General features: G+C 23.0%; 5 protein-coding genes and 1 non-coding gene across 7 annotated transcripts; 2 read left to right on the forward strand and 4 right to left on the reverse strand.

The window, feature by feature from the left end:
- Positions 1 to 2759: 2759 nt before the first annotated feature.
- LOC122849693 (Golgi-specific brefeldin A-resistance guanine nucleotide exchange factor 1) lies at positions 2760 to 8706 on the forward strand. The gene is made up of 4 exons (XM_044148467.1): positions 2760 to 3028; positions 3258 to 3456; positions 3562 to 8228; positions 8403 to 8706. The coding sequence occupies exons 1-4, from the start codon at positions 2918 to 2920 to the stop codon at positions 8499 to 8501; spliced, it is 5076 nt and encodes a 1691-aa protein (XP_044004402.1). The 5' UTR covers positions 2760 to 2917; the 3' UTR covers positions 8502 to 8706.
- Positions 8707 to 8898: 192 nt separating this feature from the next.
- Positions 8899 to 23362, forward strand: LOC122849694 (putative uncharacterized protein DDB_G0277255). 2 transcript variants are annotated; one of them, XM_044148468.1, is made up of 4 exons: positions 8899 to 9377; positions 9641 to 9839; positions 9902 to 10005; positions 18843 to 23362. In XM_044148468.1, exons 1-4 carry the CDS (start codon positions 9325 to 9327, stop codon positions 22747 to 22749), a joined length of 4263 nt encoding a protein of 1420 aa, XP_044004403.1. In that variant the 5' UTR covers positions 8899 to 9324; the 3' UTR covers positions 22750 to 23362. The 2 variants fall into 2 exon arrangements, with proteins under 2 accessions (XP_044004403.1, XP_044004404.1); XM_044148469.1 differs by lacking the exons at positions 8899 to 9377; positions 9641 to 9839; positions 9902 to 10005 and adding an exon at positions 18443 to 18735.
- On the reverse strand, positions 13470 to 15995 carry LOC122849695. The gene is made up of 4 exons (XM_044148470.1): positions 15765 to 15995; positions 15460 to 15631; positions 15197 to 15364; positions 13470 to 14379 (listed from the first exon to the last, which is right to left on the reverse strand). The coding sequence occupies exons 2-4, from the start codon at positions 15553 to 15555 to the stop codon at positions 14176 to 14178; spliced, it is 468 nt and encodes a 155-aa protein (XP_044004405.1). The 5' UTR covers positions 15556 to 15631; positions 15765 to 15995; the 3' UTR covers positions 13470 to 14175.
- Positions 17427 to 17499, reverse strand: Trnar-ucu. Its single transcript has one exon. It is a non-coding gene; the product is annotated as a tRNA-Arg (tRNA).
- Positions 23363 to 25238: 1876 nt separating the features above from the next.
- Positions 25239 to 27480, reverse strand: LOC122850644. Its single transcript, XM_044149775.1, has 8 exons — positions 27387 to 27480; positions 27009 to 27171; positions 26554 to 26724; positions 26231 to 26392; positions 26090 to 26155; positions 25858 to 25962; positions 25517 to 25684; positions 25239 to 25406 (listed from the first exon to the last, which is right to left on the reverse strand). Exons 1-8 carry the CDS (start codon positions 27478 to 27480, stop codon positions 25304 to 25306), a joined length of 1032 nt encoding a protein of 343 aa, XP_044005710.1. The 3' UTR covers positions 25239 to 25303.
- Positions 27481 to 28165: 685 nt separating this feature from the next.
- Positions 28166 to 30392, reverse strand: LOC122849696 (eEF1A lysine and N-terminal methyltransferase homolog). The gene is made up of 3 exons (XM_044148472.1): positions 30251 to 30392; positions 30026 to 30148; positions 28166 to 29960 (listed from the first exon to the last, which is right to left on the reverse strand). The coding sequence occupies exons 1-3, from the start codon at positions 30340 to 30342 to the stop codon at positions 28166 to 28168; spliced, it is 2010 nt and encodes a 669-aa protein (XP_044004407.1). The 5' UTR covers positions 30343 to 30392.
- Between the last annotated feature and the right edge of the window lie 41697 nt (positions 30393 to 72089).

The following is a 72089-nucleotide window of genomic DNA, read 5'->3' on the forward strand; positions in this document are numbered from 1 at the left end:
TAAAAAAAATAACATTTAAATCTAAAACTTTTATTATTTATCGAAACATATATATATACATCTATACTCTTAATTGTTAAAGATATATACGTGTTGCCTCGACAGCTAAACTTTGACGAATAAAAATATTGATGAAAATTTGACTCTTAATATAAATTTGTCAAAGCTCTTGATTCGAGCAAGTTATATATATATACTAAAATATTGGTGACCAATTATGACATCAATCCAGCACACAGTAGCTGAACTGGATTACGTATGCATATGTAACTGATAAATACCATGTATATGTAAACTGATGTCATCAGGGAAATACCCAAAAAAAAAAAAAAGTGGGTGAAAGTGATTATCAACATACTGATATAGTAATAAAAATTTAAACGAGTCTTATTAAATATAAACATTATCTTCTTAATTTTTAATTATTGATAATTATTAATATATAATATATATTGATCATTATTGCTAATTTTTATAAATGCAAAACTGAAATTTTTGTTTTAGAAAATAATGTATAAAAAAAATAAAATTATTGTATTATAATTTTTAATGATTTAACATCGATACATCAATGCAGTATTATTTAAAAATAATGCATTTTAATTTTTCTACTTTATCATTAGCTTCCTATATTTATATATTGTTTCCGTAAAAATTATTGCGGGTTATTCTATCTATTTGTTTATTTAATTTTTTTTTATTCATAATATGATATCAAAAAAAAAACATACTTAAATATTGTTAGGGGTCAGCTTTGTCATCGGGGAAATACCCGAATAAATACCCGAGAAACCAAGTGATTAATGACATACTGATATGTAATATTAAAAACTTGAGCAATTCTCAACTTAAATTTTAGTTATTAATTAATATATAAACACTGGTAGCTAAAAATAAAAAATTTAATAATCACAATAAATAATGAATTTTAATATTTCTTAATTTCCTGCCAATAAAAAAGCCGGTAAATTTATTAATTTTTTTATCCAACAAAAATTCAACTGAAAATCAATGATTAAAAATGATTTTTGATGAATTTAATTATATTCTTTGTTGATTTATTAAAGATATAAATATATTTAACTAATAAAAAAAATCATAATAATAATTTTAAAACAAATAATATTAAAGAAAATCAAAAAAAAAAAAAAAATGTAGAAATGTTGAACAATTAATTAAACAATATAATAATAATTCAGCAAACAGCTTTATATAACATGATATAAAAAAAAAAAAAAAAAATACATATGCTTGGCAGAAAAGAGATATCAAAACATACTGATAATAAAAAAATATTTTTAGGGGTCATCTCTACTTTGTCATCCAAGAAAAACCCAAAAAAATACCCGAGAAACCAAGTGATTAATGACATACTGATAATATTAAAAATTTGAGTAACCAAAATAAAATTTCAACTGAGTATTAATGATTACAAAATGATTTTTAAATAATTTAATTATAGTCGAATGATAATAATAATTTTTAAACAATAATATTTAAGAAAAAATAAAAATCGTAGCAATGTTTAACAATAAATTAATCAATTAATTAATAATTCATTTGCAAATTTAATAATGGAATTAGCAAGCAACTTTATATTTCATTTATTAATATTCGTATTAAATGATTATTTGCAGATCATGAACATCCAACAATTGGTTCTTGTGTTGAGGCAGTAGGTGATGCAGTAACACATGCTATATTTGTTGGTACTGATACATCAAGTGATGGTGCGTTGTTTTAATGACAGTATTGGTGACCTTTTATAACATCAATTTAGCACACAGTAGCTGAACTGGATTACGTTTGCATATGTAACTGCTAAATACCATGTATATGTAAATTGATGTCATCAGGGAAATACCCAAAAAAACATATGCGTGGGTGGAAGTCATTAATAACATACTGATAGTATTAAAAATTTGAACAATTAAATCTCATTGAATATAGCCATCATAAATACCATCATCTTCCCAAGTTTTAATTTTTTATAATTATTAACATATAAATATATGTATATTAATCATTATTGTTAATTTTTAAAAAAGCAAAACTCAAATTTTGATTATTAAATAATGTGTATAAAAACATAAAATTATTGTATAATAATTTTAATATGCTTGGCAGAAAAGGGTTATCAACATACTGATAATAAAAAAATATTTTTAGGTGTCAGCTCTACTTTGTCATCGGGGAAAAACCCAAATAAATATCCGAGGAACCAAGTGATTAATGACATACTGATAATATTAAAAATTTGAGTAACCAAAATAAAATTTCAATGATTAGATAATGATTTTTAATTAATTTAATTATAGTCTAATGATAATAATACTTTTTAAACAATAATATTTAAGAAAAAACAAAAAAAAATAATCGTAGCAATGTTTAACAATAAATTAATCAATTAATTAATAATTCATTTGCAAATTTAATATTGAATTTAGCAAGTAACTTTATATTTCATTTATTAATATTAGTATCAACAGTAAATATTGAATTCTCCGTTTTAATATTTGCTTACAATGATTATTTTACATACATGATTATTTGTATAAAAATATTACTTCATTATTTTAATAAAAATAATAAAAATGTTTAAAAAATTTGTGTATTATTATTTTTTAATTTTTATTTTGTATATTTTTATTTAATTTTTAAATTACCCGGGCTAAACCCTAAGCCGCCATTTGCATTTATAATACAACCACTGAGCACTTGAAGCAGCACTGTAGCTGACAAAAAAAAAAAAAAACAATCATGTGTACGTGTTGACCCATGACGTTTTGACATATGTAACTTGTGTTCAAAATTCACCAAATATAAAAAAATATTGTCAACAATAATAAACAAATAATAAAAATCACATGTATAATGTGATAAAGTTGATGAAAATTTACAAATAAAAATAAGCAAAATGACGAAAAATGTTTGTCCAGGAGGTGGTCTCTACGTCGTTGAGGGTGAGGTCAGCCTCCTGATGACGGCAATGCGACGTGGAGTACGTTGGTCATCTCACTCACATCAGGTAAAAATATACTCCATCAGTATAATTTCCATACAAAATAGAAAAATAATCTCACATTTTAATAACATTATAACTCTTTTCTAAATCATTAGGTTAGGTTATTAAATCAATCATTAAAAATATCATAATAATAACAACAACAATAGAAAAAAAATTAGTAACAGATTGCTCCATTTTTATATTGAATTAAAGTTTATTAGATTATAATTATTTGAATGTTATTAACTAGGATGAGGATCAAGATGTATTGATGAAAAGTTTGTCAACATTAAAAGAAGCATTAAGTGATGCTAAAACATTATCACAACTTGAGCCAGGTGTTATTCTTGCTCCATTTTTGGAAATAATTAGATCTGAAGAAACAACTGGACCAGTTACAAGTCTTGCACTTGCTGCAGTTTATAAAATGATTTGTTATGGACTTATTGGTAATTGCAATAATATAAAAATTAACTTCTGATGTGTCATTTAACACGACCTTATTAATAAAAGTTTAAAGAAAAAATAAATAATATTTAAATGATTATTTGCAGATCATGAACATCCAACAATTGGTTCTTGTGTTGAGGCAGTAGCTGATGCAGTAACACATGCTAGATTTGTTGGTACTGATACATCAAGTGATGGTGTTGTTTTAATGAGAGTACTACAAGTATTACGTGCACTTGTATTATCACAACCTGGTGATAATTTATCTGATGAAAGTATTTGTGAAATAATGCTTAGTTGTTTTAGAATATGTTTTGAAACACGTCTTAGTGAATTATTACGACGTACTGCTGAAAATTGTTTACGTGATATGGTACAATATTTATTTTTACGTTTACCACAATTTGTTGATGACACACGTGTACTACCAAATATGAAAAAAATGCGTACAAATGGTATTGATAATACAACAAGAACTAAAAATCGTAAAATTAAAAATCAAACAACTAAAATTAAAACAAAACAAAGCAATGATGATAATGATGAACGTGAAGAAGCACGTGAATTATTGAGTCCAGTTGATAGAGTTAAAAAAAATCATTTAGCAACAACACCAATAACACCTGCTGGTAATATTGTTGATATGCAAGGTTCATTGGATCAAGGAACACCAGAAAAACCAGATATTGATACGACAAATAAAAATGATGAAAATGATTTTGATAAAAATTCAACGACAATTGAAGATCCAACAATGAGCAAAACCGTAAATGAAAATTCTGTAAATTTAGAACAAGTATGTAATGATGAAAATAATGTAAATCAATTAGATAATCAATCAACACAGCTATTAGCAGAAGGTGAAAAAAGTCCTGATTTAATTCAATCACCAATTGGTAGTGTTGAAGATTTATCAATTGATGAAAATACAAATAATGATAGTAATAAAAATTTACCAAAAATAACAATTGATAATGAAAATATTGAAGAATATATTAATCAACAAGGTGTAAGATTTACACCACTACAACAATTAACACCATATGGTTCAGTTTGTATACGTGAATTATTTCGTTTTTTAGTATCACTTTGTTGTCCACTTGATAAACAAAATACTGAAATAATGACACATTTAGGCTTGAATTTACTACAAGTTGCTCTTGAAATATCAGCAGATGCAATATCAAATTTTCCATCATTATTAATGCTTGTTAAAGATGAATTAAGTCGTAATATAATATTATTATTAAATACAGAACGTTTATCAATACTTGCTAGTAATTTTCAAGTATCATATTTATTATTTGAATCACAAAGAGAACATTTAAAATTTCAAATGGAACAATTTATAATTAAGCTAATGGAAATAATTGATAGTGAATCAAGAATAACATATGAACAACGTGAATTATCACTAGAAGCAATAACAAGATTATGGCGTATACCTGGTTTACCAGCTGAATTATATTTAAATTATGATTGTGGTCTTTATTCAACAAATTTATATGATGAACTTATTAAATTATTATCAAAAACATCATCAGCATTAATGGGTACAATGTATAGTTTACAATTTATATCACTTGATGCAATAATATTATTAATAAATGGTATTGAAGCACGTTGTAAAGGTTTACATAAATTATGTAAACAATCACGTCATTCAACATCATCAATATTACCAAGTCGTGATGAATTAATAAATATTAAAACTAAAAAACGTTTATTAGCACTTGGTACTGAAAAATTTAATGATAATCCACGTGAAGGTATTACAAAGTTAGCTAAAGATGGTTTATTTGGTGATACTGATGAATTAGATCCAAAAAAAATTGCAATATTATTAAAAGAAAATCCAATGTTTGATAAAAAATCAATTGGTGAATATATTAGTCGTCGTGAAAATACAGTAATATTAGATTGTTTTGTACAAAATTTTGATTTACGTAATATGAGAGTTGATCAAGCATTAAGACCATTTTTAGAAGCATTTAGATTACCAGGTGAATCACCATTAATATCATTAGTTATGGAAAAATTTGCAGCACATTGGTATGATAGTAATGGTGCACCATTTGCATCAAAAGATGATGCATTTTTATTAGCATATGGTATTATTATGTTAAATGTTGATCAACATAATAATAATGTTAAACGTGCATTAAATCCAATGACATTTGAACAATTTAAACGTAATCTTGATGGTGGTAATGGTGGACAAAATTTTGATGAATTTATGCTTGAAGATATTTATAATGCAATTAAAAATGAAGAAATTGTTATGCCAGCAGAACATACAGGTTTATTAAAAGAAAATTATTTATGGAAAGTTTTATTAAAACGTGGAACAAGTAATGAAAGTATATATTTAAAAGTTGGTAATAATGGTGAAGCTATTGATAAAGATATTGCTGAAATATCATGGGCACCAATAATATCAGCACTATGTCATGCATATGATAAATCACCAGATAGAAATCTTCAACGACGTATTGCACAAACATTTTTAAGTTGTGCAACAATATGTGCACATTATAATATGAATAGTGATTTAGATACATTAATTGTTGCATTATGTAAATTTACTGGTCTTGCTAATGCACTTGGTGAACCTGATACAATTGTATTACATTATGGTGGTAGTGGTAGATGTCAATTAGCAACACGTACATTATTTAAAATAACTCATCAACATGGTAATTGTATGAGATCATCATGGAAAAATATTATTGATTGTTTACAAACATTATATAAATCAAGATTATTACCAAAATGTTTAACAGATGGTGATGATTTTATTGATCAAACAGGTAAAATATCACTAATACGTGAAGCAACAATACAAAAACAACCACCACAAGAACAAAGTATATTATCAAGTTTATATTCATATATTGCATTAGATTCAACACGAGTACCACATGCTAATGAAGCAACAATTAAAAAACGTGCTATTGATTCAATTGAAAATTGTTCAATAAAACAAATTATAAATGAAAGTAAATTTCTTGAAATATCATCATTACGTTCATTAATAAATGCATTAGTATCAGTTAATTTACAAGATGAAGATTTATCAGTTTTTATATTAGAATTATTAATTCAAGTTACAATTGAAAATCGTGATAGAGTTAATACAATATGGACAATTGTATTAACACATATTGATAATTTATTAACAATATCAATACGTGAAAATCAACAATATTTACTTGAACGTGTTGCTGTTGGTATGTTAAGATTAGCAATACGTTTATTAAGAAGTGAAGAATTTTCAAAAATAATATTACCACCATTAATACCATTAACATATATACCATCAGCAACACATACACCATTATCACGACAAATATCATATGGTTTATTTGAATTAATAAAAACAGGTGCAGCAAATATACATACAACTGAAGATTGGCGTGTTATATTTAATTTATTAGAATGTTCTGGTGCTGGTGCTGTAACACCAAAAATTAATACAAATTCTGTATTAGAAGAAGGTAGTACAAGAACATATGTATTAGATCAACGACCAATATCACCAATACCAGAATGGGTGTTAGTATCACCAACTGGTACTGAAGCACCATTACCAGTAACTGCTGATACAATTGTACTTGATCGTGATTTATTATCACATGATCCAGCAGCACTTGTTAAATGTTGTGAAAGTTTAAATTTTCTTGTACGTGATGTTGCACATATAACACCATTTAATTTTGAATTATGTGTTAGATGTATTAGAACATTTGTTGAAGCTGCATTACAAGTACCAGGTAAACGTAATAAAATAACACAAGCAGCAATGGAAACAACTGGTTATCAAGATATTCCATTACAATTATTATATTTAATGCATGCATTGCATTCAGGTACAGAAAAAATATTTAAATGGTGGGCACAAGAAAATGGAACAACTGAAGGTTTATCATTATGGCCACATGCATGGAGACCATTATTACAAGGTATGGCAAGATTATGTTGTGATTCAAGAAGATCAGTACGTGCTGCTGCAATAACATGTCTTCAAGGTGAATTATTAGCTCATGATTTAACTCAGTTAACACCAATTGAATGGTCACAATGTTTAGAACAAGTTATATTTCCATTACTTGCACAATTATTAGGACCAATATCAATAATTGATCCAGTTGGTGTTGAAGAAACAAGAATAAGAGCTGCACAATTATTATCAAAAGTCTTCCTTTATCATTTACCACCATTATTAACATTGCCAGGTTTTTTACCACTTTGGTTAACTGTATTGGATCTTTTAAAATCATATATGCATGCTGATAATTCAGAATTGCTATATGAAGCAATTCCTGAATCATTAAAAAATATGTTACTTGTTATGGCATCTGGTGAAGCAAAATTAACACCATCTTCATATCTTTGGGAGCCAACTTGGCGAACAATTAATTCATTTTTACCAAATTTAAAAAATGAATTGTCAATTATTGATCAACCAACAAAAGAAGAAGAAGAAATACAGCAACAAAAACAACAACAGCAGCAGCAACAATTACAACAACAACAGCAGCAGCAGCAGCAACAACTACAACAACAACTACAACAACAACAGCAACAACTACAACAACAACAGCAGCAACAACAAAAATCACCATCATCAGATTCATTGTCACTGATAAATCTAGTCGAACAAGAACAACCAACATTTTCAGGCTCATCAATTGCACCACAGCCTGATATTATTTCAGATATTTCATCTGATAATGATTATAAAATTTCCAACAAAAATAATTCTCACATGGTATGATTTTAATTTTAATTTTTATACTAATTATTATTTTATTTTACATTCCATTTTCATTCCATTTGAATTACTATTTTTTCATTAAAAGAAAACAAATAAAGAATTATTATTTTCATTTGATTTTTTGTTAATGTTATGATTTTATTTATTTTTTATTTGATCGTTGAATAGACTAATGAAGATACAATGGACACAACCATGTTCAATTCAGCAGCATATTTCAGCGAGGATCCAGCAGCTGATCGATTATTTATTGTTACTAATCCTTGACAACTGTACATTGTATATTATTATAATTATTTTGGAGTTTTAATGACGATAAAAAATTAATATAATTTATATTAAATTTTAAACTACATTTTCAAGGTTAATTGAGTAATTTAAAGTTTTGAAATTTTTGCTTGTATATTTAGCTCATAAATTATATATTATAAATAAATATAAAAATATAAATATTATATAGTATGCAAGTTAATCGTTGTTGATGTGAATTTTTCATTTTTTAAAACAATCCTCCTACATTTTATATAATTACGAAATTAAATACCCAACATTTCGAAAACTCGCGCCACAATTTTTAAAATGTCGGCTAACGCATGCGCGCAGACAAACAGCTGTATTATTTTTTTTTTTTTTGCACGTCAAATTTGGTCAGAATTCTGTCGTATTTATTTTTTTTTTTTCATCATAAAAATAATTTAAGGTTTTATGAGACAATACAAGAAATGCCTCATAATATTAACAATAAATTAGTAAAAAATATTAACAAAAATAATATTTCGAAAATACATTTATCAATTGTAATTTATCATCACAAAAATTTCATCAAATTGTTGATTAATTGCCGGAATTTTTTCTTTCAATTTGGTAATACCACGTCAGTTAAACTTTGTGGTCAATTGGGTTTGTCGACAGACAGTCACTGTCAACAACTTTAACGTCAGAATATTAGTATTAAAATAGTGAATTATTATTTTTTTATATCTATCATAATTTAATTATTATTTGACACATTTATTAGTTAAATAATTGGTTAATTTATTAATTAAGCTGTGAATTTTCGTGTTTAACATGACGTTTTTTATAGAATAGAATGAAGCTCTGTTGTATTTATTGGATTCTTCTCCTTATCTCTTTTACATCAAGGTAAATAAAATTAACAATAATTTAAATGAGGAAAATATATATCTAAATTGTTTCAACTAAATAAAAGAAAAAAACAATATTATCTCTAATTTTGACGTTAAATTAAACCACCTTTTTTTTTAGGTTATTATTTTTATTTAAATAATTGATATATTTATATAAAAACTCCGCCCTAATTTATAATTTATTTAACTGTTAATAAATTAATAGTTAAGTTTATAAAATATATGGTTTAATTTATTAAAAAAATTATTAATTTTCAGCTGTTTATTATTTTTAATTGTTGCATCTGAAAGCACAAATGAAAATTTAGTTAAAAAAATTGATGATAAATCAGTTACTAGTAATGTGACAATAATTGAAAAATTAAATAATCATGGAGAAAATATTGAGGATAATTTTCAATATGAAATTCAACCAGAAATATCAGAGATAACAACAGAAGTACCAAAAAATTCACAGGTAAATTTGAGTTAATTGATTTATCAAAAATTTATTAAATTTTGTTTTTTTTATTATTTTAGGAAAATGGATATGGATGCTCTGATAATCCAAATGAAAATGAGGAAAATTTATCTTCAAATATTTTCGAAGAGAGTCTTACGCAACAGCCAAATTTATCTCAAGGGTGAGTAATTAAAATAATTAAATATAAAGTAATTAAAATTAAGCAAAAGAAAATTAATAAAACATTTTTATTTCCCTAATTTTAATTGTTCTATAAAAAGACATTTAAATTATTTATATTTATAAAAAAAAATACAAATTCATTGAGATATAATTTGTCAAGTTTAATTAATTTCTTTTGCTGATAAAAAAATTATTAATATGGCAGAATCATCATTGCAATGTGTAATTAAGTTTAAAAAAAAATAATTACTTTTTGCACATAAGCATTTCCATGTTGATACGAATTCTTACATATTTTTTTTTCTGATTCATCATTTTACCATGTGCGTTGATAATTAATTAATACAATTTTTTTTTTTATTTATTTTTATCTTTGCCAAGTCATTATAGTAAAACGAATGAGGATTTTATCATAAATATGATGAAATTTTTATTCGAAATATTATAAATTCATGAAAAAAAATTACAATAGTTTTGTTCTATTTATTTTTTTTTTATTTTGTTAATTTTACTAAACATTTTTTATTCGAAACAAAAAGTAATAATAAATCGTAAAATTGTTGTGAAAGTTTTTAAATATATATTTGTAAACAAAGACATTTTACTCAAGTGTTCTATTTTATTTTCATCACGATAAATTATTTATTTTTTTAAAAATTATTTGCTATCGTCAACAAGAAAGCTGCGTAATCGTACATTTACCTTGCGTCATAATCATAAACCCAAGGCGTCATGACTTGAAAAATTAAAAAATCTTGATTAAACATTGCCACTCAAAGTTCAATAATTAAAATAATAAAAAAAAAAAAATTAATTTCAAAATTTAAAAAACACAATATCCCTGAAATAATCGTGTTGTTTATGTAAATATTTTATTTATGTTATCATATTGTACGATACAAAAATAATATAATATTAAAACGCACAGAAATTATCACGATTGCCATTTCTACAATAATAATATAGTACATTTAAAATAGCTCTAATAATTCCAAAGTTTTTCTAAAATATTGTCGAAATTATTTCACCATAAAATCAACATTAAAAAATAATAAATTAAAAGTACTATTTTTACAGAATAATTAATCTAAAAAACAATCGAAATTTAAGAAAAAAATCAATTAATTTCTAGAGAGAAATAATGATGATAACAATGGTACATTTAAAAAAAAAATAATAATACATAAATAGATAAGAATACAAATAAAAAACAATCAACATTTAAAACTAATGAAGTTAATTTTCAAAGATAAAAAATAATTATAAAAATGGTATATTTAAAAATTAATAATAATATATAATTGCGGTTGAATAATCTAGAAATAAAATAGGCGCCAGTTTCGTCAAATGACGAGGTTTTATGATTAACTAGATACGAAAACGTGGCAATTATTTTACACACACACTATTTAAATATTGATTCAAATTCCATCGTGTCATGATAATAATTATTACACTAGTTTATTTCTCAACATAACAAATATCGTTTTTAAAAATCCACATGCTTGGTAAATTTATCCATCTATAAAAATTCAATTAAAAAATAGAAAAACAATATTTAAATAATTTTAAAAATAATTTACATACAACTGTTTAGATAAATGTCTTTTTTTTCGATAGAAATTCGAAATTTTTTGCATAAAAAATTGCGTTGTTTCGAATAATGTTACGTAAAAAAAATCAGTTGGGATCATTGAACGAAAAGGTTCAATGTCAGTGACCTTGACGTTGAATATAGCTCGACTTATATAATACCTTTTTATTTTTATAATTTATTTGCATATTTTTTTTTTTTATTTTTCATGTATTTCCTTGTTTCTCTGGTTTCAATTATCTTAGAATTATTTTTTAAATCTTACAGCTAAATTTAATCTATATTTTTTTTTTAATTCTTTGTAATTCAATATTGATCAGTGATTTTTATTGAAAAAAAATAAACATATTTATTTATTAATTATTGAAAAACGTGTTGAAGTAATAAATTTAAATTTTGTAGGTCATGAAGAAGCCTTAAATCTCATAATCATCACAATGCCACGTGGTGTTGATATTTAAAATAACGCATGACGATAGCAAATGAAAAAAATTTCATAAACAATAAATAAAAAAAAAAAACAAAATACATATGGCTTCTAGATTTAGTTATCAGTATTTTTTTTATTCATTTATTTTTGTTTCAATTAAGGAAATAAATTATCATTCAAGAAAAAATATCTTGGGTTTTTTCTCTTTTTTTTGGTATTTATCAAAGGCCAATATAATGTTGGCCATCATATCTTAGCTTCAATGATTTTTTTCTAAAATTAACAAACTTTATTTTTCACATATTTGGTGCGCAAAATGAACTGGTTTACAACAAGTTTCTTCAACATCTGATGACGAATGTTTCCTTGTTGATATATAGAGTATTTGATTAGAAAAACGTCAACATCTAGGTCAATTTTTTCTCATTCAATCCAGTAAATAAATCAAATAAATTTTTATAATTTATCTATTTTTAATATACATTTATTTCGATTTTATTTATGATCTTGTTTATGATTATTTGCTATTTTTAAAATCATTTTAATTATCTTCAATTTGAAATATATTTGATTGAAAAAAAATACTAAAACTTATTTTACTTGTTTTTTTTAAATTTATTTTAAACAAAAAAAAATATAAAATTGAAATAAATATAATTAAAAAATATTGTAATTAAGATAAATATTGTTTTTATGATTATTTTTTTTTATTATTATTTTTATATGTCTTTATTTATTTTATTTTTTTATTTTTTTTATCATTTCGTGGCTTTTTGATAACGTATGTGTTGTTTCTCAGTTGGAAAAAAAAACGTAGGCAATAAGGAACTTGTTTTATTTCCCCGCAGTATTTTCAATAATGTTCCGGTAACAATTTATTTTCAGTTTAGATTCAGTCTTACCGGTCTTACCATCGATACACATCAACGCGCAATTCACATTTTTATGCGCCGGCGTTTTAAAAATAACAAAAATGAATAAATAAAACTACCCTTGATTTTAAAACACACCTTGCACTTTGTTTAATCTCAATTCAACAATATTTCTGCATTTTAATCTTCAGTGTTGTATGAAAAAATTAAAAAACATTATTAAAAGTGATTAAAATAAAATAATTAAAATTCAAAATTAAATAAATAAATAAATTCAAGTGAATTGTGATAAAAAATAACATCAAAAAATGAAAAATTATTGTTATTTTGACATTTAATAAAAATAAATATATTTCGAAATTTAAATAATTGTTTTTCTGGGTAAATTAAAAGTGAAAAAAAAAAAATAAATTAATAACAATTTAAAAAAAATATATTAAATATGTTGATTAATTTTTAATTATTATCAAAAACGATTGTATTTTTTGTTCTCCATATATATTTTTAGAATTTTTTTTTTGATAAGAACATTTAATTTATTTGAATTTTATAGAGTGGTTTTTAAAAAAATAAAATTCGTTTTTTTTTTTTTATCTGTGTCACCTGAGAATTTTGATGTTAGGATTGATGACTTTTAAAGAGAGAAATAAATAATGTTTTTTCTAATTTTAAATGTAGGAAGAGACTTAGAATAGGTGTATCTAACTATACAAAGATACGAACATCAAACACAGGTGTTTTTTTTTTTTTAAATTCATTTAAAATTTATTTCGTTTTTGATTGAAGGTCGGGAATGCATATACGTGTTGGAAGTTTTAAATATTAATAAATATTTTTATTTTAAAATTATTTGAATTTTATAATTTTATTGTTTTTAGTATGATGTGAATAGAAGTTTTTAAAAAAATCAAGTGGCTAACACTAGGAGCAGAAAATTTTCATGAAAAAAATAATTTAAATTTTAATAATAAATTTTAAAAAAGAAATTCTATTCAAGCGTAATATTTTAAATGACTTAACTATAAAAATAAATCAAGTCATTAAAGTTAAATAAAATAGGTAAAAAAATTATTCACGTGAAAAAAATTATATTAAAAATATTTATTAATATTGAAAAAAAAAAGAAAAAAGCATTACACCAAATTTTCTAAAATTTTATAAGTATAACTTGTAAAATAACAAATATTTATTTGAAAAAAAAAAAATTAATATAATTTTAAAGTTAGTAGATTGTTTAATTATCTGTTTGAAATTAAAAAAATAAAATAAATTTTAATCATATTTATTTGTTAAATAAATATCAATAATGAAAACTCCTGATGCAAGTAAAACAAATACTGCACTTGCCATCATTTGCCCCAAGTATTCGTCTTCATATCGTGTTATATAATTATCTTGGTAATTAATTTTGTCATTAATAAGAATTAAGCCGGCAATAAGGCATAATAATGCACCAAGTCCACAGAAGGTCAGCGACTAAATACAAAAATTAAAATAACACATTAATTTTATTTATTTATAATGAAAAGTGATAAACAATTACTATACACAGTTGAAAAAATAAAAATAGAATAATTTTAATTTGCAATTGTTGATTCAATATTTATTTAAAAATATAGTTTTTATTAATTTTTTTTTTCTTAATTTCAAAATGAAAAATATAGATCAATTTTTAAATAATAAATGAAAAAAATTATTTTGAAATTATACTTTTTTAATGTTTATTATGAATAATAGTTTAAATTTTTTTTTGAATTAATTTCTATAATTTTTCAGTAAGAAAAAATAGTTACAAGTTGAAAAAAAAATATAATTTTTAATCTCAAAAATATAATTATTAAAAAATATTTTTTAATGTTAATTTAAAATTAAATAAAATGTTTAAATATAATTTTTTAAATGTACTTTTAACCATTCAGTTAAATGTTAATTTAAATTTCGAAAAAAAAAAAACTTCTATAATTTCTATAGAAAAATTCTATAATTTCTATAGAAATTTTTCTATAATTTTTCAGTAAGAAAAAATAGTTACAAGTTAAAAAAAAATATAATTTTTAATCTCAAAAATATAATTATTAAAAAATATTTTTTAATGTTAATTTAAAATTAAATAAATTCTTTGAAATATAATTTTTTAAATGTACTTTCAACCATCTAGCCAAATGTTAAATTAAATTTCGAAAAAAAAAAATAATTTAACATTTAAAAAATTCTAAATTAACTATTTTTTATTTTTTCAATTGTTGTAGAAATTTAAAATAATTCTAAAAACAAATTACTCAATTTTTCATACCGTTTTTTTGCCAATTTTTTCACCAAGTAAATAACATATCACGATAACAGCATTGATCAGAATAAATCCACACGTTGCAACATAAATAATTCCAGCATGATTTAAATTTGGCATTAGATGATTGTTGAATGGACCAGTGAATAAACCAACTGATATCACACAAAGTAGCTACAACAAAACAAAAAAATAAAAAAACACCAACACACATTATTAAAATGATAAAATTCTTTTTCTTTTTTTTTGTTGTTATTTTTTCAACATACAAGTTCAATAATTTTGCAAAAAAACGGTGACTCCCCAAGGTGTCGTTTGAATCTCGAAGAGATGCTTGGTCTGCCTCCACGATTTTCCTCAGCCATTATTCCAATTGGGTTTTTTAATTTTTCACAAAATATATTTCAAAAATGTAATTTTATTTTTATACAATTTGTATATCTAAAATATAAAAAATACATTCACTTTTTATTAACTACTTCATCGAAATAATTTATTGGCAATTTTAAAAATTAAAAATTAATAAAATAAATTATATTTTTAATAAAAATAAATTGAGGAAAATAATATTTACACAAGCTGTATTGTTGAGAGAAATATATTTTTTTTTTTGACACAAGTGTTGAGATAGAAAAAACGTATATGATGGATATCTTGATGTATCATGTTATTGAGTAGCTGAATCCCCACTTTTTCAGCAAAAAAAGTTGACGCCTGTGAGTACTTAATTTACAATTGGTACAATTTTTTTAGATGACCTCAGTTTAAAGATAAAAATAACATAAATTTAATAGATTCTTCCACAATGCGTAAAGCTATTTATTAATTCAAACTACATTTAAAAAAAAAATATATTTACAATAATTTAAAAAACACTTGTTGATCAAGTTGAAAAATCAAACTTAAATATTTAAAACAATCAAGTAATTAAAAATGTAGAATTTAAAAATTTATTATTATTCGCCTCAATTTTCAACAATAATTTTAGATCAATTTATGATAATTTTTTCTACAAAAATTAAATACTTTTGTTGCAAACAAATTTTAAATATTGAAGTCATTTTTCGAAGATAAATAGTCAGTTAGGAAATGAGCCCTACATTTTATAGAAATATACATTTAAAAAATATTCTCATTGACGTTTTTTTAAGTTGAAAATATTATACTATTGTTAAGTTAATTAACAACATAAACTATTGCCATCATTGAACTTTTTTTAATTCCAAGATCACTAGAACACTCACAAGCATTTGTGATCATTTAAAATAATTCATTTTTAAAATTAAACGTGGGTTGAATTTTTTTATATGTCATGACATTTTATAATTCAAGTCCAATTAACCCTTTGTTAATAATAAACTTTTAAAAAGAGAAAAAAAAAAAGAGTTACAATTTAAATATGCAAAGTTTGATATTTAAAAATTGAAAAAAAAATATATATTTTTTTTTATTTAAAAGTTTTTATTAATTTACTTTTATTCATGTATTTTGTAGAATTTTATTTCAATTGAAAATGAAATTTTAAGTGCGAGACTTGAGAGCTTGAAGAAAATTAAAAAACTCGAGTAGTTATTTTTATTTTTTTTAATAATCAGAGAGTGCTTTCACTCTGTAAATGGATGTACATGAATAGTGTCTATTTAACTGATGATATCTACTTGCAATTATTGTATTTTATTTATTTAAAAATATATATTGATTTATTATTATTTCTATGATCTTAATTGATTGACAGTTGAGTGACAATGATCGTGAAATTTGAAAGTAACTATTTGTGTTTAAAGAAAGCCAGGATTTATAGAAATTAAAAATCGAAAAAGAAAAAAACAATTTCAATTGATAAATAATTTATAAACAATTGAAAAAAAATCATTTGGTATTATTAATATTTAATATTTAAATAGAAAAAAAATACAATAAATGTAAAAAAAAACTGAAAATGTTGAGATAGAAATTTTCATGGCCAAAAGTTTATTAGTTAAAATAATAAAAAAAAAATATTGTGGTTTTTATCAGTAGTTAAAACATACATTAATAATAGAACAAAAAAAAAAATATATTTTTTACATTTAAAGAATTTAAAAAAAATATTTTTTCAAGTAATTTTTAAAGTTTGTTTATAATTATAATGAAAAAATGGTATTTAATATTTAAAAATTATAAAAATTTGATGGTATAATTGAGAAGTGTGTGTAATGATTAATTTTTGAGTAAAATTAACAAAAAAAAAAATTGACATCCCTTGAGGGGGTCGAACCCTCGACCTTTGAATTAGAAGTCCAACGCGCTATCCACTGCGCCAAAGGGACATGTGGTAGACTAAATTGTATTTACATTCACAACCCACATAGTCAAGTTTCGCTAATATTTTCACATTTCGAAATGGAATTTCGAATTATTGACTTGTAATTTCGATTTAAAATATTTATTTCGAAATGTAATTTCGATTTAAAATATTTACATTTAAATTAATAACATTTGTGTGGGAAGTTGAAAATACATTCATACAAATTTGTCAATAATAATCTGAATTTTAATTTAAAAAATAATAATTAATAATAAAAAAAAATTAAAACACTTGTCTTTATTTAACAACACTAAAAATTTTTGTTTTTCTTTCAATTTTTTCACTCTATTTTAATTAAAAAATTTACAAATTTTAATTTTCTATTTATTTACTAAATACTATTTTAAATATGATATAAAAATTCAATTTAAAATTCAAGGAAAATATCTAATTTAATTTAGTTTTATATAACTAACTTAAAACTTTTTAATCCTATTATCTACAAAGTTTTTTTCACTCATCAATATTATACAAAAAAAAAAAAACCACTAGTGTTTGTAAAAAATCAAAATAAATAAATAAATTTAGTATCATGTTAAACATGTAATTGTTTTATTGATTATTTATTTATTATGACTTTCTCGGCTTTAGTCTAGTTAAATTATTAACAAGTAATATAACAAAACTGGTAGAAATATTAGTCGACTTTCTTGCCCCTGTCTCAATTAGAAAATGTACAGTGAAGGTGACACAGATTAATCAGTCGCATCACCCACACTAAAAACACTTACTTTCGTCCGCGAATTATATATTTTATTTTCCAAACAAACTAATAGTAACAACAAAAAAAATATATATATGAGAACTTAAAATACATTTTATTTGATAAAAATAAAAATCAAATCTCAATAAAAAAAAAAAATTGTTATTTAGGTGTTTGATGAGAAAACAGTTGAAAATTATAAAAGTGATGTTAATAAAATTTGATATAAATATTTGATGACATTGTTGATTTAGTTGGAATGACTAATAAAAAAAAAATAATTATTTTAAATTAATAAAAATTGTAAATGATGAATTATTATTACAACTCGGATATGCAACTGGGTATAATTAAAGATTCGAAATATTCATTATCATGGAGTAAAATAGCAAGTAATTCGAAATTTAGTTTTTTGAAAAATCTTGTTCATGTTGCTGCATTTTATTTTGCTGTTGTTGCAGCATTATGGTGTGTTCCTAGTTGTCTTTATAATCGGTGAGAGTTTATGGCACAATAACATCACTGGAAATTTAAATAAAATAAAAAAATTTATATTTAAATTAAGATTATTTAATTTTTAATTATTTTTTTTTTGATTACAGTATATCCGAGACTGGCCAAGCAGTTGTGCTGACTCTTGTTGATACAGCATCAGCAGAACTTCAAAATTTAGCTGAACCACATTTATCATCATCAGATGTACATCTAAAAACAGCTAAAAATTTATCAATTACATTATCAAATTCAATTGAAACTAATACAGATACACTAGTCTCACAATTACCTCATACAACATCAACAATTTATTTATCAAATGAAAATACTAATAATGATACAGATATTAAAAATAATAATTTATTAAATGAAAATATCATTGATAAATCTAAAAATGATGATAAAAATTATATTAATGATAATTTAAATAATGAAAAAAATATAAAAACAACAGAAAATATACAAATACCATCATCAATTGAATTTGATGATACAAAATTTATCAATAATAATGATGACAATGGTGTTGGTGTTGGTGGTGTTGGTACTGGTGGTAGTGGTAGTGTTATTATTGATGGAATTGTTAATAAAGTTGGTACAGATAATCATGAAGATATACCATCATTTAGTGAATGGGCACAAAAACGTCTTGAAGAAGCTGAAAAAAAAAAAAATCATCAAAATGCATCAATACAAAATACAAGTAATAATTCAAAAAATATTGGTAATTTAAAAGTTAGATCTAAAAATTATGCATCACCAGATTGTGGTGCTAAAATTGTTGCTGTTAATCCAGAATCAAGAAGTGCTAGAAGTGTACTTGTATCAACACGTGATGAATATATGTTAAATACATGTACAACACGTGTATGGTTTGTTGTTGAATTATGTGAAGCAATACAAGCTAAAAAAATTGAAATTGCAAATTTTGAATTATTTAGTTCATCACCAAAAGATTTTTCAGTATTTGTTAGTGATCGTTTTACAACACGTGATTGGAGTTTAGTTGGACAATTTACAGCTCAAGATGAACGTGATATACAATCATTTACATTAAAACCACATTTATTTGGTAAATTTATTAAAATTGAATTACATTCACATTATGGTAGTGAACATTTTTGTCCAATATCATTATTTCGTGCTTATGGTACATCAGAATTTGAAGTATTAGAAACAGAAACTGAAGTACAAGAAATAATTGATAATGATAATATTAATAATAGTAATATTGATAATGATGATGATGATGATGATGATGAAGAAATATTTGATAATAATGGTAATGATTCATCAAGAAATTTATTTGGTAGTGCTAGAGATGCTGTTATTAGAATTGTTAAAAAAGCTGCTGGAGTATTAGTTAAAAATGATAATGGTGATAATAAAACATTTAATCAAATTAATAATGATAATATTAATAATAATAGTAGTAATATTAAGGTATTATTTAACAATTGTATAACACCAAAATATAATATTATTTGTAATAATTGTACAGATAATATATTTGATAAAATTTATCAATTAATAAGTTGTCGTATTAATTATTTAAATGAAATTATTAATATACCACTTGTGAATAATACACTTTACAATACTGATGTATGTTATAATTATGGTATTAATAATACATTATTAATTAATAATTTTGATAATACAAAAAAATTGTTATTTTTAAAAGCTATTTATTCAAATGAATATATTATTTCTTTGTGTAATTTATTGGCAATGAAAAACAATGTATTGTTAGTAAATTTAACTAATGAAAAAATTATTGAAAAGCCTAATGTAACATTGTCATTATCAGCATCATCATCATCAGCATCAGCATCAGCATCGTTGCCATCGTTATCATTGCCAGCGTTGGTTAATAATGTTGATAGCTCAAATAAAATTACAGAAAGTATAATAACACAAGCAACAATTGATTGTAATACTGAAAAAGATTCTTTAAATTGTCGTCAGTCAACTGTTGCATCATTATCATCATCAGCATCAGCATCATCATCTTCGTCATCGTCGTCGTCCTTATCGTCGTCGTCGTCGTCATCAAAAGATTCAAATGTTATACAATCAGATGCATCAGTAGCTGATGTTCCTGATGTAAACACAGGCCTAATAAAAGATAGTAAAAATATTGAAAATACAGCATCAACAATAATCATTGGTACACAAATAAAACCATCAAAAACATTAACTAAAAATGATTATAAACGTGAATCATCAATTCCAAATTTAGAACCAAGTAAAGATATAGTTGATGAAATTTTACAAGATAATGTATTAACAACAACACCATCACCATTTCCATCAAATTCAGCAACAGTAAATCAAAAAATAATTGAAGAGTCAACAATATATGGTACACAAACAGATACAATAACACAATCAACATCACAAATATCATCACAAAATGTTATTGATACCAATAATTATGATAATACAATTATTGATTTAAATATTAAATCAGATGATAGTAATCAACAAGTTAAACAAGATGATAAAAAAGAAAAATTAAAAGATACCGATGATAGTAATATTAATTCACATGAAAATTTAAATGATGATACATTATTATCTGATTTACGTGAATTTGAAAATAGTGATACATTAATTAATAATCCATCAATAATAACACAACAACAACAACAACAACAACAACAACAACAACAACCAACAGCAAGTACACCACAACAAAAAGAATCAGTTTTTTTAAGATTATCAAATAGAATAAAAGCACTTGAAAGAAATATGTCATTAAGTGGACAATATTTAGAAGAATTAAGTAAACGTTATAAAAAACAAGTTGAAGAAATGCAAAAAACATTTGAAAGAACAACAATAACAATGAATGAAGAATTTAAAAAAAATGAAGAAAGAGATAATAAAAAAATTGATGAAATAATTATATTAAAAAAACAATTATCATTATTAAGTGATACAATTGAATTAATTATAAATGAACATAATAGTTGGAGTAATAAATTATCAACATTTGGACAACATATTGTATTTATATTTATTGAAATAATAATACTTGTATTAATAATAACATATTGTCGTAAAACAAATAATAATTTTGATGATATTAAAACAAAAAAAATAATTAAAAATACTACAATAAACAGTAATAATTGTCATTTAAATAGCAAAGATAAAACAAGAAGAAAAAGTACTGAATCATCAATATGTAGTAATAATAATAAAGAAATAAAAAAACGTCGACCATCAGAAATTGCATCACGTATTAGTGGTAATTATCGTGATTTAATGATTGATACAAATACTGAAATGAAAAATGATAAAAAAAGAAAAAAAAAAAGAGAATCATTAATGAGGCTAGGCTCAAATATTGAAACAAAAAGAGATAATATTGATATTTATTTACCATCAAGAAGATCATTGTCTGTTGATACACATAATTATCGTGATAAAATTGATGAACAATTATTTGAAAAATCAGATTCAGCACCAGATTGTCAACACAATATTAATGATAATTATAAAATTAATGATAATGTTAATAAAAATTTTATATTAATTGATGAAATTGATCATTCAAATAATTTGATAATTGATAATTTGATTGATCAATTTTATGACGATTCAAAAGATACTATTGATGATAATGATGGGATTAAAAATACACAACGTGGTTTAAGTATATTAAAAAATACAAAATTACGTTCGTCATTTATGAAAACAGCATTGAGATCAAGAAGTAAACGAAATGATAAATCAAGTGATAATTCAAATTTACCATCGTCAAAAAATAAATTAGATAAATGGGAAAGTCATTCGAAAAGTTCAATTGGTTCAAGATCTGATCATGATAGTAGTTCATTTAATTTAAATAATTCAATTGATTTATCATTAATAAATAACAGTCAAAATGGTAATTATAATAATGGTGTTTCTGAAGACTCTGAGTGTTCAAGTACAACACCAATTAATGGAAAAAAAATTAAAAAAGAAAGTGGACTCAGAAAAATGGTTAGAAAATTTTTTTGATTATCAAATTTAATAATATTGTTGAAATTACATTAATAAAATGACTGGAATGAATTGAAATTATTGTAAATTTTTACTTTTGCAATTGTAAAAATAGAAAAAAACATTTAATAGAATTTTTTTTTTTTTCGAAATATCACAATGAGATGAAAAATGAAAAAAAAATTATAATAAAAAATATTTGTAGTTATTAAATTAGATAGGAATTAAATTGTCTTCATCAGATAGAAAAAAAAATAAAAACTGTTTTTAAATAATTTAAAATTATTTACCAAAGAAATGCAAAAGTAGAAAATTAATTTATAAAAATAAACCATGATTGAATTTCTATGAGTTTATTTCGAGAGAAAAAAAAAATTGTCGACATTGATGAAATTTTTGACGAGGTACTTTTATTTATTTATTTTTTTATTGTCTTCCCCAGCACAATTGTATTTTTATTTTTTACATATTTATTTACGAAAAAAAAAAAAGGCTTTTCTTCTCTTCCTTAGTCTCGAGTGACAAGTGCCTCGTCAAATATTATCTAAATAAATGAAAAATTGTTTTAAATAAATAAAAGAGACAAAATGAAAAAAATTGTTTTGAATTTTTTATTGTTGATAATGGTTTTGTTTATGTTAATTTATATTTTCAATAATGGCCATTTGTATATTTTTTAATTTTACAATATTAATTTTAAATTAAATTATGAAGAAATATTATTAGCAGTATTAAATTCAAAACAATTTGATATCAAAATTAATTTATTTAAAAAACAAATATCGATGAAGACATTGTGAGAATGAATAACGTGACTTTGAATTTATAAAAAAACTAAATGCATTGTGAATTTTTTTTTTTTTCTTTTGCTACTTACTTAATGTGCATTTATAATAAATAATTATAATAAAAGAAACAATTTTATAACTGTAGAAATACTGGAGATTTAGAACTCTCAATAAATAGTTAAAAATAAAGAGAAATTAAGTTTGATAATAATTTTTAAATATTACAATACAATAATAATATAAATTTATTATTTAAAATACATTATGTAAATTGCTAGATATTACAAAATAATAATTCATCATTTAATAATTCAAAAATAAAAAGATAATCTCGATAAAATTTCGAAAAAAAATTCAAAAATTTTACTATTTATTTCGATTCGAAATGAAAGAGTTTTTAATTAATTATCCTAGTCGATATTATTGCAAAAATTAACCGGTATTTATTTCGATTTTGTTCTGATAAATATTCAAAAAATGGTCAAGGTCTTTTAGAAGAAAAAAATATATATATTAAATTTTTAAAAGCAAAAAATAATTCAGTAATAATTGTACATTGAAAAAGAAGATGAATAAATTAAATATTATTTTATCTTTAACAGTTAACAATAATAATAATAATAGTTTTTCCAAAAATTAAATATTATTATTTATCGGAAAGAAAAATTATTATTTATTTTTAAAATCGTCTATTTAATCTGGCTGTTTTTTTTGTTAATTATAATTTAGTTTAATAAATATTCTACGTAATTTTGTTGATGAATATTTCGAATGATTGTCTAGTTGTATTCAGAAGGTATTATTTCTTGAATTTGTTTGTTAATTTAAAAATAAATAAATAATTATGGGCAAAATTATGATTAAGTTAGTTTTGTGTAAAATATGACAAAAGAATAATGAAAGCAAAAAAAAAAGAATATTACCAAATAAATATTGTTTATTTATTTTTTATTATCATAAAAATATTTATAAATTTATCAAAATTATACTTCAATTGTTAGCTCATCAAGAAGCTCATCTGCATCAACAATATCATCATTTAATAATTTTTTAAAGCGTTTAAACATTGCAGAGAATATTATTTGCAGAGAAATTTCTTCAGCAATTTTTAATTACACAAAAAATTTACAGTAAAGTTTGGAAAAAAATTAGCAACTTTTTCATAGAGCAAAAATATATAAATCTTTAAAGGGATCAATAATTTTTTTTCATAAGTTTTTTTCTTTTTCTTTATTTTTATTATCAAATTAAATATTTTTCACTTTTATTTGTTGCACAGTGAATTTGCACCTGCAGGTGGCCAGGGGAGAATTTTTAAAAATTGATTTAATTTTTTTTTTACTTCATTGCTTATGCGCGTTGCTATCATAACATTATGTCAGCAATAAAATGCAACACACTCATCAATTACACAATCAAAAAAAGAAAGTAAAAATTAACAATTAAATAGTAATATTTAACATTAATAATACTTAAATATTGATGACCCAATTGTCTTTTTTATAATTTCTAAAAAAAAATGCGGATAGTATGTTTGTAAATACGTTATTTATTTTTTATTTTATAGATATAAGTATGAATTGAATTGTTTATATTATTGGTAGAAATGATCATTAATTGAATATTTAATACTACAATTATAAATCATTATCAAAACCAATAAAATAATATGACAATTGTTTTATTATAATTCGATTATAATATGTTAGACAAAAAAAAAAATATATATGTCGGTATATAAGTCATAAATTTATAAACAAGAAAAATAATTATTATTTATTTTATTAATCTTTATATATGTTTCTTCTTATACCAGGGCTAATAAGAATACTTGGCACTTTACTATCCAAGTCAATTTCAATGTTGACTTCATGTCTGATGAATACACTGTAAAATAAGAAATAATATTATAAATGATGGACATTATTTATAAACAGTGTTATAAAAAACTTTTTCATTTATATTAATGATAATTAATAAATATATATTTAATTTACCGTTGTCCACTGTTTGCTTCAATGAATAGATCACCGCTCTGAAGTTGCATTCGAAGTATACCAACTTTTGATGTTATATCTTTTTTTGAATCTGCAATTCCATTTTTTGAAGATCCAGGCAATTTATTCTTGTTAGCTTGAATGTCAACTGTGTAATCGATAATAAAACTGTAAAAAAAAAATAATATTTGTCATTAAAATTTCATTAGAAACCTAAATAAATAATAAATTTTTAATGAGTCAATTTTTATCCCTTGATAAAACATTAATAATGTGATAATTAAATAATTTTAATAAGCAAAAAATTGGTTTCAAATTATTGTGAATAATATTTGACTTACGTATCTTCAAGATTTTCTGACGATATTTTTTGTTGAGCTCCTTTAAGTGACGCAATCATTGGAAATTTTAATTTCATTCTTCCAAATATATTTGGTTCATCAGTTCTAAATAAATAATCAAAACTCATAATAAGTAATAATTATTTTTTTTATTTAAAAATAAAAATATATTAATTGAATAATTTTAAAAAACAAAAATTAGTTTAAAATAATTGATTAATACTCGACTTACAATTCATAAATACTGTCTTCAGTTGCAGTCACCCGACGTGTCATGGGTACAGGTGGGAAAGACTTTCTGTAAGGTAATATTATTAATGATGTATATTTTTTATTGAGACGGTCATTTTCTTTACTCAATTTTACTACTTACTCTAAAAGCCCCGACTGTTCTGATTTTGATATTACTTTAGCAGGATAAGTTATAAATTTATCAGAAAAAAGTGTTCTTGGAGATGATTCAAAACCACCATCCTCCAATAATTTAGGTGGGCTTCTGTGAAATTTAACATGAACTGCATGTTTCAATATAAAACTGTAAAATAAAAATTATGTTATTAATACTGTATACTTGTCATCGATAATTTATTAGAGATATAATCAATAAATCGAAATTCATGATGAATCAAATTTTTTTTACCTAATAAAAAATTAATAATAAATGTATATTTAGAATTGTTTAAAATTTCAACTTACGTTTCGTCAGTATCTCTTGTTTTAAATGTTAATTCATCACCCTTAAGTGATACATTCCATTTGCCTAACCGAAATGATACTGCTTTTACTACTTCATCTTTAATTATATTGCTTTTAGGTTCAATTGATTTTCCGTTAAATTCAACGCTGAATGTGGGAGGCAAAATTAAACTGTAAAATAATAAATATTATTAATGATATATATTTTTTTTATTAATACAGTTTATTATTAATAATGGTTAATTTTTTTGTCCATGTGCTTAACATCTATAGTAATTTACGAGACATTATATAATAATTATTTAATTAAAAATATAAATTTCATCATGAGACGAAAATTTGAGATGAAAAGTTTTCATAATTTCATCATTCACCTGGCCTTAATAATAAGAAATTTTAATTATCAAGGAATCGATTGAAAATTATTGATTAATATTTGTTAATATTCCACTTACTTTTTCACTATTTCCTGTGTTACTAGTCCAACTTTACCACTATTAAGTGATACCTCATAATTATCAATATTTGATACTTTAATTTCATCATCAGTAAATATTGAGGATATTTTTTTTCCAGCAGCCCGTATGATTGTTCCAAAATTAGTTGATAATTTTTTAGCTTGATAAAAATGATAAATAATATCAATTTAAAAATTGTAATGGTGGACGACTGCAGCTAAAACTTGCCTAACTTTATAAAATAACCCTAAATTCACTCTAAATCACATGAAATGACATGAAATCACACTTTATAACTACTCTAAAGTGTTTGTCATAAATACAGGCTTACTTTCTTTTTAATAATTAAATTTTAAAAAATATATTATTCTTTACCTTGAGTAGACTGTAATTTTTCAAATTTATTATGGTTGATATAATTTGGTTGAAGTAATGACAATGTATTATTTATACTAGTCGTGTACGTCATAGATCGTAGATATTTTGTTGTGCTAAGACGCAATGTATTTCGTAAAATTCCACTCATTTTTTTTATTTTTTAAACGATAATTTTTTAACAGTTAACAATACTAATTGTTCAAACAATCTATCAATTTTTTTGATAAACTTGATAAACAATGTGAGGAGAACAAAGTAACTTGTCGACAAGGCTGTGTTTCCAGTGGTATCCAGTATCAGAAAAAACAACTAACGAGAGAAAACCATCTTTTTCCATGCATATTATGCACCAGTCAATAAGATACCTCCAACAAAGCTACCGATTGTGCCAATTTGAATATAATTACTCAATTTGAAGCTGAATTTTTTTCGTGACTAGCTCGAATTCATCTAGCTTTTGGCTAAATCTAAATTTTTTAATTTATATATTATATTTTCTAAAAATACTTGAGTAATAAATTTAAGTTTGATTACAAATTATTCGAAATAAATCATGTTATTGAACGTCTCTAGTAATTTATTCCTATAAACAAAATACCTGAAAATAAATTTAAATATAATTACTGATTTAAATGAATTATTTAAATTTAAAAATAATGCATTGTTTATCAATTTATTATTTACGAGACAAAAAAAAAGAAAAAAAAGAATATTACTAAATCAATATTGTTTATTTATTTTTTATTATCATAAAAATATTTATAAATTTATCAAAATTATGCTTCAATTGTTAGCTCATCAAGAAGTTCAGCTGCATCAACGATATCATCATTTAATAATTTTTTATTTTTAACTCTTTGATTAAAATCATCAACAGATTCTTTCCATTCATTTTTCCATTGTTCAATATTTTTCTTAACATTCGTACACATGAATATTTCATTAAGAATAATTTTCATTTTCATTGATGTTATTGATGTAAATGTATTTGTCAATTTATCTAAAACTCCTGGTCTTAAATTTTTATCTCGACAAACAAAATTAAGAATAAAAATTCCATTATCATTAAGACATTTTGATACATTTTTTAATACAGATGTATCTAAAAATTCTTTTGGTGGACAACACATTCCAAGTGATGGATCTTTACCATCAACATCAAACAATATTGCATCAAATTTTTTATTATTTAACGCAGCATCATTGATGAATTTAATTCCATCATCAATACATACACTTGTTCTATTATCTTGTACAAAATCAAACCAATTTGTTGCTATTTTAAGCATAGCCTCATCAATTTCAACAGCAGTTATATTTAATTTTTCATAACAATTATTAAGAAATAAACATAAACCACCACCACCAAGTCCAATAACAAGTATATTCTTAACTTCATTGCTATTTTTCATCAATGAATTAATACCAACAGACATATAAGGATGATATTCACATGACAATACACCTGGATTAACAATAAGCTTTCTTTTACCTCTTCTACTTTTAGATAATTTCATTTCAGCTTCACTTTGTACGACAAATTGATTATCCAAAAATACTAATCGTCTTGTATGTACTTTATTATCATCATCAATAACATCTTCAATTAAATATTTACCAGAATATTTACTTTCACCTTGATGAATCAATTCACGTTTACCAATATCAGCACCAAGTGATAAATAATCAATAACATAATTTTTAGGTAAACTAGATGGTGATAAATTTTTAATACTTGATGATAACTCAATTTTAATATCATCCCAATTATTAAATGTATGATTTCTTCCTAGCACAACAATAGCAACACGATCTTTATCAACATTACCAAGAAATTCTTTTCTACCTTGTGTTGTTGAAAATAACCAATCAGTTTCTCTACCTTGTGGTACTAAAAATGCAGCATATGTTTTACCACATGAATTTGGTTTATCTAATACATATATTTTATATCTTGGACAATCATTACCAGGCTGATAAAGATCTAAATTAATTTCACCAATATCAGATACATTTTTTTTTGATAATCTATCACATACAAGAGCTGATTGTTGTACTGATAAAATTGAATTTATTAATTCATCTTCATTTTTAACTTTAATTGGTGTATCATCTGTTAATGATAATTCTAAAATTTTTTCTTTTATACCTGGAAATTTTGTAGCCATTATTGAAAATACTGGTATTGAACTACCTTCTTCATTTTTAGTTTTATTTTCAGCCTCATGACATCTTGTTATTCTTAGCATAAAATTTTTTAATGCAAAATAAGAAACAAATTTACGTAAGATATGTTCTTGAAGCAGAGAAATACATATGTATCTTCCACCACGACAAAGTACTCTTGTTATTTCATTGAAAAATTTATCAATTGTTTTTTGTGTTTCAATTGAATCATCAGGCATCAGTGCATCTAATGTACCTTTATCAATAATAACACTAAATTTTTCATCAGTGTAAGACATTGAAGTTGCATCCATTTGTTCAAATATTAAATTTGGACGATCAATACGATTTTTATCCTTCATTTGATCAATTACTATTTTTGATATGTCAATACTTGTTATGTTCCTAAAATAATTTTACAATTACAGAATTGTTTATTGACTTTTTTTGATGTATTATTAAATACCTACCTGTAACCAACATCATGCAAATCCATTGTTAAAGTTGAATTACCACAACCAACTACAAGAATATTATCTTTTGTTTTGACAAATTTCGATATTTGTCCACATAGTTCTGGATACTCGCCATACCTTTAAATTAATTAATTAATTAATTATGCATAAATAAATATGAAAAACAACAATAGCAATATTGATTGTAAATAGTTTGATTAATTGTTGTTAAAAATTTACCATTCAAATGCTTTTTTTCCACGTTTTTTAAAAAAAGAATTCCAATAATCAGCTTTGCTAAATTCTTCATGACATTTTGGTAATAAATTCATTATTTATATTGTTATTGTTTTATTTATGTTTTTAAATTTTGATGTTTATTAATGATAAACAATATATTATTGAGGTTATCAAAAGTCAAAACACGTGTGACGTCGTGATTGTTATTTTTCGATGATAATGTAGAAATTTTTTTCGTTGGTTTATAGAAAAAACTGTAGATGGAAAAATAACATGATTTTTTTGATGAAAATATATTTTTCAACTACTCATTAGGATTATTTAAAACGTTTAAAAATTGCAGATAATATTATTTGCAGAGAAATTTCTCCGGCAATTTTTAATTACACAAAAAATTTATCGTAAAGTTTCGAAAAAAATTAGCAACTTTTTCATTGAGCATCTACAGGTTTCGAAATACACTTTCAAATGTGAAAATTTATTTGAATTTAAACATGCAAATGTACAAAATACATTACTGTATTTTAAAAAATATTAGTGAATTTAAAAAATAAGCCAAAAAAAATAAAGAATCTGCCGTTTATTTAAGAAAAAAATTTATCTATTTTTATTTATCTTGTCTTTTTGATTCAAAAAAAATATATAAATCTGCCAAATAGATAATTCAAATTCAAAAACTATTATAGATAATAATTTGATAAAAAAATTTCATTATATTCCATAATTATATTTTGAGAAATTTATTTAAACATTATCATCATTTTAAATCTTCACTCTGCTAATTTCAAGGATATAAATTTTTTTAAATTCAATTTCGTTGTATATCAAATTATAAAAATATTTAATATTATATATGACCATATTCACCACAATCCAACAACAGTAATAATAAAATGAAAAAATAAAAAATAAAAAAAAAAAATTGGCGTGTGCACCACATAAATGAAATTGACACCTGCCATAAAAAATCCCAATAATAAACCAAAATAAATTTCTTTTAATTCTTCTATATTTTTCGTTGATTCAACTGTTGTTATTATTTATTTATTAATTTTTTTTTTCAACTCTATACATAAAAAAACATTTAAAAAAAAAAAAATTCTTTTATTTTTTTACAATTCATTATTTTATGCAATTAAAATTCATAACACCCTTGAATTATTTTAGAATGAAGTCTAGTTATCTAGGTCAGTGTTACAAATGTCTATTATTATTTGCTAGAAATTATAGACACCTGTCTCTCAAAAAAAAAAAAATAACGTATCTTTAAAATAAAAAAAAAAAAAAAAAGGTCGTCATCACATCGTCCGCTTTTTAAAAATATATATTTTGTTTTTAAAATTAATAGAATTTTTTTTTTTTGAGAATGATACAAGTGTGTGGATTATTTTTATATATTGGGGTGTGTAGTTTTGATGAAATTGAATTCGGAGCAAATTCTTTCGAGGAGTGAAAAAGGAAAACACAAAACTCAGAACACCTTGCGGCAGCTGTCAGGTGATCACAGGGCTCAATCATTCAAGTCGGAAAAATCTTGACCTTTTTTTTTTTTTTACAAATTTCATTTTTTATTTTAAGAAACCCTATTTATTATTATTATTTTCTTTTTTCTACACCTCTCGGCAAACCCTTAAAAAACAGATTTATTTTTTTTTCAAATTCACCTGTAAGAAGCACGTGGCACAAAAAAATATATAAATCTTTAAAGGGATCAAGAATTTTTTTCATATTTATATTTCCAAAAATATCTTTTTTCCCCGATAGAAAAAAAAGCCGAGAAAAAGGTAAATATTTTTTTTGTTTTTATATTTAATTTTCTATATATTTCAACATCAATTTTTATTATCTGATTTAATTTTTTTGTTATAGTGAATTTTAAATCTTGAATATCCAAGTTTTTTCAAATTGTTTTCCTTTCTGGGATGATTGATTATTTTTTTTTTCGAAAAAAAAAGAAAATGAAAAAAACTAGATATTTGATCGATTGCACCTGTAAATACTTCAACACAAAATTTGACTTAATTTTTTGAATTTTTAAATATTAAAATAAAACGGTTATTTTTGGTTTTCTTTTTTTTTTTAAATAAAGTAGTACTGTTTGTATATATCATTGCACAAAATGGATTAATCGTTGAAGAATCGATTCACGCCATGTAGACACTGCATTTGGTTACCCGCTGACTTACCCACTTTTTGGATCGTCAATCTTGATTAAGATCAAAGTATCATTTTTATATATGTTTGTGTATACAACGCACGCGTTCATGTACATTTTAAAGAAAAAAAAAAAATGATAATTATTTTTATTCAAGACGTGAATTCATGCGTACAGGTGAGTCGATTAAGAGAAATATAATAAATAATAATAAATAAATTAAAAATAAATATACATAAACAAGTCATTAAAAAAAATTAAAATAAATATTTTTATTTAAGTTAACTCAATTATCAATTCAAGGTGTATATTCAATTTTTTAACAACTTTAATTTCCGTAAAAATTTCTACAATTATATTTTAGTGCTGTCGATAATTCAGTACCTAAAAATCTTTAAAAAAAAATAATTAAAATATTTAATTTAATTGTTTTATATTGATAAAAAATTACATTTAATTGTTATCTTAAATATAAAAATTAATTAAATACACAAAGGCTGTTCTAAATTTGCATTTGAAATTTTTTTTTTCTTTTAAATTCGTGTAAAATTTAGTCGAGAAACGTTGGAGAAATGGTAGAGAGATTTTTGGTTGAAAAATTGGTGGAGAAATATCTCAGCCATTTCTCCAATCACGGATTATTTTTGGGAAAAGACGGAGAAATATTTCCACCGGGGTTTCTTTGGTATAGAATGCAAATATGAGCAACCTCTTCAGCAATTCGCAATTGTTTAGGATCAGCTACTGGCTGAATAACCATGCACTTTGTAAACTGGATGGGAAGAAGCAAATTGTTACTGGGTCGTTAAGACAATCAAGAGGATTTTTGGAAGCACATTTTCGGAATTTGCTGATATCAGTTCGCCTGATACGGATGATAAAAGCGTTTTATAATCAATCTAACACTTTGTGTTTAATTGATTTATTATTATTAATCAATTCAAACACATTTTTTATCCAATGTTTCTTTTTGAGGTATCCGGGCATAAATGGATATGTCTATAATAACGGATTATTGTTTCTATAATTTTTAGAACATTAAAGCCTATTAAGCTCGCGGCCATTTTACTCAGATATAGTTTCAATGAATTACTAGTATAATAAATTCAAAAACTTAAAAATACTACAAATAAAATTAGTAATTTATTTAAACTATATCTGGAAAAAGTGGCTGTAAGCCTAGTAGATTGGCAAGCTGCTAATTGCTAAAGGATCGATCATAAAAGATTGCTCATTAAAAAAACGCCAAAGAGCAAATATTATTTTCATTTTTTATAATATTATAAAATTTTAAAATAATTGATTTTTTTAATAATCCATAACCGTATCAATTCATTTTATACATTACCCAATCGAAATTTTATATTTTCAATTTTTTAATATTATACATAAAATAAATAATTTGAAAAAAAAATAAAGCCTAAAAAAATTTGAAATCAATAATGCTTAGTTTCCCTTGATTATATGATTTAAAAAAAAAAAAAAACACCTTTTCCACTTTTTATTTAAAAAATAATATACAATATTTATCAGCTGTCTCGCCTTTAATGCATCAACGAAAGCAACATGATTGTCGTTGACATTTGTTTTTATGTTGTTGCCCATTTACGCGATCACTTTATGTACTTCTCATTATGCCCATAATAATAAAGTTTTTTTTTTAAAAAAAAAAATTTATTTTGCATCGTTAAATGAATTTTAATCATCATTAATTTTTAAATAATTACCGATTAAAATTGACTTTGATATAAATAATTATTTAAAGAAAGAAATTGTAAATTTATTTAAATAAATTTATTATATTTTTTATTGTTGGGTATATATAAAATTACATAGATCAAAATTACATCTGATTGCAATTTTTATATTTTAAAAGTAACATTATAATAAAATCGCGTCGGCACATGCCAAAATTTTTTTGAAGTTTAAAAAAATTTAAAAATTAATTTTATATAATATCATCAAAATCTCTTTATTTTTTAAACTGATTGTTTACAATATCTTATAGAAACAATACTCCCAAAAATTTTATCATAATAAAAAATTATTTTTTATATATATTATTTTTTCGACTCGTTAGAATAATTATGTTCAAAATAATTAGGTGTATGTTATGGTGGTAAAGTGCGAAAGAGTTACAGCCCAATGCCAGAGGCTAAAATTTTTTTTACACAAAGAATACTAAATGAAAAGAAAGATAATGAAAAAAAAAAAAAATTAGAAAAAAGTATACAAAAAGAATAACCCAAAGAAAAAGAAAAAAATTAAAAATTTATAAATGAAAAATAAAAAAACATTGGGCATGGTTTGAACGGTGTATTTGACCGTTACTTTTCATGTTCTCGTTAATGATATTAAAAAAAAAAAAACTTGATTTTAAAGAATATCCATTAGCAAAGTGCGATATAAAAATTTAGAAATAACGACAAACAGGTGTTGCTAGATTTCATCTTTAACCCGATTCATTGTTGACAAATTGTAAACAATAAATTTTTAAAATATTTATATACACTTGCGGACGATCCAATTAATTTTATTGTAAATTTTTTTAACAACTAATTTGTAATCACGATCGTTAAGTTGAAAAATAAATAAATAACAAAAAAAAAATAAATGTAGCTATAAAAAATATTTAAGTATCGTACTGAATCATTCTAATTTTTTTTTTTTTTTTTTTTTTTTTTTGATAATCAGAGAACATGGGCCGGCTCGATTAAGACATTACATTTACACTCGGCAACACCTGCGTTATTATTATTTAGCAGAAATATAAAAATATTTTTTATAAATTTATATATAATCCAGAAGAATATATATGTGTGCAGTGATTCGTGAGTTAATAAACTTTTTGCTAATTTTTTTTTTTTTGTTTATAATGTTATTTTGATATTAACAGTCAAGGTATATATTTATTTACTAAATTGCATTTTAATTGAGACAGTTTTTTTTATATCGAAACTATACACATGTGGATGGCTGCGAGTTTGAAAAAGATGTTGAGATTTATTGCATGTCATATTAAAAAATATATAAAAAGTTTAATTTGATTTTAAATTAATATATATTTTTTTTTTAATGACTGTTTTGTTGTATATATTTACATTTTTTGTTTGTTTTCTCTTTTTAATTTAGGGCATGTATACAGTCTATACAAAAAAAAATTTAGATGTAATTTTTATTATTTTTTTAAAGTCCAAAAATGTAAAATAATTTGTTTAATTTTTCATCAATTATTATAGCGTTTAAAAATTAATAAAAATCAATAAAAATTATTTTTTTTTTTAATAAAAGTTGTCGTGTAAATTGCGAAACAATATGGCTGTTTAATAAATTAAATTATTTCAATTAAAAAAAATATATATTTCAATAATTTGATAAGATATATAAATTTATATTTTTAAAAATAAATCACCCATTAAAATATTGATAAAATTGATTAATTTTCATCATTTATAATATGAATGATAAATATAAAAATATAATATATATCTATTTTTATTAACTTAAAATATCCAACAGGTATATATAAAATTCAACATGGTAACACACAGTAAAATAAGAGAGTTATATTGAGGCACGCGTAAACATGTATATGCGTTTAAAACGATATATAAAATAATGTGCAGGTGGTAAAAGCTTTGGAAAAGAGCCACCTGTATATATTTCGTTATTTTTCTTGTATCTTTTTACCTCATCCCCCAATCATCATTTAACCATTACATATACAATATTTCCCTCAACACACAATTAAATTTATACATTCACATCGTAACTCCTGGTTTTATCAATACATGTTTACAACGACGATTCGAAATCATGTGCAGCTCATTCCAATATATATATTTAATTGGCGAAATAATCTGCAATGTGTTACTGAGCGTGAACAAATTTTTTCAATGTCACCTTTTATTATACGCACACCTAAAATACATCCAAATTTATATATAATTTTATTTATAAATTTTTGGACAAATATATTCTAAATATAAATTGAGTTAATTTAGTTTTTAACAATAGAAATATTTTACATCAAGAACAACGTTATTATGTTTTTTTTACGTAGGTGGGACGCTTCGCGTCTAAAAATCTTTTATTAAAAAACTGCAGCAACAATTTCTTGAGCCATCATTTTTTTTAAAATAATAATCATCAGTTAATTTTAAAAATAATTAGACATAGATTACGTGTACCAGTAAGATGATTATTTTTTTTTTTTTATACAAATACAATCAAGACAATGAAAAGTGATAAAATTCAAGGCATTTTTCATGTTCTTTAGAAAAAAATTGTATGTTTTTGGTGATAAAAGACAAGTGTTCTATTTTTTTTTTTTTTTTTGTTATTGGAAAATAAATAAAAGCTCGTTGAAAAAATTTACCTTTAATTCATTTGTATTTTTACGTAGGTGGGACGCTTCGCGTCACCTACGTATTGGATTTGTCTACCGAAAATTAAAAAACGCTCTCATTTCTTAAGTAATTGTCAGAGACACTTCGTGTTAGAACCAAAAGAAGCGTATTTTCAATCTCTTTAATTTGTATATTTTCGATTTTTTCTCAAATAATTATTAAAGTTGCCAGAGCCAAAAATGTTAAAAACCTTTTTTTCTTTTTTTTTTTAAATATTAAATAACTTTTTATCTGTAAGCGTGATCGATTTGCACCGACTAATTAAAAGTTTCCTTTTATTTTGATCTTTAAATCGCCGCTATTTTGGAAACAATATCTTTAAAACTCACGGAGTTATTAGAATTCTAATAGAAAAATTTGTTGTGGCGGTTTTTTTCCCGATTTACATTGGAACCCAACAAAATCATGTTTTGTGCAGATAAAATTTCGTAGCGTTGTGACTAAACAATATGACATTTTATTTGAAAAAAAAAAAATTATACTAACTAATAATTGCACATAACCCACCGGAGTATTGAAAATTTTAATTTTCGTTATATATGATTTTTTCTTTTCATTTTTCAAATTTTAAAAGGTATATTGTCTCTTTAACATTTGTATAGGGATCTAAACCATAAATTTATAAACTTTTTCTGTTAAAAAAAAAAATTAGAATAATAATACAAAAGAAACCTAAACAATATATATTTGAAAAAAATTAAAATAACTTAAAAAAATTGAATATAAAATAAATGTATAATTAAAAATACATTGTTGTATATATGTGCATTTAGATTTTATATATATACAAAAGATTGACCACTGTGAACTTGGTGAATCACCAAAAATTCAGTGCCAGGATTTTTTTTGCTAGGGGTGGTTTAGTGCGCGTCCATCCATCGTTGCGTGACGCCCTTTTTATTGTTTAACTAAGGATTGGCCAAAAGAGTAAGAGAGATGATAATAACAACAAAATAATAAATGTTTTTTTTTTATTTTTAAACTGGTTGATGATGAGCCTAAAAGTTGGGGGTGCAAATGAGGATGGTCGGGGTCAAGCACCGGAAGTTATATTGCCCTGTTTTATATTCCAAGTACCAGGCGGGGTTACCGCGGTTCGATGGGCCCTATTTTTTTTTTTTTTAAATTTATTTTTGTTGATGGCACATCACAAATTAACCCCTCGGTTCTTCTTTCGATATACTTGGTTGGTGATCGAGACCAGGGGATGGCCTATCCATCCCCCTGCGATCACTTATGTTTTTTTTTTTTGTTTTTTTTATATTTTTGTATATAAAGAGGATACTTTTTATTTATTTTTTTTTTGTCAACTATTGCCATATGCTGTGCAGGTGAAGACGTACAAGTACGCTTGTATTTATAAATGTATATATATGGTCAAGACCGTATCGGTGATGAGCACGAGCCTTGGATTTTTATATATATATTTATACTTGCATGTGCGCACGCCCTAACGCGTGTCCTTTCTCATCCCCTACTTTTATCTGACGCCATTATTAAAATTATTTATAAAAAAAAAAGATAAAAATAAAAACAATTTTTTATTTATAAAATATAATAAATATTTTTATTTAATTGTAACAAGTATTTTCCATCTTCTGATAAAAAATTTTTAACATAAATTATTTATTTCAATTCAAAAAATTTATAAACTGAATGTATATTTGAAAATTAAAAAAAATTAATGAATTTTTATATAAAATTTGATAAGAAAAATAATTAAAAAATAATAAAATAATTTATATAATTAAGGGTGTGGTATAGGGTTTGATAAAATTGCAAATAAAAAAAAATGAATAAAAAAAAAAGTATATCTCATCAACCTGTTTTTCAAGAAGATGTCATTAAAAGTTATAATATGTCGTTGCCGAAACCAGATACATTATGATACCAATCATAAATCACAGTTCGTTGAATCTACAGATAACCAATTAAGGTACCCAATAACGAGATACCATACTGGTGGCTTCTGTAAGCGTGAAGTACAAGGCACATTCCACAAAGTCACTGTAATTTTTCTGGTTCATCGATGAACAAGATTTTGCAGACGATTGAACACGTCAGTTATTTGAACTGACTAGTGCATTGAATGGAGACGAGAATTCACACACAAGTTTAAACATTGTCGTGATATGAACATGAAAAGATGAGACTTGTTTCAATGTGTATAACCTGCACAATGAGAATAGAAGTTAAACAACTTTTTGTGTATAATGATCGGTAGAGATATATATATACGATCAACGACGACTCACTGTAAATCTTACTTGATAAAAAAAAATATTGCAATATAAATAAATAAATAAATAAATGTTTAAAATCATCAGATCGATTTCGAATTGAATCAATCATTATATCCATATTTGACGAATTTAGGTTAAAATGATTTTAAAATTAAGGTGCAATAAAAATAACTGGAAAATGAAAATAATAAATTATCGAAAATTTATATGTTATGGTGATGTATAATTATATATTATTTTTTTTTTTGGAAATTATTCTTTTTTGTTTTTGATTGATATTTTTTTTATATAATTTTATGACAATTTAAATGGAGGGATACGCAATTGTTATAGAAAGCTCATGAGCTTTTTTAGCAGGAAAAAAAAATTCGTATATAGTGAATTAATAAATAAGAGTTATTTGATAGATAGAAAAAAAATGAAAAGTTATGAATTTTATTACTGAATAAATGTCATTTAAAAATTGAGCAAATTAAATGATTATTATGCTCAAATATAATTTTATTTTGAAAGTTTTAAAAATGTATGTTATTAAATTGAATAACAAAAATAAACAATGAAAATAAATATATTTACGACTCATTTTTATCAATTATATATTTTACAAAAAATTATATTTTAAATACCACCGATTATAATTGATTAAAATTACTTTGTGAAACCAAATTTTCAGTCTTTATAAAATCGAAAAATCTAAAATCATATATAACGAAAATTAAAATTTTCAATACTCCGGTGGGTTATGTGCAATTATTAGTTAGTGTAATTTTTTTTTTTTCAAATAAAATGTCATATTGTTTAGTCACAACGCTACGAAATTTTATCTGCACAAAACATGATTTTGTTGGGTTCCAATGTAAATCGGGAAAAAAACAGCCACATCAAATTTTTCTATTAGAATTCTAATAACTCCGTGAGTTTTAAAGATATCGTTTTCAAAATAGCGGCGATTTAAAGATCAAAATAAAAGGAAACTTTTAATTAGTCGGTGCAAATCGATCACGCTTACAGATAAAAAGTTATTTAATATTTAAAAAAAAAAAGAAAAAAAGGTTTTTAACATTTTTGGCTCTGGCAACTTTAATAATTATTTGAGAAAAAATCGAAAATATACAAATTAAAGAGATTGAAAATACGCTTCTTTTGGTTCTAACACGAAGTGTCTCTGACAATTACTTAAGAAATGAGAGCGTTTTTTAATTTTCGGTAGACAAATCCAATACGTAGGTGACGCGAAGCGTCCCACCTACGTAAAAATACAAATGAATTAAAGGTAAATTTTTTCAACGAGCTTTTATTTATTTTCCAATAACAAAAAAAAAAAAAAATAGAACACTTGTCTTTTATCACCAAAAACATACAATTTTTTTCTAAAGAACATGAAAAATGCCTTGAATTTTATCACTTTTCATTGTCTTGATTGTATTTGTATAAAAAAAAAAAAATAATCATCTTACTGGTACACGTAATCTATGTCTAATTATTTTTAAAATTAACTGATGATTATTATTTAAAAAAAAAATGATGGCTCAAGAAATTGTTGCTGCAGTTTTTTAATAAAAGATTTTTAAATTAAAAATTTTTTTAAAAAATAACATGAATAAATTTAAAAATTAGGCCAGTCAAATAATTATATTTAAGCGAGATAATTTTTTAGGACAAGAATATGTGTGCCATACTTGCTGTAATTTTGGATTGACGCAAAACATTAATGGTAAATTATTAATGAGTTGTTGAAAAAGTGAGTTGTTTGTACGTGGCACGAATGAAACAAACAAGTTGAGATAATAAATATTGTCTTTATTTTTTTTTTATAAGTGCGAGATAAAAAAAAAAATTAAATAAAAAAATTACATCATTGATAATGGAGCAAATCTATCTCAGACGAGTCAGTGATTTATATTTTGTCGGCTTCAATTCAAGATCTATATCAAAACTTGTTACTTTTTTTGTTGAAAAAAAAAAATTCCAAAAGCTCCGTGCAATTTTATAATCAGAATATTGTATTATTTTTTCTTCTTTTTATTTATAAAAAATAAAAATTTAAAAAGTCTTTGAGATTAGCCATTGAAAATTTGTCAAGTGATAACTTTCGAATGTCATTATTTATTTATTGCTTTTATATTTATTTATATTTATATTTTTTTTGAAGAAGTCAGTAATACTTAATCGAACTTTCACCAGCCCTTTTTGGTGTTGGGGAATCTGGAGTACCTTACATACTTGAACATGCCGAATTTAGTTTGATCAAAGTATCTTTTTTTTTTTTTTTGCCTCCAAATTTGGGATCATGTTTCAGATGATCAACTGTCGTTTTACCAGCAGCATGTATGACTGATACCAGATTCTTCTTTATTTTTTTTATTTATTTCATTTGATATATGAAAAAAAAAAAAATAAATAAAATTGAAATAAAATAAAACTACCTTAATTAAAACAGAAAAAAAACACCAATAAAATATAAAATAATAATAATAATAATTTATTTTGTTTAAATAAGGATTGTTGAAAATTAATATTTATATATTTTTATAATAATTTGTTATTGAATTATAAATTAAGAATTATTTATGTGTAATAAATAAATAAATTTAAAGAAAATAAGACAATATACGGTATTTAAAAAATAAATATTGGAAAAATTTAATTTTAAATAATAACATTTGGTTGTTTTGATTAGTAAAATGATTAATTAATTGGATTTTTGATTAATTATTTAAAAAAAACATAAGCTTTTGAATTTAATATTTATTTTTTTTAATTTTTTCGATAAATATTTTTAATGTAATTTTGAAATTGTCATTGAATTTTAATTAAATAAATATTACTCGTATGTTTTAATTAAAAAATGAAATATATTTTTAATTAATCTATAAATTTTATAATTAAAATAAAAAGAATTGTAATTTTTTCATGTAAAAAACTTGCATCTTTTAAAAGATAACAAATTATAAAATATGTATAGAAAAAAAAAAATGTTTTTAATGGCTCTATTTAATTTTTTTTATATAATAAAATCAACCATCTGGTAATCTCAAAAAAAAAATCGAAAACGCAATTTTGATTTTAGATTTTTAATATGACTTATTTATATACCTTTTAATTTCTTTAATTTTTTTTTTCGTGAGGAAGTTGAGGTATAGGATCTATTTTTAAATATGATTCAGCACGTGGCACTCGAGGGATATAACTGTCACCATAAAATATCGATCTATCACTTGAATAATGGGCCAGAGAATATCCTTTTTTTTTTTTTTTTTCTTTGGAGCCTTTCTTTCTTCATCCGATCGAGAGCCAACTGACGTTTTTTTTTTTTTTTTTTATTTTCTAGATCGCACGTGGCTTTATTCTTAAGCTCAACGCCACAAGTCATTTAAAAAAAAAAAAAATTTCGATTGATCCTTCAAATTTTTTTGAATTTTTAATTATTAATATTATTATTATATTATTGTTCTACTTGAAAAATAAAATCAACAATAGCTAAAACAAAAATAAAACTCCAAAAATGTAGTTGTTTTTTTTTTTTCAATTTTTCATAGAAACTTATCACCTGGACATTTTAATATAAAATTAATTATAAAAAAAAAAACATTAATATTTCTTTAACAAACAAAGAAATTAAAAAAAAAAAAAAAAATTAAATCGAAATTAAACCAAGGGGGGATTTGTCTGACAGGAACGAATCTTCTTTATTTTGTTACCTCCAATTAATGTGCCACATGACGTTTTTCGAAACGGAAATCGGGGGTTGAAAAATATTTTGTATATATTTTTAGGGGAATAGATAGAAAAAGAGTAGAAAGAGGGGAAATAAACCCTGATCGGTGCAAACGATCGTAAAGGTTACATCAAAGGTTTATTTTGTGTACCATCCAGACGTTTTTAAGAGGGCCCCTTCAAAAAGTTAATTGCTAATCGCATCATCTCCACCCACCGATAACTTTTCGTGTTATAAATTTTTTTTTTTTTTTTATATAAAAATATTATAAATGTACAAAATACTGTGCATGATTTTATTGTTGTCTGACTATTCAACATTTATTTACATCGATTTATTTGAATTTTGATAAATCAATATATTTTTTTTTGTTTTGTTTATTTATTTTATCAATTAAAAATTTAATTATTAATATTATTTATCAATAATTTAATTAATTGAAATATATAAATCAATACTTTCCACGCAATTAAATATTTCTATGATAATTTTTTTCATAAAATTGAATCAGTTTTTATACAAACAACACATTTTTCAAATTTTTTTTTTCGAAAAAAAAAATATAATAATATAGATAATAGGTAAAATAAATACCTGATTTTTTTTTTTTAGATTTGAAAATTTAATTTACATTTTCTTAGCTTCACCAGGTGTGCAGTTTTTTTTTTTTTTTTCATGAATTTTTTATGTAAAAAAAAAAATGTTCAAATAATTTTTTTATTTATTTTTTTGTTTTTCTAATTTTTAGGATAAATATTAACGAACAATATATAGGTGCTAGAAATATTTAAAAAATAAAAAACTGTTTATATATAAAATTAGCTGTGGATGAAAAATCCTAAGTAGGATATAATGTATACCTGAAGAAACCTGGAGTATAAAATAAAGAAACCCGGAAATGGTAGTTGGCACAGTAGTCATTCATTGAATTTGATGAAAATGAAAAGTCGGCAAATATAGCGGATATAAATGCCGGGTCAGCATGCTTTTGACCATATGCCTAACGAAAAAAAAAAAAAAAAAAAAAGGCATCTATATCGTTGAAATTTTATCCTAAATATATAGAATTATAGTAAAAGACAAAATAAATTCTCTCAACGCGTTCTATTCAATTTTAAAAAAATAAAAAACAATTACTCCAAGTGAGAATTTTTTTTTTTTTTTCTATCCAATTTTTAAAATTTTCTATCGGCTCTTTAAAGAGCATCATCAACAAGATCGTAAATTAATTTTTAAATTACTATGAATTACAACGTACCCATATATTAACCGATAAAAATAATATTTAATGTATATTTTTTATAAATTCATCATTTATTATAGACAGTGGTGACTATTTTTAATATTTTTTTTATTTATTTATTATTTTTATTCAACAGACGTTATATTGAACAACACGTGCGAGACATTGGTGTTGACCAATAGAAAGAAAACATGCCAATACGGGACAGATGTAGCCCTTTGACGTTCAAATGGTGGCTTGTAATAAACCTGGCATTTGTTTGTGGTAAAAAAAATAATATAAAAAATAAAAATACCCTTGATATACCCATCAATTTTATGAATTTTTATTCATCCTATACTTTATTGAATACTTGCTTCATTTTTTTTCCCTCTATTGTCAATGAAATGAATGAATTTTCATTTTTCAATTTTCAATTTTCAATTAAGCTCTATTTTCAGGTTTTATTTTTCTTTTTTTTTGTAAAAATTCTACTCGGAAAACTAATCGGTAGATATTTTTGAAATTTTTCGAGTATATACAGACAGGTTTTAACTATTTTCAAAAAAATTTTCATCCAAAACTGAGCATTATTTATTGCTGAAAAAAATTCCCAAATGTATAAATAATTTTGTTCATAAAAAATTAATTTTTAACAAGTTGTAAAAGAATAGAGAACAAAAAAAGTATGGAAACTTTTTCGTGTGACAAAAAAAAAACATTGAATAAATAAAAAGGAAAATTGGAAATTGAATAATAAGGTAGTTTTTCTTTTTGTTATTATTTTTTATAGGGTGTAAAGTATACTTGGAAAAAAAAAAAAAACAGAATAAGCACATGAACTATTATTGGTCATGGTTGATCGTTTGCATGTCTAGTTTATTTTTACGAGTGAATCCTCATGTATACATATTGAATCATAGCCTGATATTTTACATGCAATGCACAAGCATTGTCTGTCATTTATAAAAATAGTAATTATGATAAAATCAACCCCTATAAAAGCAAAAAAAAAACCCAATTTGATGCAACACTTTGCTTACAATGTATATGAATTATTGGTACCAGAAACAAATTTGTTTGGTACCAAAAACATATATTTGTTATCAACTATTCATAAATATTTCACTGGAAAAATAATAAATATATTTTTCTTTTCTATTTTATTTATTTTTAAAAAAATTTGATAAAAAATTTTAATGAATTTCGAGAGACCCAGTATATAAAAAGAGACAAATCTATTTATACTTTTTGTGACTGTCAAAAGCACGTGCTGCCACGTGACCCATCAGGTAAAAAAAAAAAAAATATATATATATCTCTTCTCATCCAACAAGCAGAGTCTCATTTCGATTTTACATTTTCCTTTGTCGATTATCTTTTTTATTATTTTATATATAATGTATTTATTTTTTTCTAGTTTCGATTTTTGTAATCCTCTGATCGTATAAGTAAGTGCCACCTTTGATGTCACTATTTAATATATTTGGATTACACACACTAATAACAAAATGAATTTTTTTTTTTTTATAAATAATCATCATTTGTATATGATATTTATACAAATGTAAATATTTTTTTAAGCTGTGTTTCGTTACATCTGCAGATAGATCAAATTTCTATGACTCTCATTTCCCATGACTCAATGGATTATTGATTTTTTTTTTAACACAATCATTTGGCAATTTTTGTGGGATGAGACAATTATTTTTGTCTCACGATATTAATTATTAAATCAATCCAAATATTAGCTTTATATATTTTTTTCAATCTTCAAATAATCTCACGATCTTTTTATTAAATTTTTTTTAAAAACCCAGCGTGTCTCTTTAAATCGACTGGATAAATCGATTAATTTAATTTCTAAAATTAGATAATTTTATATTACAAAAATATCTGTGTTATTAATAATAATACACTATAATAAAAAAATTTAAATCCTATAAATTTTTTTAGATAATGAATGCTTTTAAAAAAAAAATCAATATGTGTATGTTTTTTTAAAAAATACGTGATTAAATGTATTATTGACAAAACCAATTTATTTGAATTGAAAAATATAAATAAAAATTTGGTAAATAGAAAAATAAATAAAAAAAATTTTTAAAGACTGAATGAATGGCATATGGTGTCCTCATTATCATCATCATCATCATCATCAGTTGTCCAATGCTACCGGTGAATATACTCCGTCTTATCCAACACCAGATGTTATGAAAAATTATTATCCAGACTTAGGAACTTGTGTATATATTTTTTAAGTATATTATAATAATGTTGCTTTACTTGGTCTAAACCCCAGCAGGATATGCTCCAACGACTAGCTCGTGCCACAGATATTTACCCGTCAAGCCGTTATGCTTCGTCTTGTTACCTCTTTTTTTTTTTTTTTTTCTTAATTTTATTCTTTTACAAATGATATATATGCTCGACATCAGGCTATTTTTCAAACACCTTATTTATCTACAACACTGATATACAATAATAAAAATTATTTAATTATTTATTTTTTTAGGGGAATGTGCGGGGTGAAATCGACAGTCGGCCTAAAAATCGACACGCACTTTGGAGCTTTTTTTTTTAGGTTTTTTTTAATTAAAATCTAAGCTTTAATATTTGTGTCTAAATGAGATTTAAAAATTGGAAAATTAAATAGAAAATGCGGATTTTTAATTAATGATAATTTTACAATAAAAAATTTTTATTTTTTGTATTTTTTTTTTTTTGCGTTTGATCCTACTTGAGTTGATAATTTTTGCGTTGAATTTAGATGCAAATTTATCGTGGTTTTATTCAATTATCACTGTTTTTTTTTTTTTAATATATATTTATAAATTATTTAAATGAAAATAGCTTTCTCACAGTCTCATAAGACGATAATTTTTTTTTAAATAATTAATTTCATTTCACCCCACATGCCCTTATCATATTTAAAACAAACAAAAATTACTTCGCGTCACCTATACGTATTGGGTTTGTCTACCAAAAATTAAAAAACGCTCTCATTTCTTAAGTAATTGTCAGAGACACTTCGTGTTAGAACCAAAAAAACGTATTTTCAATCTCTTTAATTTGTATATTTTCGATTTTTTCTCAAATAATTATTAAAGTTGCCAGAGCCAAAAATGTTAAAAACCTTTTTTTCTTTTTTTTTTTAAATATTGAATAACTTTTTATCTGTAAGCGTGATCGATTTGCACCGACTAATTAAAAGTTTCCTTTTATTTTGATCTTTAAATCACCGCTATTTTGAAAACGATATCTTTAAAACTCACGGAGTTATTAGAATTCTAATAGAAAAATTTGATGTGGCTGTTTTTTTCCCGATTTACATTGGAACCCAACAAAATCATGTTTTGTGCAGATAAAATTTCGTAGCGTTGTGACTAAACAATATGACATTTTATTTGAAAAAAAAAAAATTACACTAACTAATAATTGCACATAACCCACCGGAGTATTGAAAATTTTAATTTTCGTTATACATGATTTTATCCATTTTGTTTTTCAAATATAACGATTGAATTTGTCATTAAAAAATAAACAGCTAATTTTTTTTTTAGATAAAAAATTTATTAATCTTTATATTGAAAATGAATAAATATTAACAAGGTCAATCGGTATCACCGGAAATAATTTTAAATTACAACGCCCAACATGAAAAGAAAAAAAAAAAAAAAAATCTGTATACTTCATTTTTTTTTTCTTCAATGTTCAGGGTAATACTGCAAAGGTAAATATAATTATACCATGAATCTGTTGTATATTAAAAAAAAAAAAATAATAACAATTCTACTATTCATAAATTTTGTGTTCATTTTGACATTTGTAATGTACAATGTAGAGAAGATGTTTGGTGAGGATGTTTCAGGCACCTGTTATTGTACATGCGGTAGGGTGAAAAAAAAAAAAAAAAACATAATAGTGAATTCGGTTAACCCGCATTGCGTGAGGTGGCTGACCATATATCGATAGGTTGATGACCATTCGATCACAATAATCAATGGTACCACATCATCGAACTTTCCGGGGTTGACGAACGCACAATTTGCACAAATATAAAAAATATATATATTATAACAACAATAGTAATAATGAAAAATTTTTTTTTTTTGTTCATGTAATTTGCATGTTTTTATTGTTGTTCGTTTGAACTTGAAGATACAAATTCAATAAAAGTTCAATAACCTTTTTTTTTCTTCATCGAAAAGTTCAATCAACCCTTGTAAAAAAAAATTCCAGTCAATTGAATTATCATTTCGATTGTTATATATTTGTTATTATTTGATAATAATTATATTTTTTTTTTTTTTAATTTTTTTTAAAAACCACAAAAGCAATAAAACTTATAATTAAGAATTTAAAATTATGGTTAAGAATCTGAGAAATTAATTCTTTATAAAATATTTGAATTTTTTTTTTTTTGTTCTTTTATTTTTATAAATAATATATTTTATTGTTGTTGTATTTTGATGTTTGGTTATCATTTTAATTTATTGTATTTGTGGTTTTATAAAAATTTATTTATTTATTTCTTTTTTTTTTTTTTGAGGGATATAGATACTCTCCCACGCTGTTTTTTTATTACACCCCTGTTGTGTTAATTATGCTGATGAGACACCCTTCGTGATTGTTGAATTCTAATATGTTAACCTGAGAAAAAAAATATATATTTAAATTCAGAGACCCACAAATTGACCAGCAGTGTCATGCAAAATCAAACTTGCCAAACAATGGATACATTGTTGATCCACAAAAAAAACCACATAAATACCGAGACCAAATATTTTTTCCTATTTTCTATTTAAACAGAATCTTTATATATTTTTATTTATCTCATTTTTCTCTCCTTATTTATCACCAAACAACCTCTTGTTGACTCTAAAGAAATTCTCCGCTTTTAAACATCAACCCCACAAATTTTTTTTTCGATCAGAAAACATATATATTTCTTTATTCTTCAATAGAAAAACTGCATAATAAATTTTTCGATTTGTTCGACTTGTAAAACCTTCGTCACAAATTCAAACAATGCACACAATAAAATGAAAAAAAAAAAACAAAAAATAAAATAGTAATAATCAAAAATTTGTAAGGACAAAATATAATGAATATATTTAAAAAAAAAAAAAAAGAATAAATATTTATATACTCTTTTTTTTAATCTATAAAAAAATTTCAGATAATAAAAATTTAAAATTAAATATATAACCAAATAATTTTGTATGATTTGAATGACAATGAACACCTGTTGAAAAATCCTACAGCATAGATATCCATAAGAATAATTTAAAAAAAAAAAAATAAATATATTTGAATGAATTGAAAAGTATGAAATCAATTAAACATCAACCTATTCATTTTCCATGGGAAAAAAAAATTTTTAAAGTAACAAAATAACAAAAAAAACTAAATTTAAAAAATAAAACAACAACAATGCGGGTCTTATTGGATGAGTAAAAAAAAAAAAAAATTAATACACCCATAATTGTCCTTTATAATAATTTTTTTTTTAATTACAAATGTCTTTACTGGGTGAATTGGTGAAGTTACTGGTTCGCACGCTTCATCAACTACATCTTCCACCCATATCCTTTTTATTATTTAATTTTTATTTCATTAGTATTTATACGTTATTATTCACTTCGTGGGACAATTTATATTTTTTAAATTTATATAAAAAAATTATTTTTAAAAACAGATAAAAAATAAAATAAAAATGTACACCTGCGTACTAGAGTTTGAATGTAATTAGTTGTTTGCATTCTTCATTGATCATTCCTTCTTCTTCTATTGTCTTCATTTGTTAATTTTTTTTTTTCATTCAATTTTTTGTTATATATACCATGAGAACTGATGTGTTTCGTTGATTACACTCCTCCCGGAAGTATTATTGTTGTTATTTTTCAAATGATATTAACCACTTGATTGTAAGAAATATTTACATTTGAGTATTATTCAATTTTTAGTTATGGATTAAAAAAAAGAAAGAATTATTGATTGATAATTGGATTCTATACGTTTACAGGTAAATATTTTTTGAATTATTTTTCTTGCAAATTGTTGGTTACAATGTGCAGTTATTTACGTGATAAATTTCGATGGATCAACAGTTGAAAAATAAAAAAATCATATATAACGAAAATTAAAATTTTCAATACTCCGGTGGGTTATGTGCAATTATTAGTTAGTGTAATTTTTTTTTTTTCAAATAAAATGTCATATTGTTTAGTCACAACGCTACGAAATTTTATCTGCACAAAACATGATTTTGTTGGGTTCCAATGTAAATCGGGAAAAAAACAGCCACATCAAATTTTTCTATTAGAATTCTAATAACTCCGTGAGTTTTAAAGATATCGTTTTCAAAATAGCGGCGATTTAAAGATCAAAATAAAAGGAAACTTTTAATTAGTCGGTGCAAATCGATCACGCTTACAGATAAAAAGTTATTTAATATTTAAAAAAAAAAAGAAAAAAAGGTTTTTAACATTTTTGGCTCTGGCAACTTTAATAATTATTTGAGAAAAAATCGAAAATATACAAATTAAAGAGATTGAAAATACGCTTCTTTTGGTTCTAACACGAAGTGTCTCTGACAATTACTTAAGAAATGAGAGCGATTTTTAATTTTCGGTAGACAAATCCAATACGTAAAAATCTTTGATCGATAAATCTAAAAAAAAATCAATTATTAATTATTTATTTTTTTTCTGTTGTTAATCTTCAAGTTTAATTATCAAAATTTATAACAGAAATTAGTCCACAATTTAATTGACCTATTGCAAAAAAAATTAATCGAAAAAGTTTATTTATAAATGAAGGAATTTTGAATTTATAATTTTTTTTTTTTACTTTTCACTTGCCACACAGTGATCAGCGATATGTGCGAATTACACGCTGACTCCCGAATGGTAGTGTCAAAAAAGAAATAAAAATTATATACAGACCGAAAATTCGTTCCTTCGTTAACTGACATTTTTTATTTTAATTGTTGATCATCAGTAATAATCACCATGATTATTCGAACGTCAGTTCATGTTAAAATTCATGCATAACATTTTTTTCTTTTACATTTTAAATTATATTTTTAATTTTTTCTTTTTGTCGTTTGTTGTACAAATTCAACTGACAATTTTGTTATAATTTTTTTTACAATAACATGAGGGTTATCTATTATGATATTATGTCTAAGCACCTTATATTTTAACCGCACTTGTCACACGTGTTGTTGTTAAAAGTTTTTAAATGTCCAATACAGGTGCATCCGTTTTTTTAAATTCAAAAAACGGTTATAAATAAGAAAAAAAAAATTTTTAAATTTATTTCCCAAATATTTACATTAAATTGACATTTAAAAAACATAAAAATATAATTTAATTAAAAATTTTTAAACATCTTAATTTTAATTATTCATAAATATACTCGATGAAATAAATCGATAATCATGTATTTTATTGTAAGCTAAAATATTTAAAAAAAAAATAACTGTCAATAATTTTAGTGATAAAAAAAAAAGGTAAATTTCACCTTATATTTGTGAATGATAATTAAAATTATACATCTATGTATTTATACAAAATAAAAGAGAAAAATAAATAATAATTTTTGTCTTGTGTATGAAGTTAATTTTTATATGTACACTTTAAAATAGTGATTAACAACAGTAGCACGGTTAACGAATGTAAGTATATTTCATAAAATACCTGTTTTAATATTGTGCCTTGAAGGCATAAATACTGGTATCAAAAAGCTATACATGTCCAAGGTGATGATCATGGATCGTCAAGAAGGTGTCATTACAAAACTTGCATGTCTGGTGTGAGACGAGAAGTTTATCCAGTCTTAATATTTTTAAAAGTATATATACAAAAACTTATACATACATTATATTACCACCTATATAAAAGTGCAATATCAAACCACCTACCTATCAATATATATCCAAAAGTAATACAATCTCACTTGTCAGAGAAAGTTAACTTTAATTTTTTTTTTTTTTTTGTAATTATTTTTTTTTGTCTTGTTGTCATTTCACCTGTAATTAAATAAATATTTTCAAGTATATTTAATGTATGCGATTAAACCAACTGTTAATTATTGATTTTTTATTTTCAATCAAAATTATATCAAGATTTTGTATAATAATTTTATTTTTTACTGGCGATCTAGTCGAATGATTTAGCTGAGGAAAAAAACAGAAATTGTAAATTAAAATAAACGGGGAAAATTGGAGAGGTTAAAAAAAGCTTCACAATCATAAAGAAAATTTTTTTTTTATTAATTATTTATTTGAGCAATTTAAAAATTTTAATACAAATAATTTGGGGCTGATTGAGACACTTGAAGAAATATTTTATTGAAATGAAAAAAAAAGCTCTGAAAATCTGCTGCGTGATTTACTTGAAGCTAGGAATTTTTGAAAAGCTCTAAAATTTTTCTGTGTGGTACAAATTTTTAAATTTTTATGGTAACATTTGGTCATTCAAATGAAAGATTAGTAAAAAAATAAACAAAAATATTTTCACGATTTTAACGGCAAATTTAACGGTGAATTTAACCAATCAATAACTGAAATTTTAAATTTGTTTTCGTTTCAAATCAATTATTTGTATGACCTTGAAAAATAAATAAAAAGTCAATTTTAAAAATACCACTAATTATAGAGTTTTTAAATTACACTATTTAAATAATCCTTCGACAAAATTTGTTTATTAATTTAATCAGTTAATTAAACAATTAAAAAAAAAAAAATTTCAATAATTTATAGTGATTTAAATGTAGACATATCCTTCAATTGCTTTTTTTTTTTTCCTCAATAAAAATCGTCTACACTTTTAAAATTAAATTCAACCTCTCTTTGTTGTCTTTTTTTTTTCATCCCAAGTATTGCAAATATCCATATTGACAATAGGCCATAAAAAAAAATAAAAATAAAATTTAAATTTTCAGGTAAATAAAATTTACAAATTTATTATTCAACAAATGTTCAAGAGTAATTTTTAAAATCACAATAAAAAAATAAAAAAAAACACTTGTGGTTTTGGTGAAAAATTCTATTGTTATTTAATTTTTTTTTTTTTATTTCCATCAATTTTTAGGCGCCGATAATTTCAACGAAATTACAGACAAAAGAAATTTTTTAAAAAATTCAGGATTTGATTTTTTTTCTCTCCTCTTTTTATTATCATTATTATTTAATTTTTTTTTTTTTTGGTCAAGATTTTTGCAATTATAATTTAGTGAAATTTTGGGTATCGTTTGAGACCACCTAGGGTATTGGTAGTTCTTTCAGGTGGTCGGGTCACTTAACCCCTGCAGTTAACCCTTGAAAGGTTCTTCTGAATTTCACTCAATCGAATTTAATTAAAAAACAAGATCTTTGAATTTAACTGACTTTGATATTTCAAGATTTTTTTTTATATTTTTATTTAGCAAATAATTGTGTTGATCAATTGAGTGTCATATAAAAATTTCATTTCAAAATAACAATAATACAAAATAGATAAATCAACTGGAAAATTTCCATGAAAATTTCATTTAATTTTTGACAATTTTTTTACTTACAAAGTACATTTTAAATTTGTGTTTTTTTTTTTTTTGAAGGACCATTTTTGTATGGATGAGATGGAATACTTGTTTGAACTCATGATCAACAAAATATCTGATTTGATCTTGTATATGTGTCTTTCGTCTTGTTCATTGCCAAGTGTACCACAGTTGAACACCATTTACGGTGTCTTTCGATCAAGACTCCCCAACCCCTTCACATATATACCGTTTTTTTTTTTTTTTATTTAATCATCAACGAGAAATCTTTCCAAACTACATTTACACATTTTTTGTCACTTATTAACCTACATTAAATTACTTGTAATTCTTTTCCTTTTTTAAATCTCAATACGCAATTTTTTTTTCATTTTATTATTCAATTTAAATAAAAAATACATAAATTAATAATAATTCATCATCAATTTGTCCATTATTTGTCTCTCTAGATGTTAATTTATTCAATAAAAAAATTTTTTTTTCTTATTTTTTTGGTATTTTATCCTCTTTTTTACTTCATCATCACGCGATGTATATTTTTATAAATCACGAAAACTGTATTACACGCAGCAGCCTTAAATCTTTATAAAAAAAAAAATTATATATTTAAATTCTCGTTAAATAGAAATCATAAAAAAATTTCACATTCATATTTAAATAATTTTTATACATATTAATTATCAAATTTTTGTGTAAATAAAAAAACCAGAGATGAAAGAAAAAAAAAAAATTTTAATAAAAAATTTTTTTTTATTATTTTTATAATAATTTATTATAAATAATAAAAAAATTTTATAATAAATAACTGTATAGTTTGATATACATATTGAATAAATATATAGTTGAAAAAAAAAAAATTAAATATATTTAAATGCCGATATGAAGAGAAAAAAAAAAAATGAAAAAATGAAATTTGATTTCAGTCGACTTATTTGTCGAGTTAATGTTGTGGTGTATATATAAACTGTGATCATAAAAGATAATAATAAGTACTGGCGATTTTCGATTGCATTTCAGACAGCTTTCTTAAAGTTTTTTTTTTTTTATTTTTTAATCTACCATTTTTATTTTTTCACGAGTATTCAAGTCTTTAAATGAAACACACCGCGTATTTATTCTGTGATGATGATGGTTATGTGAGATTCCTTCACGAATGGATCATCATATGTATGGGCCACTGAATTCAGTTGGTCATATATTTCTTGGAACATCATTGACCTCTCAATTTTTTTATGCGTACCTCAATATACACCTTACCAAAAAAAATTGCTAAATAAATAAAATTATCTCGAGCAATTGCAAAAAAAAAAAAAAAAACTGGGTCATCTATCTTGAAATTATATAACGATAAAGAATTGAATATTAATTATTAATTATTTTAACAATAATTTATTTTATTTTTTATTGTTTTATTATTGTTTATAATATCTTGGATAATTATTATATTAATAATGACGGGATTGAGTAACCGGAGTAATGCGCTAATATTTATTTTTATTGATCTTTGATAAATGATCGATTGAAAAAAATTTATCAAATAATTTTTAGATTTTTTTAAACAATTATAAAATACCTTTAAAAATAAAATTTATATTTAAAATATTACAAGTGATATTTTAGTTCCATTTATTATTTAAAAATAAAAAAATATTTTAGTAATTTTTGGAAAAGTGTTAATTAGATTAATGAGATTTAGATTAATGCTGGAATTTTTTCTCCTTTATTTATCTCATGTCGGAATAATTTTTCTGGTACTAAATTCATGCCGACGAAATTACTCCGGTATGAATTTCCTGCCGGAGTAATTTCTCTGACAATGGACCAAAAACGGAGTAATGCCACTATGCCAGATAAATGCCGGAGAAATATTTCCACCGGGGTTTATATTATTAGTAAAAATTTTAATTTATCGAGTATTAATTTAATACTATATAATTATAAATCATAATCAAAACCAATAAAATAGTATGACAACACCCAGGTTTAGAAAAAAATCTTAATTTAACGTCAATTTGAAATAAAAAATTGATTATTTTAATAAAAAATTTTTACTTTACTCTTGAATTAATTCCTGTTTAGTAATGGGAGTTAGATTCATAACTGATACTCGACTTTCATTCCGGTAAGTTCCGATTGGCTTCATATCAGTAATCTGGAGAATAAAAATAACATCCCCCACAGAAAAATTTTATAAAATTTTTATAAAAACTTCTTAACAAGTTTGCTCAAATTTTATAAAAACTCTATAAACTTTTTCCGTGGGGGAAATTAATTCAACTAAAAATTGATTTAATTATAACTCAAAATTAAAAAAATGAGAAAATAAAAACAATGACACTTGTTATTATAATAAATTATATAAAATATTTTTAACGAACTCGTGGTTAAAAAAAAAAAACAAAAATTATCTCGATGACATTTTGCCCAAATCATAATCATCCCTCTCTTAAATCAGACCGAAAAATAGAGTAACATGATGTTAAAAATAAAAAGAAAAAAAAAGAATTTAAAAAAAAAATGATAAATAATTGAATATTAATTATTTATTATTTATTTTAACGATAATTTAATTTATTTTTTATTTTTTTATTATTGTTTATCGTATCTTGAATAATTATTATATTAATAATGACGGGATTGAGTAACCAGTGATTTTTTTAAAAATATTTTTCGAAAGAAAAAATTCATTGTAATACCTATATTATTGAACGAATTTTTACATATAAATAAAATCTGTTTTGTTTATAAAAATAAATAAAATAATACAAAGTAAAATAAGTATAAATTCATGGAGTAAAAAATCCGTCTGCGGTTTTGGTATTTTTATAAATTTTTTTCTTTTTTTTTTTTGTTTCTTCAAAGACATTGAAGACAATATGATTATTCGCTAAATATATAATTTGATATAAATTTATCAATTCAAAAAAATGAAAAAAACTACATACAAAAACTATGAATATAAATGTAAAAAAATTCTAAAGATATGATACATTGTTTTGCAAAAAATAGAATGATATAAAAGACTGCAACAAAACAATAAATTTATTAAAAACAAAAAAAAAAAAGACCATAAATATATAAAGAATAAAAGAAATAAAAAAATCGTTACAACATCCGGATAATTTTAGGAGAAAAAAAAAAAAAAAAATTAAACTAAACAAAAGCAATTGAAAAAAGCGAGTAATATTTTTTTTAAAATACAAAAAATAATATGTACTAAAATTAAATGTGTCATTAAGTAACTACTTGTTGATGTTTTTATTCTTTATTTTAATTATAGAAAAAAAAAAAAAATATAAAAGAAAATATAATTTGCTCATGGAATGATAAAAAGAAAAAATGAATTCATTGAAAAAAAAAAAGTAAGATTAAAAAAAAAGGCCCCCAAGTATGTGAAAAGAAATAATACCAAAAGCAAGGTAGTCAGATAAATTTATATGGTGTATGTATATATTGAGGTATAATTATCTTTTGCCGAATGAAACTTTTTGGATGAGTTTAACATGAGGGAATTTTAAAACACGAACATCGTGTTACACTCTTGGCAGCTGTCCTCTCTCAGTTTTGTCCACGCATACCAAAGACACACATACTAACATGGAAAATTGCGTGAGTTTAAATCGTTCTATATATATTCCAAAAAAAAAAAAAACAAAATTTTATGATACAAAATATGATGATCAACATCAATCACGCGTTGGTCCTTTACCTCCTTATACATGTTTGCATTTTTTTTTTTTCTTTTTTATTTTACCATCATGTTATTCTATTTTTCGGTCTGATTTAAAAGAGGGATGATTATGATTTGGGCAAAATGTCATCAGGACAATTTTTTTTTTTTTTTTTTTAACCACGAGTTCGTTAAAAATATTTTATATAATTTATTATAATTAAGTTTCATTGTTTTTTTTTTCTTTTTTTTTTAAATTTAAATTATAATTAAATTAATTTTTAGTTGAATTAATTTCCCCCACGGAAAAAGTTTATAGAATTTTTATAAAAATTGGGCAAACTTGTTAAGAAATTTTTATAAAAACTTTATAAAATTTTTCCGTGGGGGTATTTTCATTTTCCAGATAACTGGTGTGAAGCCGTCATTGTAAATCGTAAATTACCGTGATATAAAAGTTGAGTATCAGTTATAAATCTAACTCCCATTACTAAACAGGAATTAATTCAGGAGTAAAGTAAAAATTTTCAATAGAAAGTAATCAATTTTTTTATTCCAAATTGACGTCAAATTGAGAATTTTTTCTACCTGGGTATTGTCATACTATTTTATTAATTTCAATTATGATTCATCATTTTATAGTATTAAATTAATACTGGATAAATTATAATTTTTACTAATATAGTATAAACCCCGGTGGAAATATTTCTCCGGCATTTATCTGGCATAGTGGCATTACTCCGTTTTTGGCCCATTGTCAGAGAAATTACTCCGGCAGGAAATTCATACCGGAGTAATTTCGTCGGCATGAATTTAGTACCAGAAAAATTATTCCGACATGAGATAAATAAAGGAGAAAAAATTCCAGCATTAATCTAAATCTCATTAATCTAATTAACACTTTTCCAAAAATTACTAAAATATTTTTTTATTTTTAAATAATAAATGGAACTAAAATATTACAAGTGATATTTTAAATATAAATTTTATTTTTAAAATTATTTTATAATTGTTTAAAAAAATCTAAAAATTATTTGATAAATTTTTTTCAATCGATCATTTATCAAAGATCAATAAAAATAAAATTAAAAATTTTTAAAATAAAACAAAAAAAAACCAGCAAAACTTTCACGACAGAAAAAAAAGACATATTGGCGATGGTGAGTTCTCATTACTGCCAATTTACGATGCGCATCGTTAATGTGTCTTTATATTTTAAATCGCAAAAAATATCGATATTAAATCGGCAAGCCTTTGGTGTGGTTTAAAATAAAAATTAAAACAAAAAAAAAAAAAACAATTTCATGTAACAAAAATTAAATAAATAAACTTGGTTAAAAATAAAAAATAGATAAAAAAAAAAAAATATTATAAACCAGCCGTTCACTTTTTCTTTTTTTTTAAATTTTTCAGTGCACTTTTAATGTGCACTTTTGGCGACGAAAAAGGCGTTCAAGTGTGCGCACGCGTATGATCGTTGCGGTTCCATTGCAATTATAAAAAAAAAAAAAAAAATTGGATCCGGGGTTTAATAACGAGCAGCTGTCTTGCAAAGACATGTTTTGGGATTAATTTCTACTCTCATTACAATGTATAAAACATTATCATAAAATTTTTTAATCTTGTATTTAAATTTTCGAAATAATAAAAATTTTCGATTAATAAACAAAAAAATAAATTGAGCTTTTTTCATTTGAATTAATCGATGTTAAAATTAATTAATCGTTTACATTTATGCTTGCATTTTAAATTGTAAATTGATAAAAAATTTTGTTGATAATTAATTTAAGCATTAAAATTTATTGTTAACATGAAATTTTTTGATGAAATAAGTAGCATAAATACTTCAAAATAATATCAATCGATGACCGAGTAAATTAATTAAAACCATTCAACAATTCATTTAAGTTTTAAATATACAAACTGGTTTTGTGAATGTTAAAGTTGTAATATTGTAATTGACATCGTAATTTACAATCAAATAATATTATTTATTTTTAAATTATAAAAATAATATTTATATGTTAAATATAAACCAATATTGCTAATGAAATATATGTACTTTCTTTTCTCATAAAATACTTTCATTAATATAAATAATATTTAACAAATAAATAACTAATAATAAAATTAAATTATAAATTTTTTTTATTTTTGATTCAAGATTAAATCAAGATATTAAAATATATTATTTTTTATTTTTATTTCTTTAATAACGATTAAAAAAGGGAGTTTTTTTCTTAAAATTTTGATCAACTTCATATCCGTTTTGAAGCAAAGGTTGTATAATTTCAAAAAGAAGTAAATTTGCTTTTTTTTTTTTAAAAAAAATAAAGAAGTAAGGATGTGAAGAGGGCGACGACTTCCCTTGAAATTTATATGTATATTTTTATAAATATATACAGAATCGAAAAAGGTTTAACGACCTGGCTGATATATAATTCTATCGGTATGGGTTTTGATGTTGTGTATATACATGCAAACAGCTGACGTGTGCCAAAAAGATTTTATATGAATAAGACTTCAGATTGGGTCTAGACCATCAATTAAATTTGGTAAAATAAAATTATAAAAAAAAAATAAGAAACGAGTATGTGGATACGAATCTGTGCATACGTGTATATAACATCTTGGCATCAGTTTGATGTGGAGATTTTTTTATTTCTTTTTTCAACAAATAGTCATCAGACGTTCGTTTCATTTTAAATGAGATTATTCACTAAATGACTTAAAAATTTAACAAAAAATAGTGCTACAAAAGAGTTTGGTCATCTGAAAGTTGAAATAAATTAGATGAGAAAATTGATAAACTCGCTCTATTGTTGCAATTGATGTTGGGAAAGCTAGATTGATGTCGTTGGCTTGTCCCATTGAAATTCATACCTTCTGCAACAATAATTTTGAAAATAAAATCTTTATTATTGAAATAAAAAATATAAGCTTATATATTGGAGTAAATATTTTTGCTAATACTGAATTTTATTATTTTATTTAATATTAAAAGTAAAAAAAATAAAAGCCAAGTTGAAAAATAATGATGGCTTGTATAGCTCAATAAAAAAAAATAATATGGGAAAAAAATATACTTGAAGTGATACAAAAGAGTTTGGTCAAATCAAAAAGTCAACAAAGTAATTTTTTTTATTGCGAAAAAAATTAATCAACACATGGATCCAATGAGCATTAATTTATTTGATCTGTAAATTTGTTAGTATTTATTTTTTCAATGTCAATTCAAATTATTTTAGCGTAAAATTTTTCAGCTTCAACTCAGAAATCCAACCTCAGCTAATCTACATTAAATTGACTCTAAAATTCTACCTTTGTTTAATATAAAAAAAATAATTTACTTCAATTTACTTCAATGCTTAAGCATCAATCTTAATTCAATTAATTAATGACTAATTATCAGGTGTTTTAAAATTTATATATTTTAAAATGCATCAATAAGGTGAGCGCGTGCTTGTACTTATGGGTACATGAGGCGTGATACCGGGTGTTTGGTTGCCAACCTATCAAAAAGCCATACAATAATTTTACTGTCGATCATGTTACTTGTCCATCTCGATTAATTATATATTTTTAAAAAATAAAAAAATTAAACAGACTTGAATTTATCATTACAAAAGTATTTAGAAAATTTTAAATTAATTTTTTTTTTTTTGTTTTTATAACTTACAATAAATATAAATCGAGCTATCAATTGCCTATTTTTCAATATTCAGTTTAATATGTATATTATCATTACATGAATAAAAAATTATGGAAAAAAAATAAAAATAAAAAAACGAACATTATGTGATCTTCCGGCTTATGAATAATTTAATTTATAATCAGTTGCATAATTCAGTTATTATTATGATTATATTTTGAAAAAAAAATATATTTTTTTTTTTTATTTTTCGAACAGAATGCTTGTATGTGGTCGATGACGTTGTGACAAGCCCTCTTTTTTTTCTTTTTTTTTTGCTTCACCTGCTGCACAGGTGCCCCCTGTCTTTTCTCGCTCAATGTATAAGCACGTGATTAGACACATAAGACAACCGGTCCGACGTTGCTCGTCATCATCATCACCATCATTATCATCATCATCATCATCAAATATTGCAGCTTGATGATCGATATCGAAAGGCAATTGACTCGTGAAATCTTCTGTCCACTTCAAAAGAAATCTAATTTTAAATAACTTGAAATCTACATAAAGAAATCATTTAATTTTTTAGTCATCAAAATATCAATAGGAATCATGAATGAAAAATGAAATTATAAAATATTAAAATTAGTAAATTCACACCTACTTGTTAATTGCTAATTGACAACTATTTTTTAATTTTCATGGTTGTATTAATATTAAACAATATTTGTCAACAATATCTTGAGCAATTTTAACTAAAACATCTTTCAACATTGACACAATAATATATGATTAAATAAATAAACAATTTTAATGTCAAATGTATTTTTAAATTTATTTAAATTCATATAAAAAATACTAAATCTTTCAAATTTTTTCTACAAAAATTGTAATCAATTATTTTAAATATTATTTCAAATCATTGTAATCATTTGAGATTTTTTTTTTTCCACATAAAATTATTGAAATGATTTGTAAAATCAATTACAATTTGTCCGTTTAAATACCGAGTAAATCGTGCCTCGATCAAAATTATTATTCATATAATTTCTTTAAATTTTCAATCAATAATTATTTGCATATACCAATAAAATATTAATGAATAAATTAAAAAATAATAAAAAATTATTTACTCGATTTTTTTTTTCGGTTTTATAATAGCTCCAGTATATTATTATACAGTATTTGGATTATTTTTATTTCCGGGCATATATTTTTTTAATTTATTTGAAGATGCTCCACACTGCAGACCCTTTTTTTTTATTTTCAAATAATCCTCTTGGCATATTGTACAATGTTGGTGTGAGGTCTATTCTCCGTAAGGCCAAAAAAAATGAATATACACATGAAGCACACACTGAATGTTCTCTTTTAAAATATAATAATACCTTTACACCTGGATTCATTTTTGGTCAAACTTTTTAGTGGTGTTAATAACTCGTGCTGATATATATATACAAATTTTATTTTTATATTATATTAGCATAAAAATAAATTGAATCTCTTAGTTGTAAATTAACACATATAAATATTATTTTACATTCATTGTATTTATTTTATTTATTATACCAAATAATAAAAATATAAAATTCAAAAAATATATATATTTTTTTTCAAATTTGTGCTTTTATTGAAAATTCTGGATAATGTTGAAATTGATCATTATATTGATCTTCTTTAGGGCCTCATTATTGATCATCAAAACGACACGTTTTTGAATTTACAGGAAACAAATTAAATATAAAAAAAATTTAAAATATCTTTTAAAATTTCAACGCGGATATACAAAAAAACGCAAAAAATAAAAAATTCCACACTGATTATGGAAATATCCTTATTTTTTTATTCATTTTTTGCTTTGCTTTGAAATTTTTTAAATGCCGAAATATTTTTTTTAAAATACCTACACTTGTGTTTCAATCTGCAATATATACATTCGATAAATTTTATTCTGACCATAATAAATTGATACACACATATGTTGCTCTATTGAATTTGGTAATATTTTCATGTATAAAAATGACTTTGTATTTGTAAATTTAACGTTCATCTAATGATGTAAAAAAGCCAAGACTTGGGTGAAACAAAACAAGAGTAATACAAAAAATAATGAAAAAAAAAAATGTCAATTCTTGAAACGATTCTTTAATAAGGATACAAGTTTTTATGTATATACTTGTAAAAGATGGATGTACTTACCTCTTGGGGAGATTTTTTCCTTTTTCGATTGGAACTTGTGTATACCGATTGACAATTTTTATACATGTTTTATCCATCCAACATACCATTAACTTTCATGGAATTTACATTGAATTTTCGTCCTGTTTAGGGCTTCATTAGTACAATTAATTTTCAATTATATAATTTTCTTCGTATATATTTTTTAATTTATTTTATTATACTATTGCTCTCGTTTTTGTATATTTATATCCTCTTTTGATTGCACACGATTAAACAGGACCCATGGAAGATTCAAAAAAAAAATTCTTTTAAATAATATTAATGGCATTCTCGAATTCTATTAAGACATTTAGATATCAAGTTATTCAAATATTAAATTAAAAGGTAATTGAAAAATCTCGTTCAGCTGGTTTTTTTGCATGACGACGTAAAAAATTTTTTTTTATTGATGTCATATACTTTTATGATAGTCCAGACAGATGTTTTAAATTTCGAAAAAAAAAAACGAAATTCTATTAATGATTCTCGTTAAAATTTCGAAAAAAAATTTTAAAAATATTTATAAATCAAATATATATTTTAAAAATAATAATTTTATAAAAATGAATTTATTTTTCTTCTTTTATTGGTAAATTTTTTTGGTATAATTAGTGATTATTTAATTTGTAAAAAAAAAAAAGATACCGCAATAAGAATAAACTGATTTTTGATATTTTTTTTTTTTTTTTTCGAAATAGCTTTAATTAAATTGATGATGATGACTTCATTTAAATTTTACAAAAATTTATATATTTGCTTTTTATATACACATTAATTATCATTTATGTTCAAATAAAAAAATAAAAAAAATAATAAAAAAGTTTATTATTCGAATAATCTTGAATCATGTATAATCTGGTAGAATCATTGGTAACAGGTGCGACATCAATAAAAATGCCATTAAATATCCAAACACAAAATATATTTAAATAAATTGATTAATGATAATGCAATTAAAATGAAGGATAAATTTTACCTCAAATTAATATATTATTAAAAAAGCCTTGTCGTTTATAATTAACCAAAAAAAAAAAAATATAATTTTATTTATAGGCAACAGGTTGTTGTAATTGCTCAAAATTCAAAATTCAAAATTTAAATATTAACGATTAATTATTGTCAAACAAATATCTCAGTTTGACAATACAATACGTGATTAACAATAAAAAAAAAAAAAATTATACATTTGGATTGGATTTAGCTGTGCCGGGCAAATATATATCGGGTGACAATTTTAAGCCCGAAATAAAAAACGGCAGCTGTTATCCACGTACCACTTTGCGTGCATGAGATAAAAAAAAATATATAAATAAATAAATTAAATAATACTGCTTCACGTAACACGACACATCATATTCCGCATCTTTGTCCTAAAAAATTATTTTTTTATTATTATTATTATCACTTGTATTTTAAAAAAAAAGTTTTTGGAATTTTAGTAAAATTGAGGGTTAAATTTTTTGTTATAATTATTGTTATTACCAGGTAAATCTAATGAATAATCAACTCAAAATTGGTTGAAATTTTTATGTAAAATATTGTTACAATGTAAATAATTATTTATTTAAAAAAAATCATTTATTTTTTTTGAAATTCCAGTTGAAAATGATAATTTTTTATGAAAAAATTTTTAAAATTATTTTGTAAGTATATAATTACAATGACAATGGATTAAATCAAAATAAAATTGTTTAGATAAATATTTTATTGAAAAATAAAAGGCTACAATGATTTCTCGATGGAAATAAAAACAAAAAAAATTATCCAGATGGTTAACGGTGAATTAGATAAATACATAAAATTCAAGAGTCTGACACTTTACATATAATCACATAATTATAATAATTATTGAAGTTTCTGCTTCATTAAAATACGAAGCTGTTTCAGCTGTTTCAAAAAAAAAAACCTAAAAACATCTTTTACAAAAAACAAAAAGTTTTGTATAAAAAAAAATGTATTTTTCTTGTCAAAAAAAATGTAGTTTGATCGATTAAATAACCAACGTACCAAGTAATTTTTGGTAAATGAAAAAGGCTAATGAAATATAAAAAATAATTGCTATTTTAAAAAAAAATTTAATACTTAAAAAAAATTTGTAGTTTGATAAAATCAGTATAGAAAGAACATAAATGAAATTTAAATATTCAACAAAAAAAATATTACGATCGTTAAGTATCAATTGCAAAGTGGTTAGTATACTCAAGCATGTAAAATCGATTTGATTTTGCTGCTTATGAAGTAAGTGAAAAAAAAAAATATATAATGCATAATGATCGATAAAAAAAAAAAGGAATAATAACCCTTAATATTGAGCTTGATGAAATTTGCTATGGTCACCGATAAATCAAAGCATGAAAATTCAAAAAAAAAAATCATCAAATACAAAATAGGTAATTTTTGCATAAATGGTATGTACTCTGATATATCGCGTGAAGGAATTTAATTATAAATTTATAGAAGGTTGATTAAACTTGTTCGATTTTCTTAACGACGCTAAAATACAGGGTTATTTTATATTGACTTGTGCTTTGAGCAAAAATTTAGTAACAAATTTGCAGTTGAGAATAAGAGAAAGACAAAAAAGGCAATAGCGTGGTTGAGATAATTTAAAGTAGGGTTTTGCTTTGCTTCATTTATATATAAAAATAAAAAAATTAATTGAAGTAAAGTTTTGGCTGAGGATGTAAAAATGTGTATATATATACTTTATTTTTACTTTGAAGTATTTATTTTTCAACGACAAAATTATCAGGTGACTTTGAAATTACTAAGAATTTTTTACATAATTTCAAATAATTTTATACAATTTATTTTTTTGTATTTTAAATTATATATTTTGGAAAAAAAAAAATAATTTAAATAATTTACAATATTAAAATTAGCTATGGACATTTATTATGTCTCATTTTTTTCGGATAAAAATTTTTAATATTGAAAATTAAATTATAGCTTTGATATTTTATTAGAAAATAATTAATTTATATTAAGGGGTTAGACACTGGTAATAAAGGTGGTCAGGTGTCTTGAAAATTTGCAAATAAATTCAAATAATTTTGCATCCTTGAAATTATCTATAAAATAAATGATTAAATTAATTATTAAAACAAATAAAAAATTATTAATAATATAAATTAATTGATAATTAATAATATTCATTTTTAAATATCAAAAAAAAAATCTTATACAATAATAATAATAGTTTTCAATAAATTTGCTAAATTTATTTTAAATAATCTTTAAAAAATTTTTAATTAATATTAATTAATTTATTTTATTCAAAATAAGATTTTATTGTTATTTATATTAATTAATGATTCAATTTATGGAGGATATTGTTGATAATTTTTGCTTGTAATCTTAAGGTGGGCAAGTGGTGTACAGGCAACAGGATTGCCACGTCAAGGTTCCCAGCAAAAATTATCAAGAACTGCTATGGTATAATTGAAATAGAAACACGTATAAAGACACGCGTCATGTCTACCACCTTACCCCATAGATAATATGATGAGAAAAGCTACAATGGTAATAGACATTTTGCTCTGGGCATGACTCATTTTGTGTTAGCTTTATTTTGAATTTTCATGGTAACCTATGAAGAAAAAAAAATAAAATGAAAATTTTTAAACTTAATAAAAAATTCAAATAAATAAAACAAAAAATAAATAAGCAGTTAAGCTTTTTTTCTTGTCCATCCGTACCACCACTAAAAAACACAACTTAAAATTTATCAAACAATTTACCCTACTAGTGAAAATAATTTCTCCGATTTTCTCCGAATATTGTTGAAGTGAAATTGCGAAGGAAAATCGGAGTAAAACGAAAAATCATTCATTCCGATTATCTTCGATATTTTCTGTTTAATTTTATCATCGGATATATTAGTATTTTTTGCATGATTATTTATTGATCCTCTTGGAATGCTGACAATTCCATTTTTCAATCTTTGACCCAGTATTTTTTCCATCATCATGGACATTCCCATAACAGCTTTTCCAAATCCAATCATATATATATATTACTATTTATCATTTTTAAATATAAAAAAAAAAAAAAAAAATTTTATACAAAAATAATAATAATTTTTAATAAATTTGATAAATTTATTTTAAATAATCAATAAAATTTTTTAATTAATATAAATTAATTTATTTTATTTGAAATAAAAATAGATTATTATTTTTTTTTTATTAATACTATTTTCAAGTGTCATTACACAAGTTGTAACTAAAGTCATTTTAAAAATTTTATTATTAATTTTTATATTCTATAATTCAAAATTATTTCAAATAAAAAAAATCCCCCATGACTATTTGTAGCTGTACTGAAACCCTTCGAATGATATTTAATTTCTTTATTATATTTTTCTTCGAATAGCAGAATTAAGATTTAATAAATTTAAATAATTTAAACAAATCACTTATCAGTGTCTTTCCTTCTAAATGATAATTTAATTTCAAATCTATTTAAAAATGTTTTATTCAAGAATAATAATATGGATTCTCTATCAGGTTAACCTGTGTGTTTTTGCATTTCATTTGTTAAACTCACTGTTATAAAACAGAGGGTGAAAGTTGACTCTACATTTGATATCTCCCAACCCTTCAATGTCTCTCATTCATTAACAAATTCATTCAAATGAGAAATCGAATCTACGACTTCATTCATAATACCAGCCAGCCATCACATATATACCCTCAAAAATAAATAAAAAAAAAAAACAATAAACAAATGAATCATATGTTTAAAAATATAAATTTTTCCTTATTGTTTCTAACATTTCCCCGAATATTTTAACAAACACATTGTCGTCATTAAAATCCAAACAATAAAGAAAAAAAAAGCAACAATTTATCAAACATTTAATTCGCAATTTTATACAAGTAATGCATCATTTTTCAAGGTTGTTTTTTTTTTTTTTTTAAATTTAATATACTGACTGAATAATACAGCACCTTGCGGAAAATAATCTAATTTTTTTTTTTCTGCAATTCAATTTGGTATATCTCAAATCTTATCACACTTGCAATCTTTTACAAGATCCCAATGTAAAAAAAAAAAATTCATTGACAAAGAAAAAAATTTTAAAAAAAAATTCAACACGAGCTGAATAAAATATAATTGTAATTTTTATAATTTTTATAATCTCATTACATGCGAAACTCAGTTAAATACTGGAAAGCATTAACCAATAATTAATGTCGCGTTTATATTTTCATGCAGTATATAAACATATATATTTTTTTTTTTAATGTTACATTAAAACACCTGCAACACGTGTGCAATTGCAATAAAAATGTGAAACTCATAATTCAACGAACAAGCAATGCAAAACTATTTCGAAAAATTCCCATTTTTTACCATCGAAATTTCAGCTTTTATTATGTCTTTTTTTTCAATAAAAAAAAAAAACCACATTTATCAAAAAAATTATTTTTTTAAATATAGGTAAATATGTATTTTTTCTTACGACATTATTCAACATAGCCAACATATTTTTTTTTATTTTTAATATATACGAATTGTGCACGCTTCATCATTCAGGTGCAGTGTTTTTTTTTTTTGATCCAATAGCAAGATGCCCCAATTCGTCATGTGATATATATATGAATAAATAACTTTTTTTTTTAAATAAAAATGTGTCTTACTTGGTTTCTCATTTTGTCTTAATGTCATTTATTTATATTTTTATCGAAAGTTTTAATTTGGGCTGATGCCTTTAGGTTGGCTCAAACCAATAATCATAAAGTTGATCATTGGCCATTGCAGTGTATTAAAGACACATTATTTATTGTAAATTTGAATTTTTATATATAAATAATAAATATCCAGTTGAAGGAATATATGTATTTTTTTTTATATGAAAATTTAATTATACTTTTGAGTTGATAGTTAAATTTATATAAATAATAATTGTTTAATGATATTTTAAAAAAAGTTAAACGATGGGTAAAAATATCATTGGCGTTCGAGTATCAAGATGTTGTTGATTTAGATCATTATTTTATTTAATTAATATTTTTATATAATAATTGAAATAAATATGAAAATAAATATAAACAGTTTTTAAATGTTGAATTTTTAACATTTTTTTGAATTTCAAAATCGGTCTACACTTTTTTAAATGTTGAATTTTAATATTTTTTTAAGTATCAAAATTTAACACTTAGAAAAATATTAAATTTAATATTTAAAAAAGTGCGCGATTTGAGCACTGATAATATACCTCAAATGATCTACCCATTCGCAAAAAAAGTTTCATATTTATTACTTATATTGTACTACAAATAATTTGAATGAAATTTGTTGATAAAAAAAAATACAATATTATAATACCTTAAAAATTTTGATGATTTTTTTTTTCATTTCTCAACGTTTCATACAAATTTCAAGTAATAAAAAAGGTACATATGAGCCCTGTATATAAGAGCTTAGTTTTATAATTTCATATATATTTTATAATTAATTAATTCATTGTTAACCAAAAGAAAAAATATTTCTCCGATATTCTCCGTTTTTTTCTCCTTTTTTTTTTAATGACTCACAGTCGGAGAAATATTTTTATATAAAAATTTAATTATACTTTTGAGTTGATAATTAAATTTATATAAATAATAATTGTTTAATGATATTTTAAGGTTTATTATTCAAAGGTTTTTCATCGAATTGACAGATGTGAAAATGAAGATATGATCGTCAGTTGAATCCGACATAATGTGCGTTTGTATAATTTAAACAAAATATATTTATTATTAATGATTCAGCCTTGAATGAACTGAGGGGAAAATAACGTATTAACGTGCCAATCATGTCACGGTGATCGGTCAGGTGCATTGCATATTTACTGTTTTATATTTATTGAAATTATATTGTACAGAATTTTTATTATTATATATAGGTGTACTTGACAATAGTTCAAGATGGTTTGAAGCTACCAACAAAAAATATTGAGCTTTAACTTACGACAACAACAAAGCAATAATTATTGGAAAAAAGACAAGAAAAAAGACAAAAAAAAAAATGACCCATAGCATAAAGAACTCATAGATAAATAATTAAATTGATTATTGAATTTTTTTGTTCTTTATTTAGACATAATGTCATCAATTATGCAGTTTAAAAAAGTCAAACGATTGATAAAAATATCATTGTCGATTGTTATCGAGTATCAAAATGTTGTTGATTTAAATCATTATTTTATTTGATTATTATATTTTTATCATGAATGAAATAAATATAAAAATGAATATGAAAATTGAAATAAATAATTTGAAATAGAATCATATTCATATGTATATCTATTTCAAACAATTTACATTTTTTTAAATGTTAAATTTTTATAACATTTTTTTGGATTTCAAAATCGGTTAATACTTTTTTGAATGTTAAATTTAATATTTTTTTAAGTGTTACACTTGAAAAATATTGAAATTTATTATTTAAAAAAGTGTCAGCTGATTTTGAAATTCAAAAAAATGTTAAATTTCATATAAAAAAAATCATCTTTTTTTTAACTAAATCTTTCTGACTCTCTTTTTAATTATATTTCAATCAAAACTGTTGTGCTTGATGGTTCCAGAATAAATGTTAAATAATTTATTAATCAGTCTTTTATATAAACCAAGAATCAATTCTCTTCGAAGTCTACTAAAGTACTTATAATAGCTGATTCATTTGGAATTATCAACCGTAATAATTACAACTTATTAAAATGAAATGGATTGATAAAAAAAATACAATATTATCATACCTTAAAAAATTTGATGATTTTTTTTTTAATTTCTTAACGCGTTTCATACAAATTTTAAGTATAATAGGAAGGGTATAAACCCCATACAAGAGCTTAGTTTTATAATTTCATTTATATTTTTTAATTAAATATAATTTATTGTTAATCAAGATAAAAATATTTCTCCGCTATTCTCCGTTTTTTCCTCCTTTTTCTTTGAATGACTCACAGTTGGAGAAATACGGTAGAAACTTCTCCAAATTTTTCCACAATAAAATTATATACATCATCACGAAATCCGGGTCCTTTAAGATTAAAATATTTCCATGATTATGCAACTCAAAAACAACTTTAATAAAATATTTAAAATCAAATTCTTGTCACGCGGTGGATAAAAGATTTTGCAGTGAAGTTCCCTTTTAAATTTTTAAATTGAAATAATAAAAAGTACGGTTGTATTTCATAATATACAATACAGTAATAATTGCAACATTATAAAAAAAAAAAAAATAATCATTTTGATCAATTACATATATCAATAGTTAATTTGAAACTGATACACAAGATTTCAATGATATTTGCTGTATTTATAACATAAATTTATATTTATTAATTTTTTAAGGCTTAAATAACTACGTAAAAAAACAATAGCAACAATTAATAGAAAGATATTTTATAAGGGTTTTACACTATACACAATGGTAGCCAATAGCATCACTGATTTTAAAATAACATTATTATAAAAGAGAAGAAAAAAGACAAAAAAAAAAGACCAATAGCATAAAAAATAATTATTATATAATAAATTACCTATAAATAAAGAATTGAATTAATTATTTAATTTTTTTTGTTCTTTATTTAGAGACGAATTCAAAAGAGTAACCGGCCAATTCTGCAGTTTGAAAAAGTCAAACGATGGATAAAAATATCATTGTCGTTTGAGTATCAAGATGTTGTTGATTCTAATCATTATTTTATTCAATTAAAATTTTTATCATAATTGAAATAAATATAATATTCTATATATATTCATATATGCATATCTATTTCAAACAATTTACATTTTTTTAAATGTTAAATCTTTAACATTTTTTTGGATTTCAAAATCAGTTGACACTTTTTTGAATGCTAAATTTAACATTTTTTTAAGTGTTACATTTAAAAAATATTAAAATTTAACATTTAAAAAAGTGTCAACCGATTTTGACATCAAAAAATTGTTAGAGTTTATATATTAAATATACTTCATTTGTTAAGTACAATTATTGTCTTCGATCGATATACATAAATGTT

This window comes from Aphidius gifuensis, linkage group LG2 (assembly GCF_014905175.1).
Source record: "Aphidius gifuensis isolate YNYX2018 linkage group LG2, ASM1490517v1, whole genome shotgun sequence".
Classification (NCBI taxonomy): domain Eukaryota; kingdom Metazoa; phylum Arthropoda; class Insecta; order Hymenoptera; family Braconidae; genus Aphidius; species Aphidius gifuensis.

Bases quoted from the DNA above. Each gene is read 5' to 3' on its own strand.
- LOC122849693 (XM_044148467.1), top strand. From the start codon at position 2,918: ATGACGAAAAATGTTTGTCCAGGAGGTGGTCTCTACGTCGTTGAGGGT. The intron at 3,029-3,257 runs GTAAAAATATAC...GTTATTAACTAG, and splicing joins GGTCATCTCACTCACATCAG to GATGAGGATCAAGATGTATT. The intron at 3,457-3,561 runs GTAATTGCAATA...GATTATTTGCAG, and splicing joins GATTTGTTATGGACTTATTG to ATCATGAACATCCAACAATT.
- LOC122849694 (XM_044148468.1), top strand. From the start codon at position 9,325: ATGAAGCTCTGTTGTATTTATTGGATTCTTCTCCTTATCTCTTTTACA. The intron at 9,378-9,640 runs GTAAATAAAATT...ATTAATTTTCAG, and splicing joins CTTATCTCTTTTACATCAAG to CTGTTTATTATTTTTAATTG. The intron at 9,840-9,901 runs GTAAATTTGAGT...TTATTATTTTAG, and splicing joins AAGTACCAAAAAATTCACAG to GAAAATGGATATGGATGCTC.
- LOC122849695 (XM_044148470.1), bottom strand. From the start codon at position 15,555: ATGGCTGAGGAAAATCGTGGAGGCAGACCAAGCATCTCTTCGAGATTC. The intron at 15,365-15,459 runs GTATGTTGAAAA...GTTTTGTTGTAG, and splicing joins TTTGCAAAATTATTGAACTT to CTACTTTGTGTGATATCAGT. The intron at 14,380-15,196 runs GTATGAAAAATT...TTTTGTATTTAG, and splicing joins AAAAAATTGGCAAAAAAACG to TCGCTGACCTTCTGTGGACT.
- LOC122850644 (XM_044149775.1), bottom strand. From the start codon at position 27,480: ATGACGTACACGACTAGTATAAATAATACATTGTCATTACTTCAACCA. The intron at 27,172-27,386 runs GTAAAGAATAAT...ATTTTTATCAAG, and splicing joins AAAATTACAGTCTACTCAAG to CTAAAAAATTATCAACTAAT. The intron at 25,963-26,089 runs GTAAGTCGAGTA...TTATTTATTTAG, and splicing joins GAAGACAGTATTTATGAATT to AACTGATGAACCAAATATAT.
- LOC122849696 (XM_044148472.1), bottom strand. From the start codon at position 30,342: ATGAATTTATTACCAAAATGTCATGAAGAATTTAGCAAAGCTGATTAT. The intron at 30,149-30,250 runs GTAAATTTTTAA...ATTAATTTAAAG, and splicing joins GGAAAAAAAGCATTTGAATG to GTATGGCGAGTATCCAGAAC. The intron at 29,961-30,025 runs GTAGGTATTTAA...AAATTATTTTAG, and splicing joins TTGCATGATGTTGGTTACAG to GAACATAACAAGTATTGACA.